General features: G+C 33.1%; 4 protein-coding genes and 1 non-coding gene across 5 annotated transcripts; 3 read left to right on the top strand and 2 right to left on the bottom strand.

The window, feature by feature from the left end:
* Window positions 1–3406: 3406 nt before the first annotated feature.
* Window positions 3407–7472, top strand: LOC105787882 (protein BRASSINOSTEROID INSENSITIVE 1). Its single transcript, XM_012614476.2, has one exon. It carries the CDS (start codon window positions 3632–3634, stop codon window positions 7190–7192), a length of 3561 nt encoding a protein of 1186 aa, XP_012469930.1. The 5' UTR covers window positions 3407–3631; the 3' UTR covers window positions 7193–7472.
* Window positions 7473–57231: 49759 nt separating this feature from the next.
* LOC105787881 (probable WRKY transcription factor 13) lies at window positions 57232–59779 on the bottom strand. The gene is made up of 3 exons (XM_012614475.2): window positions 59389–59779; window positions 59088–59306; window positions 57232–57580 (listed from the first exon to the last, which is right to left on the bottom strand). The coding sequence occupies exons 1-3, from the start codon at window positions 59643–59645 to the stop codon at window positions 57409–57411; spliced, it is 648 nt and encodes a 215-aa protein (XP_012469929.1). The 5' UTR covers window positions 59646–59779; the 3' UTR covers window positions 57232–57408.
* Window positions 59780–64366: 4587 nt separating this feature from the next.
* On the bottom strand, window positions 64367–67035 carry LOC105787880 (violaxanthin de-epoxidase, chloroplastic). Its single transcript, XM_052625348.1, has 2 exons — window positions 66570–67035; window positions 64367–66219 (listed from the first exon to the last, which is right to left on the bottom strand). Exons 1-2 carry the CDS (start codon window positions 66876–66878, stop codon window positions 64909–64911), a joined length of 1620 nt encoding a protein of 539 aa, XP_052481308.1. The 5' UTR covers window positions 66879–67035; the 3' UTR covers window positions 64367–64908.
* On the top strand, window positions 64665–64781 carry LOC128039418 (U5 spliceosomal RNA). Its single transcript, XR_008193921.1, has one exon. It is a non-coding gene; the product is annotated as a U5 spliceosomal RNA (small nuclear RNA).
* A 967-nt stretch (window positions 67036–68002) lies between the features above and the next one.
* LOC105787879 (crocetin glucosyltransferase, chloroplastic) lies at window positions 68003–69577 on the top strand. Its single transcript, XM_012614472.2, has one exon. It carries the CDS (start codon window positions 68059–68061, stop codon window positions 69418–69420), a length of 1362 nt encoding a protein of 453 aa, XP_012469926.1. The 5' UTR covers window positions 68003–68058; the 3' UTR covers window positions 69421–69577.
* Window positions 69578–72089: the final 2512 nt, after the last annotated feature.

Below are 72089 nucleotides of genomic sequence, written 5' to 3'. Positions count from 1 at the left end.
TTCCATCTAATCAACTACAATTTCCAAGTCTTGTTCACCACTTTTCATATTTGGTTTATTTACCTTGAGCTTTTACCTTATAATAATTTTTATTCAGTTTTGTTTGATTTTTGTTGACCAATTTTTATATTTTGTTTATTTGCCTTGTGCTTCTTATTTTATAATAATTTTTATTCAGTTTTTGTTTGATTTTATATAATTAGTAATAACATAATTTAACATATACACATAGCACAAATATAAAATATTATATATCATGCAAAACATTATCATATTAACTAAATTATACAATAAATTGAATATTTATTAAATTAAAATTGATATAGCATCACAATCAAGAACTAAATTTAAAACTAAAGTTATCTTCAAATTTAAAATAAAATTAAAATATATCATAGAAAATGACATAAATATAATGATGTAAATAAAATAAGATATTAAAATAAAATTACTTAAATGTATAATCGAACCTAAAATGAAATTAACCCAAAATCTAAATTTTGATATTTGCTCCTCACAATAATATCATCTCTAATACTCGAATCTACGCTCTCCTCTTAAGAGTGCAATGTATTTTACATTTGTACCCAACACTAGTTGATAACTTTTTTTTTTCTTTTTAATTGTTCACATAATACCTCTATTCTTTCATCTACACTAATATTTAAGATTTTTATCGAGTTGGTGGCACCCTACAAATGAGTCCCAACTCTGTGGAAATTTTATTAAAGGCTCCTTATTTTAGCAAAGCAATATATTCTTATTGGGTTGACAAGTGTTCTATAGATATATAGTAAAATATTAAAAAGCAAGTTGTAAAATTTTTAAAGCTGCTTGTGGAATAAGAAAAATACATTACCGGTGTGCCAAATACTAATTTTTTTAAATGTTAAATTTAAATGTATAAATAACTAATAAAGGGAGAAAAATGAATGATTGTGGATAGAAAAAAGCTGAAGAAAAATAGAGAGTTATTTTTTTTTCAAATTAAATATTCTATATGTTACTCTTAATTTTATAATTAAAAAATTTTTCTGAAAGAAATCACATAAAATCGAAAACAAAATAGTATTTTGGTTAAAATAAATTATACATCTGGGCCGAACAACATCTGATCTGCAATTTACCTATTTTCAAACCCAATCGAAAAACATGCCTCCTAGTACATTTAATTTTTCAACCCCACCATTATTAAACCTTTAAAGCAAGGTTTTCCCCCTTTCCGTCTGCCCTTTAAAGCTTGGCCTTTTTGGATTTTAATAAAAAAATTTTAAAAAAAGGATTAATGGTCTAATTTAATGAATACAATTAATTTATAAAAATAGATTAATTAAAAATATTTTTAATAAAATAAAAAAATTAATATATTTTTAAATTGAAATTGATATAAAGTAAAAAACACTGATGAGTTTAAGTCGATATCAAACCGTACCTATAGCTGGTAAAAAGTAAAAACCCGCAAAATGAGGATATTACCGTAATGCCCCTTAACATTCTTCATATATAAAGGGTATATTCGTGATGTAAGAGTATGTTAGATTTACTGATAGAGACATGAATGACGGCAACTGCGTTGTTCCCAATAAGGTCCCACTTAAAAGTAATAAATGAAATCATGACCGTTTAAATAAGATCAACGGGTGAGAGATCGTGAGGTTGTTCGTACAGGAAGTAATAACATAAACATCCACGAATAGGAAAATCCAAAACCCACCGGAAGTAAAGCGCGTGAAACGTAAATGCCAATTATTTGTGGGAGGACTTTATTAATCTTCTTTTCTTGGACCAATTATTTGAAGAATGGGGTTGAGTCAGGTGACTTTGAGTCGACAGATAAGGAATGAGACGGTAGGGTCTTTCAAATAATCTGAATTGTCGTTTTATGTTTACTCTCATGCGCTTCGGCACAAAAGGGCTGAACGGCGAGTCCCGAAAACGCGCCGGGTAAAAGAGTGGGAGATACCGTAAGGGAAAATATTAAATAATTGTCAGTGCTCGTTTCTCTGGTACACGGGTACCGAGATCAGTGTATAGTCCGTATTGCCACTGTGGATCTCTTTGTTGTATTGGCTTAATTCCAACATGTAACCAAAAAAAAAAAAAGAAAAACAAATTAGGTTATTTTATCATTACAACTTAAAATTTTAATAATTTTTTATATCATTGTAAAAATACAACTTTTTCAATTTCTACGAGTCAGCATTTTACCCTTCTTATAAAAATAGAGGAAATTAGTCATTATATATTAGACCAAAAAGTAATTTGGTCATTTCTATTAAAAATTCCATCAATTTGTACAGTGTGGTTAATAAAACAACCAAATTGTGACATATGTATCTCATACTAACATATAATAGCTAATTTTTAAGAGTATAATTTGATAAATAAAGGACTAGTTTGCTCTTTGAACTGATTTACCCATTTTTTAAATAGAGTGAGGCAAAAATATAATCCAACTCTTAGTACAGAACGTCGGTCATACTTTACCTTCAATTTTTTATAAGAAAATATTATGAGAAATTGAAATGTTGAAAAATATGAGTAATTGTGAGTTGGGTGATTATGAAATATAGGACTATAAACGCTGAATTCTCGTAACATATAATTATTTATTAACGAAATTTGTAATAACAATAGTTTAAGATAACGGAATATCATTTCCATTCATATTAAAGTTAAAAATCTAATTACAGAACAGTCAACTTATATATAGCTTTATCAAATGGATCATAAAAAATTCAATTTATTTTTAGATAACTGAGATTTTAGATGTTCGAAATTGAGAAAATGATTCCTTACTTACTTTCACAAAACACAAAAAAAAAAATACTAATTTTTATTTGGTTTATATGAAATCTTCCAGACATTTTTTTTAAATTTGCATTTATGTAATTTATATATTAATTTGGAGATTTTGATTTGACTGACATTGGCAATAATTCTGTTCAAGATTGAAAGAAGACGAGAGAAGACAACATAAATCGTATATATTCGTTTCCGTCATTAAAAGTGTAATAAACATTTAAAACTTGTAAGATTGGAATGAAGGCCTTGGTTAAAAAGATTGAAACCTAACCATTGTTGATAAATATAATAATGTATGAAATATGAAACCCAAATCAAGATTAGTCTTTTTTTTATATGAAGAAACAGACATACAAAAAGAAGATTTATTTGAAGTAGGAGATTTAAGGGTTACTGTGAAGCACTTAATCACCAATCTAGAGAGACAAACATATTATTATAACCCATTATTCAAATTGGTTAGATTTAGAACTAAGATTTATTAACCAATATTTAATTTAAATATTAAGAGAAACAGAAGAGTGGAGGGTCACATGGCATGTGAGCCAACAACAGCAGTTTCCACTCCTCCCCACTTTGATAAATACCCTTCTTACTCTCTTCACTTCCTCTTTTGACTCCATTTTCTCTTTCTTTCAGTAACCCCATTGCCCTCAAAGCCAAATACAAAACATACAAACCCAGCTTTTCTCTCTCTCTTCTCTAAAACCAGAGCTCAAAGCTCTCTCCTTTAATGGCAGGCTCATACCTTACACACCTCCCTTTGTTTCTCTTGTTTTCATTGTTATAATAAACAAGTTCAAAATTTCCAACCATCCCTACAAATATGAGACCTTTATTTGTCTTTCTCACCTTCACCGTCACCTTTCTTATCTGCTTTGAAGTTCTTGTGGTGTCTTCTTTAAACAGCAAAGATTCTCAGTTACTGCTCAGCTTCAAAGCTAGCTTGCCTGACCAATCTGTGCTTCAAAGCTGGGTACCTAAACAAGACCCTTGTAGCTTCAATGGTGTAACATGCCAAGACTCAAAGGTTTCCTCTATTGAACTCAGTGACACCTCCTTGAGCACCGATTTTCACTCTGTTGCTGCCTTCCTTTTAGCGTTGGAAAACTTGGAATCCCTTACTTTGTTGAAAGCCAACATCTCTGGCAACATTTCTTTCCCTTATGGATCCAAGTGTAGCTCCTTGTTAACCAGTTTGGATCTGTCTCAGAACACCTTGTCTGGTCCCCTTTCAACCCTTTCCACCTTGGGTTCTTGCCCAAATTTGAAGTCTCTCAATTTATCAACCAACAAACTCGAGTCTTCTGGTGAAGAACAAACCAGGGGTTTGCAGCTAAGTTTGGAAGTTCTCGATCTTTCTTTCAACAAGCTGTCGGCTGGAAACTTGGTCCCTTGGATTCTTCACGGTGGTTGCAATGACTTGAAGCACTTGGCTTTGAAGGGAAACGTGATTACTGGTGACATAAACGTCTCCAACTGCAAAAAACTCAAGTTTTTGGACGTTTCTTGGAACAATTTCTCAATGGGGACGCCATCATTTGGTGACTGTTTAAGTTTAGAACACCTCGATGTGTCTGCCAACAAGTTTTCCGGTGACATTGGTCGTGAAATCTCTTCATGTCTGAACTTAAACTTCTTGAATCTATCTAGCAACCAGTTTTCCGGTCGGATTCCAGGTTTACCAATATCCAAATTGGAACGTCTTTATTTAGCCGGTAATAAGTTTCAAGGACAGATTCCTCTGTATCTGACTGAAGCTTGTGCAACTCTTGTGGAGCTGGATCTTTCTTCAAACAATCTTTCTGGTATGATTCCTAGTGGCTTTGCTTCTTGTTCTTCTTTGGAATCTTTCGATGTATCCACCAACAACTTCACTGGTAAACTTCCCATTGAGATATTCCAGAATATGAGGTCCTTGAAGAAGCTTGGTTTAGCTTTTAATCACTTTTCAGGCCCTTTGCCTGTGTCTTTGTCAAGTCTTTTGAAGCTGGAGGTTTTAGATCTCAGTTCAAACAATTTTTCAGGGCCAATTCCTGTTTCTTTGTGTGAAAATCCCACAAACAGGTTACAAGTTCTGTATTTGCAGAACAATTACTTGACTGGGTCGATTCCAGCTAGTCTCAGCAATTGTTCTCAGCTTGTTTCTCTCCATTTAAGCTTCAATTACCTTGAAGGTACCATCCCCACCAGCTTGGGTTCTCTCTCCAAGCTTAAGGATTTGAGGCTGTGGTTAAATCAGCTCCATGGTGAAATCCCTCAAGAGCTAAGTAACATTCAGACGCTTGAGACCTTGATTCTTGACTTCAATGAGTTGACCGGGCCGATACCTTCCGGTCTAAGCAACTGCACCAAGTTGACCTGGATTTCTTTATCCAACAATCGGTTCACCGGTGAGATACCTGCTTGGCTTGGCAAACTTTCAAGCCTTGCAATTCTGAAGCTCAGTAATAACTCGTTTTACGGAAGAATCCCACCTGAGCTTGGTGATTGTCAAAGCTTGATATGGTTGGATCTTAATACCAATCAGTTGAATGGGACTATCCCTCCGGTGTTGTTCAAACAATCTGGTAAAATAGTTGTCAATTTTATTGCTGGGAAGAGGTATATGTACATCAAGAATGATGGAAGGAAAGAGTGCCACGGGGCCGGGATTTTGCTCGAGTTCGCCGGGATCAGGCAGGAACAGTTGAATAGAATTTCCAGCAGAAACCCTTGCAATTTTAACAGAGTCTATGGAGGTCACACGCAGCCTACATTCGACAATAATGGTTCCATGATATTTCTTGATCTTTCGTACAATTTTCTGTCTGGGTCTATTCCGAAGGAGATCGGCACGATGCCATATCTGTTTATCCTGAATTTGGGCCACAACGATATCTCTGGTAACATCCCACAAGAGATTGGGAACTTGAAGGGACTTGGCATTCTTGATCTTTCTTACAACAGATTGGAAGGGTCAATTCCACAATCCATGACTGGCATCACTCTGTTGAGTGAGATTAATCTGTCGAACAACCTTCTCTCCGGCATGATTCCGGAAACCGGTCAGCTGGAGACGTTTCCGGCTAGTGATTTCTTTAACAATGCAGGTCTCTGTGGGGTCCCTCTTCCTCCCTGTCGAGATCCAGCGGCTGCTTCGAGTTCCGAGCATCGGAAGTCTCATCGCAAACAAGCTTCTCTTGCAGGGAGTGTGGCGATGGGACTGTTGTTCTCTCTTTTCTGCATCTTTGGTGTGATTGTAGCTATTGTGGAGACCAAGAAGAGAAGGAAAAAACAGGATTCTGCTCTTGATGTTTATATGGACAGTTATTCCCACTCCAGCACTGCGAATACCAGCTGGAAGCTAACTGGTGCACGAGAAGCATTAAGCATCAACTTGGCCACATTTGAAAAGCCCCTTCGGAAGCTTACCTTTGCTGATCTTCTTGAAGCCACTAATGGCTTCCATAATGACAGCCTTATCGGCTCCGGTGGTTTCGGTGATGTTTATAAGGCCCAACTGAAAGATGGGAGTGTTGTTGCTATCAAGAAACTAATACATATCAGTGGACAAGGTGACCGAGAATTCACAGCGGAAATGGAAACCATTGGGAAGATCAAGCACCGGAACCTCGTTCCACTCTTGGGTTACTGTAGGGTGGGTGAAGAACGGCTTCTAGTTTATGAGTACATGATGTATGGAAGCTTAGAGGATGTTCTACATGGCCAAAAGAAAGCTGGGATCAAGCTGAACTGGGCTGCAAGGAGGAAGATCGCCATTGGAGCTGCAAGAGGGCTGTTGTTTCTTCACCATAATTGCATTCCTCATATAATTCATAGGGACATGAAATCAAGCAATGTCCTACTTGATGAGAACTTGGAAGCCAGGGTCTCCGACTTCGGGATGGCTAGGCTTATGAATGCAGTGGATACGCATTTGAGTGTCAGCACGTTAGCGGGCACCCCTGGCTATGTTCCTCCTGAATACTACCAGAGCTTCCGATGTTCCACCAAGGGCGATGTTTACAGTTACGGTGTGGTTTTACTCGAGCTACTAACGGGAAAACGGCCTACGGATTCAGCCGATTTTGGTGATAACAATCTTGTTGGATGGGTGAAACAACATGCTAAACTCAAAATAAGTGATGTCTTCGATCCAGAGTTGATGAAAGAAGACCCCATGCTCGAGATCGAGCTTTTACAACACTTAAAGGTAGCTTGTGCTTGCTTGGATGATCGACATTGGAGACGACCCACAATGGTTCAAGTGATGGCAATGTTCAAGGAGATACAAGCAGGGTCGGGGCTTGACTCGCAATCGACCATTGCTACCGATGACCGAGGTTTTAACTCGGTCGAAATGGTAGACATGACAATAAAAGAAGTCCCAGAAGGTAAGCAGTAGATGAAAACCAAAAAAAATTCAGAAGAGAACATTCTTTTGCAGGTGAAGAAGAAAGAAGCAGGTGGTGATGATGAATTCCCACAGAATTTTCCATCTTCTTTACTTAAAAGAAAAAATGGCATACAAACTGCCCCTCCTTAGAATCTCTACCATTTCATGTATGTATGTATGTTGTATCCCCCTCCCCAAAAATCTTGTTATACATTAAAACAAAGAAAAAATTGGTTGTTTAACTTGTTACAAATTGTGTAAATATACAGTTCCAGTTATTATGCTTTTCTTTTCTTTTCTTCTTTAAACAGATTAAATCCTCAAAATGAGCCTTCCTCAGCCTTGCTGATTAATTCTACCCTTTCTTGCCCTTTATCTTTACTATTTCTTTTATTTCTATTTTTCCGATTTCAGTATAATTAATTACCCTTCAATTTTTAAAGGAGGTTAATTTCACTGCGTTTTTAAATTTTTCATTGTACTTGTCCCTCTATAAATTATAAATTATTTAATCCTTTAAAATTATATTTTTACTATCGTAAAATTACAATTTAATTTCGGTCTCCTTAAAAGAAATTTTCTGACCTCGTCACTGTCTAATTTTGATTTATTAAATAATTAGCTAAATTGCATAGTATTTATTATAAATGATCTATACTAAATTTAACCAGGGCTAAGCTAAAAACTTTTGGATCCAGAATTAAGTTATATCTTTTATGTGAGTTAAAGTACAATTTTACCATTTTAATACATTATAATTTACAATTTTGAAAGGACCAAGTCAATGTTATTATTTTGGGAGCCAAAGTATAATTTTACTATTTACTAACTTAAATTTATATAAAATTTAAAAGGCTAAAAATTAAATTTCACATTTTAGTTGACTTACAAACTCCCCGTTGTTGAATTTAACTAAATTATATAATATTTATTATTAGTTATTTATATTTAATCATTGTCAATACAGAAAGTAACGACCATGGGACAGACCGGAAAACTTTGGAGGTGGAAGAGAAGTCATCACGAATGGCTACTTCAATTCAGCCGAGAGGGATGAGTGGAGAGGTAGGGTGGGGGGGGGGGGGAGCCGGGAGGAGGGAGGGTGATTTGGGTTAATAATTTTTTAAAATTGAATGATCTAATAAGAAAGTTATTAATAGTTGATTATTTATATAATTTTTTTTGCGATTATTGAAATTTTATTTTATTTATTTTTACTCTGCCTTCAATTTAATTTTCTTCAATTTGTTACTATAAACGTTATTATAATATATCATAGAAAAGCTACAAATAGCTTATAAACCACTGAAAAAGAGTTTGGGAGTTTTATATTTCACTAGAATTATGGCCTCAATTCGCTGGGTTTAAATTTTTTAATTAAATAATTATTTATTTTAATAATAACATTATCAATATAATTATAAAAATTAAGAAAATTATTCAATGTAAAGTACAAAATGATAAAAGTATTAAGGAGGTTTTGTATTAAACCTTAAATTACATTTTACTTCCTTTATTGAAAAATAAGTAGACTAATTCATGTATATTAGATAAAAGAAATTAATCTTTTATTAAAATCTCATTATTTTTTTTATTGTTAAGTGAAAATTTGATATTATATATATTTGAATTAAGTGGCATGGAATTGAATGACAAGTGAGATTAAAATATAAAATTTTTATTAAGCATTTACCCATCACCCAAAATCCATTTTAATTTTTCTTAAATTGATACCCTCTCCTCCCAGCTGAAGAATGCCATTTTCTTTCAAAGTTTTCCTTAATTCCAGCACCCAAGTTGAAAGAACACCCAAGTTTTATTTTAGACTATGGGGTGTGCATCATAAATTTAGTCAAACAGATGGCAATATCATGACGAGAAGTTTCTTGACGTTACAAAACGGATGATGTCATGACGACAAGAATGGAAACGTTGCAACGTAGTAACATGTTCCCCACATGAATCAGGTTTCTTATCCCAGTTAAACTCTGATTACTCTAGGAGTATTTTAGTATAATTAGACCTCTAATCTTAACTTATTTTAAGAAATTTTGTATCCCTATTTTGAAAGATAAATTAAGAGGTAATTAAAGATGTAGTACTACAAAGCTTTTTTTTAAGGCGACAAGATGTAGTAGCAGATATGGTAAGAGTTTTCGTGATAATTATGGAGAGAATTTCGTACCCCTTTGTTAGAGAACTCTATGAGAAGTAGGGTTTTGTTTTCGAGTTTTGGGTTTGTACATTTAGTACATTTAGGTTTATTTCTCCATATTGTATTCTTGTTGTTGAAAAAAATGTAATTTTTGGAAACTTTGAGGCATATTCTTGATTGGTAAAGGTGGAAAGTTGAATAAAAAAATTATGGTTTTATATTCTACTCTATGAGACCTTTATAATGGTATATCATATGCTCAAAATGGTTGAGTGATGAATGAGAAATTGATGCTCAAAGTAAGCTACTTGTGAATTATGTTGAGGAAAAAAAAACATTTATCCCACATTGATTGGGAATCAAGTGTGGAACTCGTATATATATGTAAACCAACTTAGTAGATATTAAATGACTAAATTAATGCTCTCTTTTGCGTGTGCACGAGAGGGGTGTAAATCCAAATTCATTGAGGTTGGGGTGCACTTACACAATGTGGGCGACCTGATTAGTTGGGTCGTTTTTAATCTTGCAGATATTTTAGCCCAATACGTATTTTATTTTGCTCAACAGATATTATATAGAATCTGTTTTAAAAGGATAAATATATCGATTTGATTTTATTCCAATAAGATTAATTTTCAAGTTGATTTGACTTTATTCAAATTGATTTAAAGGCTCTTTTAATGCAGATTTGTATCTTTATTCATGGAAATTTCTAAATTCCTCCATATTGAATGCCTATAAAAGCCTAAAGAATACCGCAGAATTCTCTAGAGACACACAACGAATTTTTCACTTTAAAAAATTCTTTTCTTTTTCTCTCAAAATTTTCCAAACGTTTCAGTGATAGAAAAAATGCACTGTCTGTTCATTGATCACTGCAAAAGTATTACTACAGCAATCATTTTGTTGTTGTATTCTGGGAGATAGACGACTAACGTTTCTCCAAGTACCGTAGGAGCAGCCGAATGTCTTTAAGGAAACTGTGAAAGCAGGCCTCAACATCTAGTAAAACTCGATTCCCTTATTTTCAAATCTAATGGTTTAAATAAATATAAATATTTATTTGATTTGTTTTATTTAGATATGGTGTTTTACATAAATATAAATATAAATATAAATATTTTTTATATTATTTGTTCAGATCTTGTATTTAGTTTGCTAACGTGTTTTGTCTAACACTTGTTTGTTTACTCATTTAGGAAAAAATCAAAGCCTCATTTGCTTGTGATTTTTATTCTTTTTAGAGGAATTTTCCATATATTATTTACCTTTTCTATTTTGTTGTTTATACATAATCATTTACAAGGGAAGAAGACATTTTTATTCCAAAAACGTGATTTTCCTTTAGCATCGTACTTCTTCTTTTAGTTAGTTGATGGTTTTGGGCAAATCATGGTAATAAAGAACACCAATTCACTTTACGAGTAAACCATTTTGTTTGGTGATTTAAAAATTAATTCTGTTCCTACCCATTTTGTTGATGCTAATTTATTTTTTTGTATTTGAAATTTTAGCTTTTTGAAAGTGAGAATACCAGCAATCTTTCAAATTTTGAACATCGTATCTCAACTATTATGTCTCCTTGTCGGAGTAAAATCCCTAGACAAACTTTATGGAAAGATTAAGGGCAGGAAATTTTACGAGTTCCGAAATTACATGCTTTTTTTTTTTTTTTTTTGTTAATAACTTCATTGGGTTTTTTAGTAAATTAGACATTAGTTTTTGTGAAATGTATTTTTTTCATTGGTATGACCTTTTTCTTGTAATTTAAGTAAGAGAAGTGATGATTGATGTATGAGATGGTTACAAAGCAATTGCTAGGGAGAAGGGAGAGTGGAGACAAATAGACTGAACTCATCATATAATGAAGATTTAAATGATGAAATTGGAATGTTTTATTAACCAATGAAAAATAGCTAACAAGTACTTATGTAAAATTGTTTTAATGTTTAGTTAGCTATTTTTTTTTTTTTTTTTTGGGTTTGGTTTGTTAACATGAAGAAAGGGATGGAAATGTGTATTTGAGTTAGCCATAGCTAAGTGGCAATAGTTCTTGAATTTTGTTTGAACAAAGTTGTAACATTTGGATGTGTTTAGTGTGTGGCAACTCAATTTGAACCAAGTTAAAATATTTTAATTTGCCAAATATAATTTAACATGTGTTTTACCTTACTTTAATGAGTTAAATATGATTGTTGTGATTAATATGTTAACTTCAATAATTTAGCATGTGAATTTGTGATTATATGCAATATAAATGGTACAACCTCAATTTCGATAACTTGAATGAATTAAGAAAATGAAAATCCGAATTTTTAAACTAAAGACATGCTGGACAGATAATTTGCTCGTAGGAACAACCAAAAATAATAAGAAAATACTTAAAAGAGGGAGAGGATGAGAGATTTTTTTGGTGCCTTCGAAGTATGTTGGTAGGTCTGATATTTATAGGCTCTTGTGCAACGATAAATAGAGAAAATCAAGGTAAATCGTGGGAGTAAATCAAGGAAGATCAAAGATGAAGTTAAATTTGATTTTTAATTTCAAACAGCAAGTCAAATATGATTTTTAAAAGAGTAAATTATAAAAAATTTTCATTTTAGGTACCTAAAGTAATAAATTTTTTTTGTAATTTAAGTACTTATGTTACATAGTTTGGTCATTTTAGTAACTCCGTTAAAATTACAAAAGGTAAGCTAACGTGATGTTAAAAAATAAAACAATTAACTTTTACATTAAATCGATTTAGCCATAATTTTAAAAAATTAACCTTTAAAATTTAGAAATATTCTTAATTTTATCCTAACTCTAAAAAAATTCCAAAAAATATAAAAAAATACATAAATATTCTCAAAAAAATATAATAATAAATTTAAATTTCATTTAATATTAATATTACATAAAAAAAAGCCCTCCCCACCCCGTCTCTCTACCTCTCCCTCTCCATCACACCTTTTGTACTCCATTTCTCTCCATCTTTTGTCCCTTTTCTTTAGACCTCTTTGTAGCAGTTGAAAAAAAATAATGTCCATGTTGATTTTCTTTTCTTTTTGTCTTGAAAAGGTAGTCTTTAGTTGGTGGAGTCATTAGATTCCTATGTGTTCAACAGGTGCAAGAAGAAGAAAGAAAATGAACCACTGATTGTGAAATTAAACTAAAATTACAATCTTGAGTGTGTATTAGATTTTCATTGTTGGCGTTCTTACAATGATGCTTTGTTTAAAGCCTGAAGCTTTGGATGAAAACCATCATCCTCAAAGTCCTAATTGTAATACCATCGATGGGAACGAGAATGGTGATAATAATGGAGGTTTTGTTCTACAAATCAAGTGGGTCTTTATTTTTTTTTTTTCCTTCTTTATTCAGTACTTATGTTTTAATTTTTTTTATGGATTTGTAATGGTGAATGTAGTATGGTTGATGGTTATATTGGGAATGAAAAGTGGTAAGGTTTGGAGCAGCTTGTTTTAAATGGCGATGACCCTTGTAACTCTTGTTCTGAGTTGGAGGTAATTAGCAAAAGCTAATTTTAAATTCCTTAATTTGCAACAAGAGCAAGAAAGAGAGAGAGGGAGGGGGGTGGGGACGGTGGTGGGGAGAGGTCCGATGGAGGAAGGGGAGAGGGTGAGGCACGGGAGTGGGAGAGTTTTATTTTATGTAATATTAATATTGTAACAGATTGTTTTCAATAGTGTCGGAAACAGTGATTTTAGAACTCTATATTTCATGATTTAGTCCGTAAATATTGTTAATTAATATTTATGAGTATAATATAGTGTTATATTGACTTTCGTTTCAATAATTTTGTTGAACGATTAGTAATTAAGGTATAATGATTAAATTGTAAAAATTATAAAAAATAATTACTATTAATTTTTATTAGTTAAAAAGGTTTAAATAAAAATTTCTCAATGACAATTATCCATCTTTTTATTATAGTCCACGGTTGGTGTTCAATATTTAGTAAGTTATATGTTAAAACTAATGTAAAATTTATTATTATAAAACTTTAAACATTAAAATATGAAAAGAAATGGTCATCTTCAACCATTTTTCTTTCCCACTATAACACGCTTAACTTGTATCCGTCGCCGGAACAGGGTTACGGAGCATTACCAGGGTTTATAGATCAAACAGATAGAAATTTCAAACGTTTCATAACATATCAATATTCATAATAAAACCAATCAAAATCATATATACTGTCCCTTATACAAGCCTTCGAGTCCCTAAATACGCATTAGAAACAAGTCGGGACTAAATCGAAAACTCAGAGAATTTTCGGAAAACATAGAAAAATTTCAAAGCTGCAGGGGTCACACAGCCGTGTGGTTAGGCCGTGTGACTCACACGATAGAGAGACACACCCATGTCTTAGGCCGTGGAACTCTCTGACTTGGTCACACGGCCAAGTCACATGCCCGTGTGCTAGGCCGTGTACCCTTCGAAATAACCTCACATGCCCGTGTGCCAGGCCGTGTGCTAAGCCATGTAATAGCCTGACTTGTAACCCTTTAAAAACTACAGGGGACACACGACCGTGTCACCTGGACACACGGCTGAGACACACGCCTGTGTCTTAGGTTGTGTGGATAAGAAAATGACCATTTCCAAGCCATTTCTTTCACCCTTTCAAGCATAAACCTACAAGAAATTTGTACATGTATACAAGGCCTTTAAACATACTCAAATTATGCAAAGAATGACTAATCTTCATACCAAATGTTCATAATGACTAATCTTCATACCAAATGTTCATAATGACTAATCTTCATACCAAATGTTCATACAACCAATATGCCAAAAGGCACCTCAATCATCAAGCATCAATTCATATATATATACATGATCATAATTGTTCAAACCTTAACCATACATATCTAATTAATCTCAATACTATTTCCATACTATATAAAAATAATCTCACTATATTTGACCACATTTATACCATTTACCAATGACTTGTTTCCATACCAATACATAACACAATTGACACATACTAACCTTACCATATTAGGCATACCATATTTCAATCATGCACATCTATTCAATACTTTTCCAAAACATACCATTTCTTGGCCATATTGAGATCAATACAACATATACCAACTTTGGTAATTTCTAAACATGAATCAAATTGACCATATTAACCATAACCAACAAGATATCAATAGTACCTTAAATACCTCAAATTCAAGGCAACATTTCATGCCATAATTATCAACCAAAATGACATATATATACCAAACTCATCAATTAAACATTAGACATAATCCACCTATACATGCTACTATAAACCTTAACCAAAATATCAAAATCTACCGATATAATCGCTGGATAGTGTGATAGATCTCCGACGAGCTTCCAACCCGATCGAGCTTTCGATAATCTGTAAAGTAAGAGATAAACAACTACGTAAGCTGTAACACCCCTAACCCGTATCCAACACCGGAACAGGTTTACGGAGTATTATCGAACTTATAAAATCAAACAATCATACATTTCATATTCATTTCTCATTCAAATTAAAAACCATTCAAATTTATTCATATAGTCCTTAATATGAGCCCTCGAGTCCCCAAATAGACATTAAAAGTGGTTCGGGACTAAACCAAGTGCTCAAAGAATTTTTAAAAAACACTAAAATTTTTCAAAGTGCAAGGGACACACGCTCGCGTGGCCAGGCCGTGTGTCTCACACGGCCAAGAGACACACCCGTGTCTCAACCTGTGTGGGCATTCGAAATGGGGACACACGGTCGTGTCCCAGCCCGTGCCCGACCCCGTGTAACTCACTGACTTGAGTCACACTGCCAATCCACTCTCCCGTGTGTCAGGCCGTGTACCTTTCGAAATGGCCTCAAACGCCCGTGTGAAAACTGAAGGGTATACTGGCTTGAGCCACACAACCAAGCCATACGCCCGTGTTCTAGGCCGTGTGAAGCTACTAACTTGATTTCTAAAGAAGTATCAGGGGACACACGGTCGTGTCACCTGGTCGTGTGCCACACACGACTGAGACACATGCCCGTGTCTCTGCCTGTGTGGACAAAAATAGGCCATTTTTCAAGCCATATTTTTCACCCAAAGTGGTACTAACCTAAGCTCAACAATACACATACAACAATGGCATAAATAAGCATTCAAAATCAACCAATATCAATTTTATAACATGTAATATCCACACATACAATATGATATCTATAATCACATCCATTGACCCCTTTAAAACATATCAATCACACTTCCCAAATATACCTAAATGGTCAAACTCATATATGAGACATTGTGCCTACATTCACCATGCATACCATATCTCACTTTCAACCATTTGGTACCTAAAATACCAATTCACAAACAAGGCATTCACATAGCAACTATACGCCACATACCATAGGGTCATTTATACATATTTACATAACTAAACATAAACCATTTTCAAGCCAAATTAAATGGCCAAAACACAATAAGACATATAGACTACATTAGCGAAAACACCTATACATGCCGTTTACCCTAAATATAAAGTTCAAAGTACCAAAATGAGTATTTGATAGTATGACACAATCTCTGAAAACTTCCAAATCGAGCGAGCTTCCCAGGCACTATAAAACACGGAAAAATAAATAGAGTAAGCAATTAAGCTTAGTAAGTTCGTATAACTTGAAATATAACTTATCATTCATCTACAATTTATATAAGCAAAATTAAAACATAGATTAACTCCATTTGGCCCAAATCCTAACACATAATCCACATTCATGTTGGTCATGTATGAATATATCGAAAATGAATTATTTTTCGTATTTCACATGAATACCTCTACTAGTTTGTATCAATCTCGTATAACTCCGTATCATCACTGTGCCCGTTGAACCATTTGGAATACTATCGGATACTCACGTATCTCACACACTAAGTGCCAATACATGGTCAAAATCACCACTATCTCATATCTCATATCAATACTCACTTTCGAGCCATCACTCAGTCTGCTTACACAAGTTGTCAGTCAAGACATAGTTACATGGTACTGCTCACACAAGCTGTAAAGTAACTGCAACACATACCGAAAACTCAGCCACCGGTAGGACGTACGAGACCAGCACCCAAAAACACGGTAACCCCTAATGACATGTCATTTGTATCCTATATATTCCTAAGGTTCAACCGGGATTCATACGTTTCTGATACCTCGTTGAGAATTTCTGTGGAGTCGTATCATCACAATTATAATAATAAAGAATTTAAAACACATATAATTCAATTCTTATTAACATACGAACTTACCTCGAATTAATACGGAGAAAATCGACCGATCAATCCACTATTTTATCTTTCCCCCGATCTAATTCTGAACGTGGCTTTTCTTGATCTATATAATCAAATTTAACTAATTTAATCTTTATTTTATCCAATTCAATCCAAAATTCATGTTATCAAAAATTACCATTTTGTTCCTATACTTTTAACTTCTTTACAATTTAGTCCCTAGGCTCTTAAAATGAAATTAATGAAATTTCACCACACCCAAGCTTAGCCAAAAATCATATATGCTCATATCAGCCCATACATTTCACAATTTCACACATTTAACCCATAATTTTTACACTTCTCAATTTAACCCCTAATCGACATTTTCATTAAGAATCACTTAACAAAAGTTGTTTAACTAACAACAAAGATTCATTTCCTTCCATTAAACTTAAAAACCCTAACATATTCATCAATGAAAAATCTCAAACTATTTAATAGTTTTACAAATTAGTCCTCTAGTTAGCTAGGTTAAGCTACAACGATTTCAAAAATATAAAAATCAATAAAAAAGAGACAAAGCGTCACTTACATGCAAGGGAATAACTTGGCTGAAATTTTCAAGCTTCCATGGCTATTTCTTTTTTGTAGAATCGGTTGGTGAAAGAAAAATGGAAAAGATGATAGCTTTTCTTTTGTTTATTTTGTCTTTAATTACCTAATTACCATTTTACCCTTACCTAACTTTAAATATTTCATAATTACCAAGCCATGCACATCCACTAACTCAATTAATGGTCTAATTACCACATAAAGACTGCCACTTTAAAGTTCTATAGCTATTTAATACCTGTAGCTAATAGAACACAACTTTCACACTTTACGCGATTTAGTTCTTTTCATTAAATTGAACATGCAAACGGTAAAATTTCTTAACGAAATTTTTATACCATAATTCTATCATGTTTTAGACCACAAAATAATATTAAAATAATTTTTTCTACATCAGATTTGTGGTCCTAAAACCACTGTTCCAATTTTATTGAAAACAGGCTGTTACAACTCTCCCCTCATTAGGATTTTCGTCCCCGAAAATCTTACCAAAAAATAGGTTAGGGTATTGTTTTCTAATTGTTTTCTTGGGTTCCCAAGTAGCCTCCTCAATCTCGTGACGATGCCAAAGAACCTTCATTAAGGCTATTCTTTTGTTTCTTAATTCTTTGATCTCTCGTGCCATAATTCTGATTGGTTCTTCATTATACAATATGTCAGGCTGAATCTCAACTTCTGTCAGAGAAATTATATGCGAAGGATCCAATCGGTACCGTCATAACATAGAAACATGAAACACATTATGAATCTTTTCCAACTCTGACGGTAATTCAAGTCGATATGCCACTGGCCTATTCTCTCGATAATCTCATATGGTCCGATAAATCGCGGACTCAACTTTCCTTTGCGACCAAATCGGAGAATTCTTCTCCAATGTGATAATTTCAGAAACGCTTTATCATCGACCTTAAATTCAATATCCTTACGTTTCAAATCCGCATACGATTTCTATCGATCTGAAGCTGCTTTCAAACTGTCACGAATCACTTTCACTTTCTCTTTGATCTCTCAAATCAAATCAACTTCGTGTATCTTTTTCTCACTAAGCTCGGTCCAGTACAACGGAGTTCGGTATTTAAGACCATCTAATGCTTCGTACAGTGCCATTTTAATGCTCGATTGAAAGCTATTATTATATGTGAACTCAACCAACAATAAATATTTTTCCCAACTGCTTTCGAACTCTAAAATATAGCAACGAAGCATATATTCAAGAATCTGAATCACTATCTCAGACTGACCATCAGTATGGGGATCAAATGTGATGCTAAAATGCAACCGTGTACCCAAACCCTCTTGTAACTTTTTCCAAAATCGTGATGTAAATTGCGGATCTCTATCCGGAATGATGGGGACTAGCACTCCATGTAACCTGACGATCTCAGAAATATACAACTCAACCAATCTGTCAAGTGAGAAGCCTGTAGGCACCAGAATAAAATGTGCAGACTTCGTTAAACGATCAACAATAGTCCAGATAGCATATTTCTTTTTCGGAGATAAGGGTAATACCGATACGAAATCCATTGTAACTCCATCCCACTTCCACTCCGGTATCATCACCAGCTATAAGAGTCTTGAAGGTATTTGATGTTCAGATTTGACCTATTAACAAATCAAGCATCTCGACACAAAATCGAAAATGTCATGTTTCATACCCGACCACCAGTACATCTGTCTCAAATCACTTATATCTTAGTACTCCCCGGGTGAACATATAAGCTACCACTGTGTACTTCATGCAAAATTTTCAGTATAAGCTCGGTATTCTTTGGGACACAAACTCTACCTCTGAATAGCAAACAATCATCAGATCCGATTTGAAACTCCGAATGAGTAGTCGACTCACATTGTTCTCTTTTAGCTTGAAAGTCATTATAACATTTCTAACCCTCAAAAATTTGTTGTAAAAACATCGGTTTAGTTTTTAACTCAGCTAAAATCGAACAATCATCAGACAAGGTCAATCGCATATTCATCGCTCTCAGAGCAAACAAAGGTTTTCTACTCAAAGCATTCACGATTACATTTGCTTTCCCCGGGTGATAATCAATCACTAACTCATAATCTTTCAATAGTTCAAGCCATCTTCGTTGTTTTAAATTCAAACCTTTCTGAGACATCAAATACTTCAAGCTCTAGTGATCAGTAAATATGTGACATTTTTCACCCAACAAATGGTGTCGCCAAATTTTCAATGTAAACACAACCGCAGCCAACTCTAAGTCACGTGTCAGATAATTCTTCTCGTGCGTCTTTAATTATCTGGAAGCATACGCTATCACTTTGCCTTCTTGCATTAAAACACATCTCAAACAGTTCAATGATGCATTACTGAAAATCATAAATTCTTTACTCGACTCAGGCTGATCCAAAACTGGCGCTTCAGTTAATAGTGCTTTCAACTAATTAAAACTCTGTTGGTATTTATCAGACCACTCAAACTTCATGTCTTTCTGTAATAACTGAGTCATCGACGTAGCTATCATTAAGAACCCTTTTATAAATCGCCGATAATAGCCACCTAAACCCACAAAAATTTTGACTTCGGATATGTTTCTTGGTGGTTTACAGTCAACAATCGTTGAAATCTTACTCGGATTAACTCTGATGCCTTCCGCCGAAATGATGTGTCTCAAAAATCCAACTTCTTGGAGCCAAAACTCGTATTTGCTGAATTTAGCAAAAAATTGTTTATCTCTCAAATTTTGCAATACAATTCTCAAATGCTCGGCGTGTTCAGACTCATCTTGGGAATAGATCAGAATATCATCAATGTATACAACAACGAATCTGTCTAAATACAGTCTGCAAATTCTATTAATCAAATCCATAAAGACTGTAAGAGCGTTAGTTAACCTAAACAGCATAACAAGAAATTCATAATGTCCATACCTGGTTCTGAACACAGTTTTCGGCACATCTGAATTTTTAATCTGCAACTGATAATAACCAGATCGCAACTTAATCTTTGAAAATACTGTTTCTCCTTTCAACTGATCAAATAAATCATCAATTCTCGGCAACTGATACTTATTCTTAATTATAACCTTGTTAAGTTGTCGATAATCGATACACAGTCTCATTAATCCATCTTTCTTCTTTACAAATAAAACTGGTGCACCCCAGGGCGAGAAACTCAGTCGTGCAAAACCTCTACTGTTAACTCTTGCAACTGAGCCTTCAATTGTTTCAACTCTGTCGGAGCTATTCTATACAGAGCTATCGATATTGGTGATGTTTTCGGTACTAACTTAATAGCAAACTCGACCTCTCTGATCGGTGGCAATCCGGGTAACTCTTCTGGAAACACATTTGGATATTCACAAACCACTGGCACTGATTCAATCTTCAATTTAGACACTTTTGTATCAAGTACATACACAAGGTAAGCATTGCAACCCTTTCTCACATATTTCTGTGCTAGCATAGTTGATATCAAAATAAGTAAACCACTCGAATCATCGGATTCAATACGAAGAGTCTCACCATTCTGACATTTTAAAACAATAAGCTTTTGTCTACAATTTACAACAGCATCATGCAGAGTTAGCCAATCCATACTCAAAATCACATCAATTTCATCAAAAGGTAAAAGCCTCAAGTCGACCGAAAAATTGTAACCCCGAGTCACCAAAGGACATTTCTTGCATACTTTATCAATTAGGACATACTGACCTAAGAGGTTCGATACTTTAACCACAAATTCAGTGGACTCAACAGGTAAACTCTTACTAGAATATAAATTTGTACATACATAAGAATGGGTTGATCCGGGATTAATCAAAGTAGTTACATCAGTGTTATAAAGAGAAAAAAATACCAGTAATAATATTTGGCGCCGATGTATCATCGCAAGCGCGAATGCTGGCGCTCGTGCCTCAGATCTCAAAGCAGAATCCTTCGTTGCACCTCGGCTAGCACTTATATTTCCAGTATTTTGGGGTGGTCTCCCTCTTGCAGCTGTATTACTCGATCGAGCAGTCAGAAGTTTGTCTTTCTTGGGTAACCTCAAGACAAGCACGGATAAAATACTCTTGCTAGCCACATCTAAAACAGACTCTGCCATTCATCCAACATTCTGCAAAATGTTGTCTACCACACCGTTGACACTTAAGTTTGCTGGCCTTAACACTACCAACGTTTGCTACTGAAGTGGCTTGAGCTTTTGAACCTACGTGTTGTTTACCATGATCTCTGTTGGAATACCCCACTGAAGTGGTCGAACAATTATGAAAATCCTTCAATTTCTTTGATGATGATTGATATTATTTACCCGTTAACCTCTTTCTCGAATCTTTAGCCTCAGAATCGGCTTTTCTCTTTTCTTTGCTAAGCTCCTTGGCCTTGTAAGCCCTATCAACTAAAACCATGAATTCTTTCAGTTTAAGAATTCCGACTAAAAGCCAAATGTCTTCATTCAACCCGTCTTCAAATTGTTTACACATAACAATCTCGGTTAGAATGCACTCACGGGCATACTTACTTAGTCTCACAAATTCTCTTTCATATTCAGATATGGTCATACGACCCTGTTTCAACTCTAAAAATTCTTTACGCTTTTGATCAAGAAACCATTGACTTATGTATTTCTTTTTTAATCCTGTCTGAAAAAATTCCCATGTGACTTGGTCTCTCGGCACTACAGATATTAACGTGCTCCACCACTGATATGCAGCATCTTTCAGAAGAGACAACTCATCAAAAACTCAGATCGTATTCTCTAGCCAAAACTCACCTCTCACAAGCTCATCATTAACTGTAGCTCTAAACTCTTTGGCCCCATATTTTTGAATTTTATCTACTGGTGGTTTTCTCATATGTATCGGCTCTAAGACTTGAGGAGCTAAGGGGACTGGTTGGGAAAAAGGTGGAAATAGAGGTTGCTGAGTAGCCGGATTCGTTCAGACAAACTCAGCAAACCACTCATTAATCATCTGGAAGAAGGCTTCCTTAGCCTCTCCTTCACGTCCCTAAGACACGGGTCTAGACCTAGACGATGCTTCCCCTTAAATAGAGGTCGGCACATTCCTCTCAACATCATCGGAGTCTGCTCGATTGGAATCCATTACTACATGAAAAACATGATTTTAAACTGTCATGAGATGTCACACTATCACATGTTATAAAATGACATGTATAGCTAGACTCACGTACGCTACGTTAGTCATAAAATTTACTAAATCGTAGCTCTGATACCAATATATATAACATCCCTAACCCGTATCTGACACCGAAACAAGGTTACGGAGCATTACCGGACTTATAAAATCAAACAATCATACATTTCATATTCATTTCCCATTCAAATTAAAAACCATTCAAATTCATTCATATAATCCATAATACGAGCCCTCGGGGCCCCAAATAGACATTAAAAGTGGTTCGAGACTAAACCGAGTACTCAAGGAATTTTTAAAATAACACTGAAATTTTCCAAAGTGCAGGGGACACACATCCGTGTGGCTGGGCCGTGTGGGCATTCGAAATGGGAACACACGATCGTGTCCTAGCTCGTGTCTGACCCCGTGTAACTCACTGAATTAGATCACACGGGCAACCCCACACGCCTGTGTATCAGGCTGTGTACTTTCCGAAATAGCCTCACACACACGTGTGTCAGGCCGTGTGTTAGGCTGTGCGAAAATTGGAGGGTATACTGACTTGAGCCACACGGCCAAGCCACACGTCCGTTTGTTAGGCTGTGTGAAGCTACTAACTTGATTTCTAAAGAAGTATCAGGGGACACAAGGCCGTGCCACCTGGCCGTGTGTCACACACGGTTGAGACACATGTTCGTGTCTCTGCCCGTGTGGACAAAAATAGGTCATTTTCCAAGCCATATTTCTCACCCAAAATGGTACCAACCTAAGCTCAACATTACACATATAACCATGGCATAAATAAGCATTCAAAACCAACCAATATCAATTTTATAACAGGTAATGTCCACACATACAACATGATATATATAATCACATCCATTGACCCCTTTAAAACATATCAATCACACTTCCCAAATATACCTAAATGGTCAAACTCATATATGAGACATTGTGCCTACATTCACCATGCATACCATATCTCACTTTCAACCATTTGGTACCTAAAATACCAATTCACAAACAAGGAATTCACATAGCAACTATACACCACATACCATAGGGTCATTTATACATATTTACATAACCAAACATATACCGTTTTCAAGCCAAATTAAATGGCCAAAACACAACAAGACATATAAGCTACATTAGCCAAAACACCTATACATGTCATTTACCCAAAATATAAAGTTCAAAGTACCAAAATAAGTATTTGATAACGTGACGCAATCTTCGACAACTTCTAAACCGAGCGAGCTTCCGAAGCACTATAAAACACAAAAAAATAAATAGAGTAAGCAACTAAGCTTAGTAAGTTCATATAACTAGAAATACAACTTACCATTCATCCACAATTTATATAAGCAAACTTAAAACATAGATTAACTCCATTTGGCCCAAATTTTAAAATATAATCCACAATCATGTTAGCCATATATGAATATATCAAAATTAAATTATTTCTCGTATTTCACATGAAGACCACTACTAGTTTGTATCAATCTCGTATAATTTCGTATCATCACTGTTCCCGTTGAACCATTTGGAATACTATCGGATACTCAGGTATCTCGCAAGCTAAGTGCCAATACATGGTCAAAATCACCACTATCTCATATCTCATATCGATGCTCACTCTCGAGCCATCACTCGTCTGCTCACACAAGCTGTCAGCAAGAGGTAGATACATGGTGCTGCTCACACAAGCTTTAAAGTAATCGCAACACATGCCAAAAACTCAGCTATCGGTAGGACGTACGATACTAGCACCCAAAAACACGGTAACCCCTAATGACATGCCATTTGTATCCTATATATTCCAAATGTTCAACCAGGATTCATAAGTTGCCGATACCTCATCGAGAATTTTCGTGGAGTAGTATCATCACGATTATAATAATAAAGCATTTAAAAAAATATATAATTCAATGCTTATTAATATACGAACTTACCTCGAATTAATACAGAGAAAATCGATCGATCAATTCACTACTTTATCTTCCCTCGATCTAATTCTGAACGTGGCTTTTCTTGATATATATAATCAAATTTAACTAGTTTAATATTTATTTTATTCAATTCAATCCAAAATTCATGTTATCAAAAATTACCATTTTGCCCTTATACTTTTAACTTCTTTACAATTTAGTCCTTAGGCTCTTAAAATGAAATTCATGAAATTTCACCACACCCAAGCCTAGCTGAAAATCATATATGCTCATATCAACCCATACATTTCATAATTTCACACATTTAACCCATAATTTTCACATTTTTTAATTTAACCCCTAATCGACATTTTCATTAAGAATCAATTAACAAAAGTTGTTTAACTAATAACAAAGATTCATTTTCTTCCATTAAACTTCAAAACACTACCATATTCATCAATGACAAATCTCAAACTATTTAATAGTTTTTCAAATTAGTCCTCTGGTTAGCTAGGTTAAGCTACAATGATTCAAAAAACATAAAAATCAACAAAAACAAGATTTAGTCCTTTTCATCAAATTGAGCATACAAACGGTAAAATTTCTTATCGAAATTTTTATACCATAATTCTATCATGCTGTAGATCACAAAATAATATTAAAATAAATTTTTTACATAAAATTTGTGGTCTCGAAACCACTGTTCTGATTTCACTAAAAACGGGTTGTTACATAAGCATTAAATGCTTAGTAAGCTCGTACAAACTTTAAACATAATATTCCAATTCAAAAATAAACTTTAGATGATAAATATAAAGCTATACCAATGCATCAAGATTTTTGAACTACATAACCACTAACTCATAAATGAGTAAGTCTATCAACATTATATATCTGTTCATTCCTTATGAATAACTTCCTTTACTTACTTTCCATTTCATTTACTAAACATAAACTTAGATAACAACATCAATTAACTATTTAATATATTTATTCATAACATAGGTAAGTTCAACCATAACATACGTAATTTCTCATACATAAATACATTATTCAACCCATCAATCCTTTTTCATGATATCACATTTTAGTTATGAATTTACCATTTCATTATACCAAACATAAGCATATACATCAGTCATAATCTCAAGCTTGACATAAACCTAATCACCATCATCAATACATAAGTTAATGCATTTATGTATATAACTCATTTTCATGTTTCAAATCACTATCCCATTTTCAATTCTCATCTAATATCATCCAATATCAATTATAGTACTGTTTTATTTAATTACCCCTATTAACACGACTCAGACTCGGACGGATACACAGATCCAACCAACATACCAGTTTGACACACAGAGCTTATCGGATAAACCCGAAGTAGTATCTACGCTTAGCGCTATATAAATTGACACCCAGTTTCTCATCGGTTAAACCGAAGTAAATTGGCACCCAGTGCCTCATCGACCCGAAGTCAAAGAAATCCCTAAACTCTTCCTATCCTATGGCATGCCATCTATATCTGACTCAGCTCGGTACAGTTAATAGGGTTCCAATTCACTTCCAAATATAACCAATATCCAATTGTCATATTTGCACATTATCACATTTAGACACACACATATATATATATTCATTTCAATTCAAATAATCAACACATTCATAATTTATATACCAATTCAATCCATTTCAATCAACTATCAAAATGTCAAATACTCACCTCAAACACTTACCATATGCATTAAATTGAATAACAACAATTAACAATTTGGTTCGGATTATAGAAATACAAAATGCACAATTAAAATATAAACACATATTAATAACTAAGATCACAACTATCATATGTCAACCTTTTGAATTCGTACATATTAGCACATCATTTCAACATCATTTCATGCGATGCTCAAATTGCACATGCTAACATCTTTTATTTGATTAACAATGTCTCAATTCACACAATTGCAATTGTTTATACATATCAAACCGCAATTGTTTATACATTGGCATTAGCCATTCAATACTCAATTCATGAGTACATAACTCATGTATCTCATTTAGTCACAGCATATATCATTTTCATTTATGTTCAAGTCAATATTCAATAAATAACAAATCTTTCAAATTCATTAAACAATTTACCTTACTGAGATTTTCCATACAAAGAACGACTTACGGATATGAGTACATTGTCAGTCCAACCAAACACACTAGATGCTCATAAGAGCCAATCCCTCCAACACATCAATGCTCATAAGAGCTAATCAAACCAACACACCAAATCACGACTGTACTTTATCCCGCGTTCAATCTAATCCGAGTAATCAAATTCAATGTTATATCTCAAATTAAATTATCAAAAATAAAAAAATAAAAATACAAGTTCTACCATGTTAATCTACTAAAAAATTCATATTGATGTTAAATTTTAACCATATGAACTTACCTGGCTAAATTGCAGAAATGTCAAAGTACAGGGGGTTTTTGGTAATTTTTCATTCTCCTCGATTTTCCACTTAACCTTGATCTAAATTAATAATTTCATTCAATTTATTAATTCATACGATAAAGCAATTTATTTTATACTTTTTTACAATTTTACAAAATTCCCCTTAACATTTACTTTTATTCAATTTAGTCCCTGAGCCTAAAACATGCAAATTAACCATTTTTAATGCAAACCCATGCTAGCCAAATATTCATGGAATTCATTACAGCCCATTTTTGCAATAATTTCACAAGCCATTATATTTTTACTATTTCAACAATTTAGTCCTTAATCGAAAAATTCATCAAAATTACTTAACAAAATACTTCTAAATATCAACCTACATCTCAAATTCATCATTTAATAACTAAAATCATATAGATTCATCAATGGCAACATTCACAATCTTTAACAGTTTCAAAATCGAAGGTATGGGCTAGTTAGACCTAGTTGCAACGATCTCAAAAACATAAAAATTATTAAAAACGAGGCTAAATTGAATTTATATGCAACATCAAAAGAATGACCGAAACTTGAAGCTTCCATGGTTTCTTTTTTCTTTTTCATTCGTGAAGAGGAAGACATCAAAATGAATATAAAACATTTTGATTTTATTTTAATTGAATTTAATTATCAAATTACCATTTTTCCCTTGGTTAAATAAATAAATAAAACACCAAAATCATGTCCATATTTGTCCATAACATAAATATATGGCATAATTACCATCAAATGAAGGTTTAATTTCACAATTGGTCCTTCAATTTAATTAAATTCTAACTAAATAAACTTATTTACAATTTGATCCCAAATTAATTAGGACTAAAAGAACAGTTAATCCAAAAGCTAGTGGATTCAATCATAACACCACCACTTGGAAACTTTGACCATGGTTTAATTACCATTTAAGTCCTTTTTCTTTATTCAATTGACCATTTAATCACTCAAATCAAATAGTAATTAAATTTTACTTCTTTTACAATTTAATCCTTTTTAATTAATTAATTATCAAAACGTTAAAATTTTTCAATGAAACTATAATATCACCTTAATGACACTCTGTAAATATTTATAAAAATATTTATGGCTCAGTTTATAGAAATGAGGTCTCGATACCTCATTTTCTAGAACCACTTGACCTTAGGGTCTTACCACTTGAACTTAATTAATCATTCAAATAGCATAAATTATCATATCAAAAATATTTTTAAAACCATATTTGACTCGTAAATATTAAATAATAATATTTATGAACTTACTTGTCCGATTTGGTGGCCTCGAAACCACAATTTTCGACACCACTGAAAAATGAGCTGGTACACCCCTATTGTTTGTCCATAAGAAATAAAGAAAAGAAGACATTTTTGAAGCTTGAAGGTCGGACACTTGCATTTAAGTGTTTCTGAAGCCCATTTTTTTTTATAAATTTTATGTTTTTGCGATTATTGTAGCTTGATTTAGTTAATTCTAGGATTAATTTGTAAACTGTTAAAGATTTTAAATGTTTTCATTGATAAATTTTGAAGTTTTTGGTGTTTAAATGATATCTTTTAAGCTTAGAAATGAAGAATGGAGTAATTTGTAAGTTTAAATGCAAGTTTTAAGTATAGGAACTAAAATGAAAATAATTCAAAATTAGCATGAAATTTCTATAATTATAGATATTAGATGGCTTTATAAGGATGTGATCAAAATCGTATTGTAAAAGCAGGACTTAAATGTGAAAGATATAATAGTTTTGGTTTTAGGGACTAAACTGAATAAAATGTAAAATTTAGGAAATTTCTATAAAATGAAATTAAATTGTCATATGCATGAAATAAATTGTTATAATGCATTTTAAATCGATAAACTGAAATCAATTATCATATAGATTAAGATTTGAATCAACTAGTAGATAATCGAGAAAATGGGGAATTGTTGAATAGTCCCTACACTTCAACTTGCTAGTAATTTTGTGGATAAGTTCATACGATATAGTTGCATATGTAAATTTAATGTATGTGTTTGAATTATGAATTTATATACTTTGAATGTGTTTTGAATTGTATGCAAAATGGTACAAAAAGGTGAGAGATAGACTGAATTGTAAAAAAAAAAAAAGAACTAATTTTTTAAATGTGCCCGAATGAACTTAAGATAGGATAGGATACAATTGAAATTTCAATAGAGTTAGTTTTGCATTGTACGAGATATGATATGTGATGATATTGATGTACGAAAAATTCACTATTTAAACCAGAATCCAACGTTTGTTGTGAATTATCGAGTTTTGTCTCTACGGAGACCACTGTTACTGATTGTCTCTACGGAGATTTTGGTGTGTTTCGGGGGGGATGTATTATCTTATGACATATGATGCCTACAGGCTTAGCATTTCGGTGCTCAGGTGTGTTTCAAAGTTATCGCTTGAACGAGCAATCTAGTGTGTTTTTGGTGGTTACTTGCGTATCCATATTTGTATTTGTTTATTATTGTTCATCGGACTATACGGTTATTGTAAAATAGAAAATATATGATTAAGAATATATTTTAATTGCAAATGACTATATGTTTAAAATGACGTATGCATTCAATGTTTCCAATAGGATGACACTAAATGAAAATGTATTGCATGCATTGAAATATTGTAAAATTATAACTGGTGATCTCACTTGACTAATGTGAAATGTGATGATAGGAAAGTTGTTATGTTAATTATAAATTTAGGTGGTTTTATTGTTTTAATTCCTGTGAACTTACTAAGCATACACAATGTTTACTTTGTTGTGTTTTCTCTGCTTCTAATTATCTTTTGCGGAACGAGGAGATCAGATCACTTCAGAGCTCACACTACCAAGCCTTCAATTCGGTAGTCTTTTATTTGTTTTGGACTCGATTATGTGGCACGTATATAGGATTCGTATTGCATATGTGTTATTTTGAATGTTCATGAACTTGAGCCTTATGTGATGTTTGATTTTGGATGTTTACATGTTATGTGATGCTCCTCCTATTTTTGTTAAAGTTAAACATGTGGGTTCTTATTTTTGTCATAAGGTAGGGAATAAAAAGTTTAGAAAGATTGTATGCCATTATTGTGGGAAAGATGGACATATTAGACCCCATTGTTATAGAATGATGTGAGGTTGGAAGAAGTTTAACTTAGCTGCAAAACCTGTTAGAACAATGAATGGAATAAAAAAACCACGACATAGACAAATTTGGGTAAGAAATGATTGAACACATTTTAGTAATAAAGATCAGCATTTGATTGTTGTTCCTGTGAAACATGAGGTTTGTAATACCCCTCACTTGTCTTTGTCGTCGAAATTGGGTTATGAGATGCTACAATAATAAACAAAACATGAACATGTGAATTTAAATCAAAGATTCATCTTAACATTCATTAAATCACATTCATTCAAATAAAACATATTTTGCATACAAATTCAAGCTTACGAAAACTCTAAAATCAATTCGGAACCAAACAAGGACTAATTTGAAACTTTATACAAAAGAGAGGCAAAAGTGTAAAATAGAGGTCACACGGCCGTGTAGCCAAGTTGTGTGATAGACTTAAACCATGTAATATTGAGTCACACGACCGTGTGTCCAAGCCATGTAACATACTGAGGTCGTGTGGGTCAAAGTGTAAAAATCCAACAAAAGTTAAATGACTGTGTGACTGGGTCGTGTAACTAACTGTAACAGTATGACAACCTGACTTACCGAATCTACAATACTCACACATGCGTGTGGCCAACCCTTTTGACAATCTAAGACCATGTGATCTAAAAGCAACCTATAATCCAATGGCACACGACCGTGTCACCAACCCGTGTGTGACACACGGTTGTGTGGTAAACCGTGTGGCCCAAAATCATACCATTTATACAATTGAATCAAACCAACACATTAATGTACCTATAAAAGCATACATTAACACTTTGAAACTTTTCTTAATACACCTCCAAACCAATGCCAAAACATATTACAATACATCCTAATAGTGTCTAACCAATATGGCATTTTGGCACCACCACTATAAGGCATTACATTATCAAACATTCACCATGTCAAAAGCATATTACCTATGATATCATTCACATACCATCAAATTCCATTTTGCCTAAGTATATCAATTCACAAACCAAACTTGACCATTTAGGTCTCAAACATACTACTATCTTTAAGTCCAACTTAACCTAATAAGTCCAAACATTACAACTATCATTTGGCACATATGCCACACATTCCATCTAAGCATTCTCATTCTCATAATATTTCATGATTAAAGATCAAGCAAACATTTACTACACATACATTCACCATTGATCATATAGGCATGTCATGGAAATCTTAAAGTTCAACCTTACATATCACAGATTATGAACACTTTACAACATCAACCTTTAAGCTCAAGACATAATCCCAAAATAGCCTATATACATGCCACATAACTGAAGTAAAAATGATTTCAAAGTCTACTGAGATTGAAGCTTGATAGTGTGAACTCTAGAGTTAATCCGACAGCCTTGTTCCACAAATTGTCAACTATAGAAAACATGAAATGAAGCAGAGTAAGCTTTAAATAGCTTAGTAAGTTCACAGGAGTAATTTTACTTATAAAATTACCTTAAATTACATATATGCAAGTACCTTAAATTACCTTAAGTTCACAGGAGTAATTTTAAATAACATGATTCGATAACCTAACATAATAATTCACAAGAAAATAGGTGATTTCGTCAAACACAAACTCACTAAGTAATTCCACATCAATCATGTTATTCTAGCTATTTCAACACATATCATCACCAAATATCAAAACATCATTATTCTATTTTATTCACAGATTGGTTAGCCTGATGAACTATAGCAAAATTACTCAGATATTGCGGTAAATATATCTCAGGGAGCATCATAGTGCTAAACAGGGGCACAAATGTGCATTCAGGGGCACCGAAGCGCAAACAATATAAGTGCGCAACTAACCCTATTGGCATGTCAATCGTATCCTGATCGTTTACTATGTTCAAACAGGAATTTATCTAGGATTCTAAACATTTACAAAACAAGAGCACTTCCATGTTTATCCAAAACACATTTCATAACCATGTCACATTCACTCAGTACCCACACGAATTATGTTTCACGAGTATACAAGACTTTCAATTATATCGTTTCTCACCTTTAGTGTTAAATTGGAAACATTTCAAAATTTCAATCTAACAATGTATACAAATATATATATTCAGCACATTTCTATACCCTTTGAACTTACCTAGTAACCAGCTAGTAAGTTGTACAATAGGGACTATTCTGCAATTTTCCTTTTCCATGTTTATCAATCGGTTGTTCCAATTCTTGGTCTAAATAACAATTAAGTTCAAACTATCAATTCCATATACCTTATAACACTCAATTTCATGCATACGATCTGTTAATGTTATTTTACAACATTACCCTAAACTTTTACATTTTAATCAAATTAGTCCCTAAAATCAAAACCCTTATAACTTTCACAATTAAACCCCAAAATTTCAATCTGATTACATACTCATCCTTAAACAACTCTCAAGCATTTAAATTTACAGAGATTTCATGCTATTATTGACACATTTTTGTTTTAGTCCCTAAACTCATAACTAACAATAATCATTTTACGAATTAGTCCTATTTAACATTCAAGCTTATAAAGCTCCATAAAACATCAAAAGCTTCCATAAATCACTAATGGTGACTTTTAAAACTTTTAATAGTTTTACGAAATAGTCCATGGGCTAGCTAGATTAATCTACAACGATATCAAAAATATAAAAATTAAAAAAAACCAGCTTGTTTAGTACTTGCATGCAAGAGAAATGAGCTTGGCCAATTCTAAACCCTTCAACAATGGTGGTTTCAGTTGTAAGGAAGCAAAATGAAGAAGATGATCTTCATGTTTTATTGTTTTAACCTTTAATATTATTATGACTTAATTTAACATAAAAATATTCAAGTAAAACAAGAACTAACCGTATAAAAAATTCAAAAGGTGATAAATTGGCACTTTAGACCGTAAATAATTATTAAATAAGCATTTTAGTTACTGTGTTGTGCCGTACATCAAAAGCAGGTTTTTGGAATGTTTTTTTGTTGATAGCTTTGTTGTGTTTTCTTGTGGTTATTTTGTGACACTCTTTTAGGTATTCTTTGAAGAGTTTATTGATTGTATTTTAAGATATTTAGGTAAGTGACTTGTGACAGTTGGGGTTGGTATTAGGGTTGCAGTTACTTCTTTATGTAAGGGTAGATTGGGATTAAGTCAATAGGTGATTCGAACGATTGTTGAATAAAATCATTCATTAGGCAAGGCTTTGCAGATATAGGATTATTGCGTCTGAACTCCGTTAACATAGATTAGTTGTGTTAAATCTCTTTTTTTCGCTACTTGTTTTCGTTCTAACTCTCGTGGCAACGAATGTTAAACAAAGTTGAATTATCATATCAGCAAGCTAATTATTTGTCAATTGCCACATCAACTGCCACATCATCACTTAATGGCCAGTTAGGGAATTTGACAAAAAAACTATATTTTAATGTCTCAATGAATTGCTAACTTTTGATTAAGGGCCCAATTGATTGCCAACTTTCTATTCAGGACTTAATTGATTGCAGTTTTCAATTAGGGCTTAATTCAATTTTTTTAACATTTAAGCCTAAATAAAGTAAGCACACAAAGAATTATAATTTATTAATACATAGTAATTGTAATAGGCCAATTTCTCATGGGCCCAATACCATACAAAAAAATAAAACCCAAAAAAAAAATTAAACAGTCCATTTACAAATTAAAACCCAAGACTCTAGCCCAATACAAGCCCAAATCAAAAACCCTAGGCAGAAAACCTAGCAGTCGCCGCCCCAACAGTAACCACGCATGCCTCCGTATGGCCACCTCCGTACCTTCACAACTGGCCTTTTGTACCTGCAAAATAGACACATAAACACAAAAAAGGGCATAGTATTTGGCTATAAAAGCCACCAAAATCGAATGTAAATTTTTTACGGAGAAAATCAATAAAAAATCAGTATATTTTCGAAGGTAGATCTCGTTTACTTTTTTATTCTTATTTTTTTTTCTTACTTATTTTTTTTAGAAGGAAACAGAAAATAAAAAAGGGAAAGGGATAAAAAACGTACCTTTTGCACCGTCGTGGGGTCGAGGTTCGCCAATTCCGATGAAAATCGGCATTTTTTGGTCTTGGAATCGAAAAGCCCAAAAAAAGGGCTTTTATGATTTTTCAGCCACCGCAGACGGCGGCTCAGTCGCCAACGATTGGCGGCCGCCGCAATGGTCCGGCGACCTAAGCTGGCCGAATTCTGGAATCCGTGAGAGGGAGGATGAGAGAATTTCAAAAAAAAATTTAAATGGGGTTAGAATTTTTTTAAAAAAAAATTGGCATTTATAGGCTTAATAATACGTCGCCGTTTAGGGCTGATTGCCATAGCCCTAAAACGGCGCCGTTTAGGCCTTAATCCCCATTCAACCCGCGCGTCAACCCGACCCAGGGGAAGGATCTGCATGTTTTACTTCGACGGGTTATTTGTCTATTTAGCCCTTCCACATTTTTAAGTTGTTTTAATCCAGTCCTTTTTATATTTTCTAATTTATATTTCAAATTTTATTTCATTTTCAATGTAGTCCTTGCAAAACGGCACATTTTAGGAGTGCGGAAAAATTTCCCATACGGCTCTCTGTCCCTACACACGTTTCATTTTAGTCCTATTTCGATTTTACCTTTTAATTTATTATGAATTTTGCCTCAAATTTTATTGGGATTTCAATATAGTCCTTTAATTAATATATTTTTATTGTTTGTCTATTAATTTGTTTATTATTCTTTATTTTTCTTTAAGTTATTTTTATTTTTATATCCACTATTTTTCATATATACCTAAGCTTTAATATTGCTTTTACAAATTTACTTGTTTTATTTCCTCATTTTAAATAACTCTTAAATTTATCCTCACGTACGTTAGTTTTATTTATTGTCTTATTTTTATGATAATAATAATGATATTATTATTATTACCATAACCCTAATTTCACCCAATTTTTATATCCTTAAAATATTTCATAAATTGTTTTCATTAAGTATTTATTTGTATATTTATTTATTAATTCCTTTGTCCTTTTAAATTTAGTATTGCCTTGTTATTTCTTGATTGTTTTATTGTTGTTATATATTCATTGATATTATTTATTTTATTCTTCTTTATTGTTAATATTAGCATTAAAATGATGTATGTTATATTATCATTGTTGTTGTATTTGCAACGATTTGTTTATTAGTGCAATCGCATTGAAGTCGTTCGTTAGCTTAATATTTTATTCAGTATATCATTTTAAATATTACATTAATTTTCATCCAAATTTAAAAAGAAGAAGAAGAAGAAGAAGATTTTAAAAAATAAGCAATATTTTGTATTTTGAAATTCGAAAGATCGTTCCCTAACTTACGGGGTCTCGATTTTCCGATAAATCCAAATATACGAACCATTTTCAAAAAATACATTTTTAAAATTATCTCGGGAATTAAAAAAGGATCGTGTTCTAACTTACGGGATATATATGATTTCTTCACCAAAACCTAGATAATCAAAATTTCTAAAAATAAAATTTTTGGTGAATATTCTCGTTTCGGGATTTAAGATTATATCCTAACTGACGGGGTATAATTCTTTTTCTCGATTGATGTAAAATACGTTTTAATTTTTAAGTAATTTTCACAAAATGGGATAGTATTTTTTTCTTTTTTGAATCTTCAATTTTTCGACATTAAGACATTAATTAATCAATTAGGTACCAATTTTGGGCATGACGAGGGTGCTAATCCTTCCTCGCATGTAATCGACTCTCGAACCCGTATTTCTCGAATTTTGTAGACCAAAATCATTTTTTTAGTAAAATCGAAACTTTTTATTAAAACGATTAATGTGCAAGGTGATCCGATCACACCTCGAAAAAAATATCAATGACGACTCCCGTTTTTTCGTTTTCATTTTCAAAATAAAAGTCGACCCTTTTTCAAAAAAATGGTTTTAACAGTAATCAAATAAATTTTAAATTATTTATGAAATGAGATTTAAACCAACCATCCTCAATTTTATTTAAATTTACTATTTAGATTGATAACTAAATTGTTCATTCAACACTCTATTTATAACTCTTAGTTTAAAATTACCAAAAGATTATAAATTGTTTTATATTAAGTTATATACTTAAATAAATAGTTATAAAATGATAATATACCAATTAGGATCGCAAAAGAAGAGATACATTGAAATAGTGATTTTTGTGGTTGACATGAGATGTGGATGAATTCAAGAGAGTGATCATCATTTCATGGAATATTTAGATGACAATGAACCGACTTTTATCCTAACAAATTTCGTCACTTTTCTCTTTTCTTTTTTGTTGTTGAAAATAAGGTAAATATGTAATTTATCCCTTTTAGCAAGAGGGCATACTCACTTTAAGAATGTTGATTTTGGTACCCATACAATTAAACCATTTATGTTAACACATCATCCTGATCTTCAATTTCACCATGTAGGAGTTCAATTCTTAATACTAATTTCATTATGTTTTGTAGTTGAGAATTTCATATATTCATGTTATTTTTCTCACCTAATCCTTTTAACTCTAAAACCATTTATTTAGAAATTGCATCACTACATCTATACCATATTAATTATCAAGCAATGGATTCGTATTAAATGGCTGTGTTTCTAAGCAAATTCTACTTAATTAATTACTTTAATAATCTGTCACTAATACAGCAAAATAAATTACGATTAATTAACATCTCAATTTGTTGATTGGTGCGTACGAAGAGGCATAAATCATAATGCGCACAGTGGGCGACACGTGGGCAACAGGGCAACCTTACCCGCCTTTGTCTTCTCCGTTTCCCTACAACCTCGCCTTCCGTAATCTTATGCCATCGCTTTCTGCCCCTACCTTTCTTTTACCTTTATCCTCCAAATTCATTTCTCCACCGTCAGATCATCATTTCAGATTTTGTTTAATGATATTGTTTCGACGGTACAATTTTGATGGGTTTTGTATGTATAATTTTATTTGTAAATTAAAAGAATTGTGAGATAAAATAATTTTGGATTTCCAAACCAGGCTGTTTTAATCATTTTGAAGATAAATAGTTGGAATATCAGATGGAAGCATTTATGGATATTAATTTCTCAAACACTAATCATTTTCCAAAAAAAGTAAACTAAAATATTTGAGGCATTACATGAGTTTAAATCAGATTTAACCAAAACAATTAAATTCTAAAACTAGAAAATAATAAAAAAAAGTGTTTTCTAAAAATTCTAGACAAAGAAAAGTAAAACTTAATATATATAAAAATAGAACAAAATTAAAGATGTATTAATCAAGTGAAATAAACCCCACCTCTCCAAAGTCCAAACTCATACCTTATCACATTCTTCAAAAAATTAAAAAAGAAAGCAACTTGTGTGTCCCAAGAACTTGTGAACAAATCCACAAATGGGGTTGACCCACACACGTGGGAATCTGACCGAAGATGTTCCGGGCAGCAGACAAGGTTGGGGCAACTGTAGGACACTCTCTGCCAGCAAAGTCAGTGGTTGGATCTGCCCACGTGCGTTTGTCCAGGTGGTGGTCCCCATTTGATGCAAGTGATGATTTAATTTGTCTAAAAAAAAGATTAAAAAGATCCTGGAAATAAGAGGTGCGGATGAGGACTGAGGAGGGAGGGGAGCACGTTGTGGCAGTGGAAGGACACCATCTTTCATGATTTCTTATATTAATCCCATTTGTTTAATCTTTTCAAAGTTGTTCCATGCGAGTTGCGACCATTCTCTCTCTCTCTTTTATTTAACTGAGTATAATGAATGAAATTTATTGGTTTTTTAGTGTGATATTGGGAAGCCATCCTGTATATTTGTTTCATCCCTCTGTCCCACAACTTTGTCTTATATTTCATGCTGCATGTAAAGGGCACCCAGTTGAATCTCATAACTTATTAACTTTATGTTTGATGCATTATAATTTTATTATTTATTTGTAGGCATATGGTCACCCCTATTTTTATAACATTTTTCAGATACAAATACAAAAAATAAATTATAACTGTTTTATTAAACAAAACTAATTATGCCAACAAGCTATTGTTTCGGTGGGGTATAATTTGTACGGATATCAAATTTTAATTAAATTTAATACATACAACTATTAAAAATAGTATACAAATTTGGAACTATATAAGAAATTAAAACTAGAGATTATTTATAAATTTAAACTTATATTTTAATTGGTATATAATTCTAATATTAATTACGTTGCTTAAAATTTTATTCAAGTAATAACTCTATTTGTTATAATTATAATTATCACAATTTTTTTTATATTTTATGTTTAGAGTTCCTTTCAACTAATAACTTTATTTTTGTTATGAATATCTTATTAAGTGGATGTTCATCATGATCAATATAAAGTTTTAATGTACTTTAAGTTCTAATAGTTATTAGAATTAGATCTCTACTTCTTTTATACTTCTTATGCCTATAAATAAGGACTCGATAAAGCATTGTAATTATCCCTTGATTAATAAAGTACATTCTCTAATATTGCTTTCATATTTTCTTTGTTCTTTATTCTCTTCATCTTTTTTATTTTATAACACATTATCGGCATGATTTTACTCAAAGTCATAGCTCCTTTTATCGATGATCAAATTTATCCTTCATGATTTTTAATATTTTTACTAACAAGACGCAAAGTTTTTCAGGAAGTTTCTTTTATTTAATGTTTCATATCGATTATTATTTTCATTCTTCTTTCATTATACATTATCATTGTTTTGATTAACTTATTTTACTTTTTGTTTTTAAGGATGATGAAATATTTGATACCATTATCAATATGTGTTAGAATTAAGTGACCGAATCCTTATTTAAATAAAATACGGTGGTAAAATAAAATAAAAGTAAAATTCCTATAGAACTACACTTCTTTTATTTTATTTTAGAATAAAATTTTTAAACCTTATTAAACTCCATCTATTTTATATTGATTAGATTAAGGTGTTTCAATCTTACTACACTCCTATTAGAATATGGTTTTACAAGCCTATAAATAAACATAATCTACTCCTCTTGTAATTTATTCAAATTCGACATAGTGAATTTTCTTCTCCTTTGCCCGTGGTTTTTTCCCGAAAGGGTTTCCACGTAAAAATTTGTGTGTTCTTTATTTTTAATTCTCTTTTCTTTGCGATATATTGTCATTACCAACATTCTATTTTTACAAAATGGTATCAGAGCTTCCAGGTTGTTCATCTTAATCACGATAATGGCGTCTTTGAAGTATGAAATTCCACTGTTGGATCGCACACCAAATTTGCATTGTGGCAGATAAGCAGTTCTTGCACATATGAACTTAGAGGAAGCCCTGCTAGGGGTAGATAAGATGCCTTCGACAATGACGGAGGAAGAGAAGAAGCGCAAGAATCGAAAGACGTTAACACAGTTACATCTGCATTTGTCTAACTAAATATTGTAGGATATGATGAAAGAGAAGACCGCCGCTAGATTATGGAAGAGGTTGGAACAAATATGTATGTCGAAAACTCTAACTAGCAAGTTGCATATGAAGTAGTGTCTTTATGCTCATCGTTTGAAGGAAGGTGCGTCTGTGCACGAACACTTAACAATGTTTAAAGAAATTCTCTCAAACTTGGAGGCCATGGAGGTTCAGTATGATAAGGAAGATCTAGGGTTAATTCTACTTTGTTCGTTGCCCCCGTCTTATTCAACCTTTAGAGATACGATTTTATATAGCCACGAGTCTCTCACAGTTGATGAGGTTTATGATTCTTTAACCTCGTACGATAAGATGAAGCATCTTGTGGTTAAACTCGACTCTCAGGGAGAGGGTCTCATTGTTTGTGGAAGACAAGATCGAAATACTGATGATGATCGTGGAAAGACACAGGAACGAAATCTTCGCGGTAAAGGATAGATCGAAGTCTTCAAACAGAGGTAAAACTTGTAACTTCTACAAGAAGAAATGACACATTAAATCTGAGTGTTATAAGCTATAGAACAAGATCAAAAGGGAGGCTGCAAATCAAAATGGAAAACAACTAGAAAATTCTGGCAAAGCTGATGTCAACTAGAAGATATATAATTTGCCTTTATAGGAAAAGATGTCAACTATCTTATATGAAGATAATGTAACATGTATAACTCAATTGAATGGTGGTTACATCAAAGGTGATAGAACGAAACATATTTCGCCAAAATTATTCTTCACCCTTGATCTTGAGAAAAGAGGTGGTATAAATGTTAAAGAAATTCATCTAGTGATAATTTAGCATATCTTTTTACTAAGGCATTGCCAACTTCAACATTTGAAAGACTACCAACAAGATTGGAATGCGCCAGCTCAAAGATGTAACTTAATTTTGTCATTAGGGGAAGTTTAAAAAAAGTTTTACTTTTTTTCCTTTAATGAAGGTTTTGTACCATTGGGTTTTCCTGGTAAAGGTTTTTAATGAGGCAACTTGTAATAGAAGATTGTGTACTCTTTATCCTTCATTAGGTTTTTATTCCATAGGATTTTTCCTAATAAGGTTTTAACGAGGCACATTATCTACCAATGGACATCCAATGGGGAGTGTTATGAATATCTTATTAAGTGGATGTCTGTAACACCCCTAACCCATATCCGTTGTTAAAATAGGGTTATAGAGCATTACCAAAATTTACAGAATGTATAATAAACATTTCATATAACTTATCCATCATATCAGAATCTATTCATAACCAATCATATAGTCACTTTTATGAGCCCTTGACGCCCAAAATATGAATTAGAAACAAGTTGGGACTAAACTAGGTACTTAAAGAATTTTTCGCAAAATCTCAAAATTTTTCCAATGTGTAGAGGACACTCGCCCGTGTCCTAGGCCATGTGGGCATTCGAAATAGGGCACACAGCCGTGTCCCAGCCCATGCCCGTGCCCGTGTAACTCTCTGACTTGAGCCACACGGCCAAGTCACACACCTGTGTGCTAGACCGTGTGTAGGTACAGGGTTCACACGACCAAGCCACACGCCCGTGTGCCAGGCCGTATGAAAAATGTTAAGCATTCTATTTTAAATGTTAAAGATGCAGGTGACACACAACCAAAGTGCTAGGCCGCGTGTGTAAGACACACGTTCGTGTCTCTACCCGTGTGGTCAAAAATAGGCCCTTTCCAAGGCCACATTTCTCACCTAAATTGTCTTCCACCTACGTCAATACTTTAACACGTTCTCAAGCCATATCAAAGCAGTTAAATCAAACCAAATTCATGTCTTAAACTTGACATATTACACATACTACCAATGTGCTCTTAGGCACCCCAATAGACAATTTATTATTATATCATTCCAAAACTTATACTTACCTAAATACCAAATACATATATGGATAATCAAATTCATGCTTCAAACATGATAATACCATATATATCAAAATATGACCATTACAAGTCATTCCAATGGCTAATTATAACCAAAATATATGTATGCCAACATTGGCCAAGTTATCCTATACATTTCATTATAACCAAAGTTATTTTACTAAATATATCTAGATGAGCCGATGGATAGTGTGATAATATCTTTGCCAAGCTTCCAACCACTTCGAGCTTTCGAAATTATTATAAAATAGGAAAAATAATACAGGGTGAGCATATTATGCTTAGTAAGTTTGTATAACGGGAAATTTACCATTCATTTATATTTAAAGTGAGCATGTAAAATTCATCCAAAGAAAATTTGGCAATTTTCCTAAACACATATAATCTCAAGAAACATGTTAGTCGCGTACTTCATGTAAATATCAAGCATCAAAGATGAGCTCATCATGTAAAAATTTTCATATACATATGCTTTCCACATCATATATCCATATAACATGTACATTTTCATAATAATTCATCTCAAATTCAGATTATTTCATGTCGAAACTTTGACCGTTGAATTTATTAGAAATATCGATGGATACACAGGTAGTACACTTGAAGTGTACAAACTGTAATTCATCAATTCATATTCGGGAGTGCTCATTAAAGCACATAATCGGGAAGCCCTCTCCCGAGCCATATAACAAGAAGGTCATGTGAGCCATATAACAGGAAGCTTATCCGGGTTGTATAACGGGAAGCTCATAAGAGCCATAATCGGGAAGCTCATGCGAGCCAATAACGGGTAACTCCGAAGAGCAATTAACGAAAAGCTCCGGAGAGCCATTAATCAGAAAGCTCACAAAGAGCCTTTAATTGGGAAGTTCACGAAGAGCCATATAACGAGACGCTCATAAGAGTTGCGGTTTGCCCACAACACATACAGGTTTACAACCGATCGGAATGCTCCGAAGAGCTATCAACGAGAAGCTCGTAAAAATCATATAACAGGAAGCTCAAAATGGCGAATAATAGGATGCTCTTTCAGGCTATGGTGTGTCTGCAACATATGTAGGACCATAATCAATATGGGAAATCTTGTATCCATCGAATTTTATTTATTCAAACGGGACTTAACATTTATTGGGCTTTGTCGAATATGCAATTAATTTCATATATATATGACATTTATACAATTCAAATATACTACATTCAAATCAAACATATAAAAACATACAATTTAGTTACACGAACTTACCTTGACAAGTGTTCGTTGATTTGTTGTCTACTAATCTGACACTTTCTCTTTTCCTCGATCTAATTCTGTATTTTGTCTATCCGGATCTATACGAGTAAATTTAACTCAATTTAATACAATTCATATTCAATTCAATTCAATTCAAATCTTAGGCAAAATTGCCATTTTCCCCCTATACTTTTAATTAATAACGATTTCGTCCCTAGGCTCGAAAAAATAAAATTCATGCAATTTAATCCTTATTTCAAGCCTAGAAATTTTTTACATGTAACATTTGCAGCCATGTAATTCATAAAATTTAGAATTTTCCATGAATTTTACATCTTTACAATTTAGTCCCTAAATCACAATTTCATCAAAATTCACTTTACAAAAGTTGTTTATCTATCAACAACCTTTCATTTTCTACCATAAATTTCATAATTCATGCATATTCATCCATGGAAAAACCCTAGTACTTTGATAAATTTACAAATTAATTCTCGAGATAGCTAGATTAAGCTATTATAATCTCAGAAATATAAAAATCATTAAAAACGAGACAAGATTACTTACCCAATTAGGCCAAGTAAGCTTGCTTGAGTTCTCTTCTCTTAGATAGGGTTTCCATAAAAAAAATTTTGGAAAGATGATGAAAAAGATGATATTTTCATTATTTAATTACTTGTCATCTTTTATTATTTTTACTTTCCAATTTAGTCCTTTTCTTTTCTTAAATTTCCATGGATGAATCATCATACTTGTCGAAACTTTTTTTAAAAATGGGTATCGATTTTGAAAATGGAAATGGGAGTCGCCACTGATCTTTTATTGTGGTGTGATCGGATCACCTTGAAAATAATTTTAGGTCTGCGAATTTTGAGAAAACAGGTTCGGGAGTCGATTACGCACGATGAAGGGTTAGCACCCTCGTGACGCCCAAAATTGGTACCGAATTGATTGTTTAATGTCTTAGTGTCGAAATTTGGAAAAGATTTTAAAAACGATCTTTGGAAAAGAAAATTTGATTATTTAGATTCAACGAGAAAAATTAAAACCTAATACGTTAGGGCTCAATTCTCTCGAGGATTCCAAATATCGGGTATTGCCTTTACTTTAAAATCGAGACGACAAAACGCCACATCCAGTAAGTTAGGATCCAACATTTCGTAATCTTAAGAGCTTTGTTTTAACAATTGTAAGGTTTCAATAAAACAAGCTTTTGATTATCTAGATTCATCGAAAAGAATTGAAGCCTAGTAAGTTAGGGTACGATTCTTTCGAAAATCTCAAATATCGAGTTTTGTTTCATAAAATTTGAAATGAAAATGTAATGTGATTGAATAACGACGTACAATGCAAAGGATAATTTGTAAATAAATCGTACATTAATCATATAAACAATAGATGAATACAAACAAGTAATACCCGTAACAACAATAATCTCAATCAAATATTATGTAAATGCTGATAACATCAACATTCAAAATAATTAGATGAATTGTCCCTTTATTTCAAAAACATACACCAAATATATAAAAGCAACAAGGAGAGAAAAAAGAAAAGAAAAGAAAAAAAACAAAATCAATAAATATTACATACAAGAATTCTAAATAAACAATATATGAGTTTCAGATAAATTCAAAATAGAATTAGAAAAACATACAATAACATATTTGAAATAATAATATATGATACATTTAAAATATTAATGATAGATTAAAAATAAATATGCACGACCACTTCAAAATAATAATCCATAATAAGTTTTAATAACAAAATCATGACAAATTTTAATAATATAAAGGGTAAATTGTAAATAATAATATATTATAATTTAAAATAATGTCGATGATGAATTTAAAAAATATTTAGTTCAAGCATAAAATAATGTTAGATGTAAAATTAATATATGAAAGAGAATAATGAATACTAAAGTAATATATTTATAGATATATACATCTAATAGATAAGGATTAAATCAAAACCTAATTCAAAGAAAAGAATAAACAAATAAATAACAAGAATAAAACAAATTGAAAGGTCCAAAATCTAAAGCATGAATTATATGAGGGACCAGGTAAGGAAAAATCCCACCCCTCAAAACACTACGCTTTAGCAGGGACTAAATTGATTCAAAAAGCAAACTCGCGATTAAATTTAAAAGAGAAATAAAACAGCCAAGAGGGTCAAATTGAAACGTTCTTAAAAGGTGACGGATCGCACACCAAAATACCCCAAACGACTGAAACGCGCGGATCCTTTCCCAAATCAGGTCACCGCGCGGGTTACTGATTCCTAAACGGCGTCGTTTGGTGTTTCAGAACTAAAAAAAAAATAAACTAAAGCTAAAAAACATAAACAAACTAAAACCCTAGCCCCCTTTCAATCAGAAACTCACCGCAATCAACCTCCACCACTTTCGATCTCCGGCCACTACGACACGACCTAGGACTCGACGACTTGAAGATTTTGATATGCAGGTAAGCCTCTTTCCTCTCTGCCTCCTTGAAAGCAAGATCTCTCCTCTCTCTCATTCTGATTCGGACGGAGTAGAGGATGGCTCCAACGGCGCGCCAAGGTGAGATTCCCCTTCCCTTTCTCTTTTATTTTATGTGTATATGTACTGAGTAAAAAAGAACAAAGAAAAGTAAAAAAATTCAAAGAATCACCTTACGAAACTCTGTTTTTCTTTTCTTTTTGAATATCTCTTGTTTTTTGTATTTTTTGTATTGATGTTGTGTAAAGATGATCGTCCCCTTTACAAAATATGGAAAAATGGCTTTATAGCCGAAACAAAATCAATCCAAAACTACAACCAATATCTTTTTTTTCTTTTTTCTTTACTGTCATTTTCTGTTTGTTTATTTTTGCCTGTCTGCTTGTGTGTGTTTGTTGCATTGCTGCGCAGGTACAGTCGTACGAGGGCTATGTGTGGAAAGGCAGACGGGCGTGGGAGGAGCGCACTCATACGGAGGCTCGGGCTCACGCACGAGAGGGGGCTCGTACTCGATTACGGCGCGGCAACTGCTACAAGCTGCTAGGGTTTTCTGGTGTTGGGCCTAATCTAGTTTAGGTTTAGGTCAATGGGTTGTAACCGGGTTAGGTTTAGCTGATTTGTAATTAGGGTAGTGGAATCTGGGCTTGTTTTTGTAATTGGACTTTTGGACATTTTTTACTTTTCTATTGGTTTTATTTTACTAACGGGCCGAGCAAATTGGTCATGTTAGAGCTGCCTCTCTTTGCTCGTTGTCGTGTAACGGGAACGAAGTAAAGATTAAAAAGGGCCAATTTTGCCCGATCGTGCTAGACCTTGGTGCTCTTCTTCTTCGAGTTGCCTCATTCCATCCTACTGCATCTTTAGAGGTATAGGAATTATTGCTTCGATCCACTCTACCGCAACATCGGGGAGATAGGATTATCGACTTCAATCTGCTCCACTGCAACCTCAGGGAGATAAGATTTGCTTCTTCGGTCTGCCCCACTGCAACTTCAGGGGGATAAGACTTGTTTTCTCAGTCTGCTCCAATGCAACCTCAGGGTGATAAGACCTAATGCGATCCACTCTACTGCAACTTCAGAGAGATAAGATCTATTACTTTAATCCGCTCCACTGTAACTTCAAGGAGATAGGATAGTGTCTTCGATCTGCTCTGCTGTAATCTCAGGGAGATAAGATCTCTGTCTTCAATCGAATGCGATCTACTCTACTGTAACTTCAGAGAGATAGGATCCTTTGTTTTAATCTGCTCCACTGTAACTTCAGGGAGATAAGATTTCTGGCTTCAATCGGATACGATCTACTCGACTGTAACTTCAGAGAGATAAGATCATTTGTTTTAATCCGCTCCACTGTAACTTTAGGGAGATAGGATTATCGGCTTCAATTTGCTTCCTTACACTTGAAGATAAGATTCGCCGTCTTTGATCTGCTCCACTACTGCTTAAGGAGTCGAGATCTGTAATTTCCAACCTATTCCACTGTTGGTCAGGGACATAGGACTTGTGGCTTAAATCTGTTTCCCTACTCCTGGGGAAGATAAGACTAGCCGCTTGGATCTGTTTCCCTACTCTTGGGGAAGATAAGATCCGCAATCTTTAACCTACTCCGCTGCTGCTCCAGGAGACAAGGTTCGGTGGCTTAAATCTATTTCCCTATTCTTGAGGAAAACAAGATTCGCCGCTTAGATCTGTTTCCCTACTCCTGGGGAAGATAAGATCTGCAATCTTCACTGATCTGTTCTCTGGGAAACATGACCTGTATAATGAACCTAATTATGCCTAATGATTAGAATGACATGATCAAAATGAATCAAATGCTCCTAACTAGACATGCGTGAATGGTGTTTGCATAAATGCAAAGTTTTATTTTTCCAAGAATGATCCCGCTTAGGTTGTCATTACTCAAAGTTTATTAAGGTTGACGTTGTTACAACACCTTCTTGCTCGGCTGGCTTTTCTGAAGAATCACTTAGTTAGATTGCCCCCACTGTAAACCTCAAAGTTTAATCCATTGAGCCCATAATTTGTACCATCATTCTCCCACTGTAATCCAAGGGTAGAAATATGGCTTTCCTCAATCCTCTCTTATCCAATTCGGGGATACAGGATCTACATCATTCTGGTTCCTTACATCATTCCCAGGGTGTCATACCAAATACTTATACGCAAATAGAGGCTCTCCTCTCCGAGGTAACCTCCTCCTATTGCCTGATGATCATCGCTTTCTTGTTTATTTAAGCTTAATCACCAACATGGCGTCTTGTCAATCAACGCATTTGACAAAAAAATCCAAAGAGAAAGTCTAAATTTAGACTATTCCTTCTCAAATTTCCAACCTTTAAATTCAGTGTGTTCTAAACAATAGTCCTATTTCAGGCTCCTATATTATTTAGAAACTTTTCAGAGTAATATGTAAAACTTCCTTTGTGAAAGTTTTATTAGTCCATTAATCATTATTCCAATTCAACATGTTTGCAAAAAAAAGGGTCATAACAATGGATAAGAATAAAGTTGGTTCTAAGCATAGCTCGAAAGAACAAATTATCGGAAATAGTAAAGAATGATGACAATTGGGAATGTATATCTTAGAAAAGAAAAAAGTATTCCAAGAACAAAAAATAATATGAGAATTGGGTGCCTTAGATATCGCAGCTTGAACTTCTCTGTACAAACTTTCTGAAGACCATTTTGAGTTGGACATGTGTTTAGGAGATCTATAGTGCTTTTTCGATGCCCCAAGATGTCGCCTATCCTCTCCTGTTGATTCAGGAATAGTAAGATCACCACATGCCCCAATTCCAAACAATATTTGAGCCGCCCTTTTCGGGTTTTCGACTCAAATCCCCTTTGGCCTAAGGTGCCCTTTGCAGGTTTTCCCTTTAGCCTCTCCATTTTTCATTTTTCATTTTTCATTTTCATTTTCATTTTCATTTTCATTTTCATTTTCATTTTTCATATTTTCTGACTCAGAGTGTCCTTTGCGGGTTTTCACCTTGGTCCTTCCTTCTTCTTTGAACGAAGTATTTCTTGACTGGATCCGAATTTATAGGATTAGCTATCTCACTCAGGACCAATGCTCCTCTAAAAAAAGGTCTTCTTTACAATATAGGGATATTCCCAGTTTGGCATTCATTTCCCTCTAAAATCCTTTTGGAGAGGAATGATCTTTTTCGACATCCAACCCTCTCGTGGAATTCTCTGAGATGACCCTGTTCATTATGGGCTCGTATCATTTGTTTATGGTACATCCGACCCTGAAGAATAGCTTTTAACCTCTTTCCTAGGTTCAACTGATCACATCGCGATTGGATTCATTCTGCTTTATCCAATTCTAGCTCAACTAATACCCAGAGAGAAAAGATTTCAATAGGTAAAACTACCTAAACCCCGCAAACCAAAGAGAAAGGTATTGCCCTGGTACAGATGTTCGACAAGCAAGGAAGGCAAATAGTAATTTCTCATGCCAATCTCAGTCATTTTCCTTCAATTTTTGATGTTCAACTCTAGGCAATTCAGTGACGAATCGTTGTGTCCACTTCTGAATTGATTTCATACCTCAACTATAGTGCTATTGTTCAAATTCAATGCATTTTCCAATACCATCCTCTTGGAATTCTATATCGGCATATGATGACATTGACTTATGAAGCAGCCTCTAATGATTTCAAAGATGAAGCAATGCATATTAGGAGTCTTCGATAACGGTGATGACCATGCCCCATTTTGCTCAAAATTTGAGTCGCCCTTTTCGGGTTTTCAACTCAAAACCTTATTTGGTCACAAAGCGCCCTTTGCAGGTTTTCGCTTTGACCTCTCCTTTTCTTTTTTCTTTTTCCTTTTTCATTTTGATTTTTTCATCTAAATTTCTCTTTTTTCATTCTTCTTTCTTTTTCTCATTTTCATTTTGATCTTGATTTTGATTTTTTCTTCTTTCTTCTTTTTGTTTTTTTTTATTTTGATTTTTGATTTTTTCATTTTCATTTTGACTTTGATTTTGATTTTTTTTCTTTCCTTTTTTTATCTGAGCCTTTTGGGGCACAACTACAACAGAAAACTTTGGATCTTCCTTTTTAATCAGGATAGACCTAACAACAACTTGAAGAGATGGAAATTTGACTTCAAATGGGCAAGACTATGCTGACTCCACGAGAAAGGCATTGCCCCAGCAAAGAATTACATCGTTCATACTGCAAATTTCTGACATCGTGTTGTTGTGCAGATTTCATTATCGGCGCTTAACCCAGGCATATCCTGGTATGATCATATGAAGACATCTTTGGACCCTAAAGGTCACTCAACAAGGTGTTTCTTCGTCTTTACGGTCAGGTTAATTCTAATCTTCACCAAGTCCACAATTCCTTGTGAGGTAGGATCTATCTATCCTCTCGTGCTACCATTCTCGACAAGTTCGAAGATAAGCTACGACCTATGTCACATGCCTCGCTCAAGAGGAAAATCTGAGTCTGTAGCAGCGTCATTCATATAATTGATATCTGAGGACCCATAGCAAGTACTGAAGAATGTACAAAAGAATGTATAAATTCATGAATAATTATTTGTATAATATAATTATGAATGAATGAATGATGGTTGGGAAGAAAATTCAAAAGAATGAAAGAATATAGAATTATTCGCAAAGAATGAAAATATTGGCTCAGAAATAATTGCAAAGATGTATTTCATTAAAATAACAACGTTCAGACATAAACCTATTTCACAAAGGAATTTCTATCATTTCTAGGCTAAAAGCAACAAAAATGTTCTGAACATTACTGTAGAAAAGCTCTAAAAACTATAGGGATTTCTTCCGCAGTCTAATTGTTTAGAACACTCCAGAATTTATAAGGGCGGACATCTAACAAGGTCCCTTTCCAATTGTGTCTTCAGACAAGTCGTTGATGTGAACATTTCCCAACACCTCTTCGTACACCTCATTCGCCTCGTCATTAATATGATTGGGCAGCGCATTTTCTGCACTGGATAAATCATCAAATTTGACAACGCCCATATTGATGAGTCTTTCAACTAGCTTTTTGAAGGCAATGCAATTCTCTGCTGAGTGCCCTGAAATTCCCGCATGATAATCACATTGCGCGTTCATATCGTAACATTTGGGATAATGAGGTTGTAAAGGGTTCAAGTAATGAGGAGCAACAACATACGCATCGAACAAGCTTTGATACAACTCCTTATATGACATCGGAATTGGTGTGAACTGGAGCTTCTCAGTACCTGGTTTCACTCTAGATTCTTGCTTTAAAGGGCTCTGATGGCTGGTGGTCTCCGCCTTCGGCCTGCTCACAGTGATTGGTTTTGAGTGGCCCTTGTTATATCCGTCTGCATTGTCCCTTTTATTCCCATTCTTCCTTGGGGCCTTTATAGTATCTGGGTACTCTACCCTCATCTGTTTTATTTCGGCTAGATTAGCAACAGGATTAGCTAAATCGTTCCTCAAATTGGATCCTAAGCCTGTCAGGCAACTCATTGGTGTCGATGTACCAGTCTGATAATATTGGGATCCGATAGTAAAGAGTGCTCCTTGTGGGCGCCCATCTGGCTGGACCTGAACACTTGTCGGAGTACAATCTAAGGAATCGACAAGATCCTCATTATCAACCCCAAAGTAAACCACCGAGTCTTTCACTTCTTTTGACTTTCTAGCTAGCAATCGGTTGAACTGGTTTATCATAGTTCTCCATAATTCTAGCATCTGATCTCTTATCTCCTGTTGAAATTCAGTCAATTGCTCCTGCATCTGGATCTGCATTCGCTCTAATTTTTCCAACCTTCGTTCCATTTCTCTAGTCTTTGCTTGGATATCGTAAGGGTGTTTGGTTGGCCGGTTTTCCAGGTTAGTTGAAATAAATTTACTCTTTTAGACTCTTTCAATGGATTTTAATGCATGTAATGCAATGTAATGCAAATGCATGAAATGAATGCCTAGAGAGACATTGATTTTGATTCAATTACATTTAGGAAATTTTTCTAGAAAGTAAATTCCTTTACATAAAACGGATAAATGTACGGCCTCGCCCTCATATTCCAAGAAACAACATCGATCTTTTTCTTCATGCGCATGTTTGAGGTGATCTCGCCAATAGATGCCATTGCTAGCTCCCTTTCTCGATCTTGGTCGCGATCCATCACTGCCCATCTTCACGAAGCAAGGTCACGAACTCTTCGATCGCCCTTCTTGTGTTTCTCAGAATATATTCGGGAAGTCGTATTATTTTTCACTTTATCAAGGAATTCGTATTTCATGACAAGCTTTCTAATTTAGTAATCGAACTTGAATCAATATCTCTTTCCTAAGATGCAAATGCAATGCAATGCAATCATAATCAAAACACAACAAGAGGGGTTAGTACAAAACATAAGCAAGCACAGAAAACAAAAAGTTCCTAATCAGGTAGATACTAGGGATTTGGAGTGGCTCTACCTAGGTTAAGTTCCTAAGTCCACTATATGAGGTTTGGTTCTAAAGTCAAGGTACCCGAACCAGCAGATTCCTCGATCTTCACCCATTATAGGCTCATACAGACCGAGTTCGGTTCAGGGGAATACATTTCCCTATGGCTGCACGGAGATGAAAATCTCACGAAGACATAGGTACGGATGTATCCCGGAAGTGATCCACTATCCTGCACGGAGGTGAAAACCTCACGAAGGACTAGTTTCTCACTCCCACTTAAAAGGGAAAGACCTATAGTCTTTATGCAATATGATGCCAAGGTATAAAACAGTAATTATACAAACAAATGCGAAGAAAGGATCAAAATTTTCAAATCAAAATTTCAATTTTTGATAATAAGACAAGAAACAATCAATTTTACTGCTTGACTCTCTTATTTTCCCCAGCGGAGTCGCCAAGCTGTAGAAACCTTTTCTAAAAAATGGGTATCGATTTTGAAAATGGAAATAGGAGTCGCCACCGATCTTTTATTGTGGTGTGATCGGATCACCTTGAAAATAATTTTAGGTTTGCGGATTTTGAGAAAACAGGTTCGGGAGTGGGTTACGCACGAGGAAGGGTTAGCACCATCGTGACGCCTAAAATTGGTACCGAATTGATTGTTTAATGTCTTAATGTCGAAATTTTGAAAATATTTTAAAAATGATCTTTGGAAAAGAAAATTTGATTATTTAGATTCAACGAGAAAATTTAAAACCCAATACATTAGGGCTCAATTCTCTCGAGGATTCCAAATATCGGGTATTGCCTTTACTTTAAAATCGAGACGAAAAGACGCCACATCCAGTAAGTTAGGATCCAACATTTCGTAATCTTAAGAGCTTTGTTTTAACAATTGTAAGGTTTCAATAAAACGAACTTTTGATTATCTAAATTCATCGAAAAGAATTGAAGCCCAGCAAGTTAGGGCACGATTCTCTCGAAAATCTCGGATATCGAGTTTTGTTTCATAAACTTTGAAATGAAAATGTAATGTGATTGAATAACGACATACGATGCAAAGGATAATTTGTAAACAAATCGTACATTAATCATATAAACAATAGATGAATACAAACAAGTAATACCCGTAACAACAATAATCTCAATCAAATATTATGTAAATGCTGACAACATCAACATTCAAAATAATTAGATGAATTGTCCCTTTATTTCAAAAACATACACCAAATATATAAAAGCGCAAGGAGAGAAAAAGAAAAGAAAAAAACAAAATCAGTAAATATTACATACAAGAATTCTAAATAAACAATATATGAGTTTCAGATAAATTCAAAATAGAATTAGAAAAACATACAATAACATATTTGAAATAATAATATATGATACATTTAAAATATTCATGATGGATTAAAAATAAATATGCACGACCACTTCAAAATAATAATCCATAATAAGTTTTAGTAACAAAATCATGGCAAATTTAAATAATATAAAGGGTAAATTATAAATAATAATATATTATAATTTAAAATAATGTCGATGATGAATTTAAAAAAAAATATTTAGTTTAAGCATAAAATAATGTTAGATGTAAAATTAATATATGAAAGAGAATAATGAATACTAAAGTAATATATTTATAGATATATACATCAAATAGATAAGGATTAAATCAAAACCTAATTCGAAGAACAGAATAAACAAATAAATAACAAGAATAAAACAGATTGAAAGGTCCAAAATCTAAAGCATGAATTATATGAGGGACCAAATAAGGAAAAATCCCACCCCTCAAAACACTGCGCTTTAGCAGGGACTAAATTGATTCAAAAAGCAAACTCGCGATTAAATTTAAAAGAGAAATAAAACAGCCAAGAGGGTCAAATTGAAACGTTCTTAAAAGGTGATGGATCGCACTCTAAAATACCCCAAACGACTAAAACACGCGGATCCTTCCCCAAACCGGGTCACCGCGCGGGTTACTGATTCCTAAACGGCGTCGTTTGGTGTTTCAGAACTAAAAATAAATAAATAAACTAAACCTAAAAAATAGAAACAAACTAAAACCCTAGCCCTCTTTCAATCAGAAACGCGCCGCAATCAACCTCCGCCCCTTTCGATCTCCGGCTACTACGACGCGACCTAGGACTCGATGACTTGAAGGTTCTGATACGCAGGTAAGCCTCTTTCCTCTCTGCCGCCTTGAAAGCCAGATCTCTCCTCTCTCCCATTCCGATTCAGATGGAGTAGAGGATGGCTCCAATGGCGTGCCAAGGTGAGATTCCCCTTCCCTTTCTCTTTTATTTTATGTGTATATGTACTGAGTAAAAAAGAACAAAGAAAAGTAAAAAAATTCAAAGAATCACCTTACGAAACTCTGTTTTTCTTTTCTTTTTGAATATCTCTTGTTTTTTGTATTTTTTGTATTGATGTTGTGTAAAGATGATCGTACCCTTTACAAAATCTGGAAAAATGGCTTTATAGCCGAAACAAAATCAATCCAAAAATACAACCAATATCTTTTTTTTCTTTTTTCTTTGCTGTCATTTTCTGTTTGTTTGTTTTTGCCTGTCTGCTTGTGTGCGTTTGTTGCATTGCTGCGCAGGTACAGTCATACGAGGGCTATGCGTGGAGAGGCAGGCGCGCGTGGGAGGAGCACGCTCGTACGGAGGCTTGGGCTCACGCACGAGAGGGGGCTCGTACTTGATTGCGGCGCGGCAACTACTGCAAGCTGCTAGGGTTTTCTGGTGTTGGGCCTAATCCAGTTTAGGTTTAGGTCAATGGGTTGTAACCGAGTTAGGTTCAGTTGATTTGTAATTAGGGTAGTGGAATCTGGGCTTGTTTTTGTAATTGGACTTTTGGACATTTTTTACTTTTATATTGGTTTTATTTTACTAAAGGGCAGGGCAAATTGGGCCTGTTACAATACTTATCTACTAACTCTTCTTAATGGTCTATTTGCCATATAGGGATCTCAAATTTTGAATTCCATAGTTATTTGATACTTATAGCTACTAGAACTCAACTTTTGCATTTCATGCAATTTGGTCCTTTTATCAATTAAACATGTAATCGGTAAAATTTTCTTAATGAAATTTTTATACGATATTCCTATCATACGGTAGACTATAAAATAATTTTAAAATATTTTTTCTTATGAAATCGGATTTGTGGTCCCGAAACCATTGTTTCTATTTCACTGAAAACGGGCTGTTACAATGTCCATCATGATCAAGATAAAGTTTTGATGTACTTTAAATTCTAATAGTTATTAGAATTAGATCGCTACTTCTTTTATACTTCTTATGCCTATAAATAGAGACTCTGATGAAGCATTGTAATAATCCTTTTGATTAATAAAGTACATTCTCTAATATTGCTTTCATATTTTCTTTGTTCTTTATTCTCTCCATCTTTCTTTACTTTATAACAATTTTAAAATTTTTACCTTTAACTTTTAAATTCATAATTGTAAATTAAATTAAAATTATTTTTAAATGTTTAATTATCACAACTTCTATTAAATAAATGGTATTCTAGCCAGTTCATTTACATAGATTATAGACAAACTTTTGGTTTCCTTAAGAATGTGTTTGGTTGAGGAATTTGCAGGAGAGATTTCATTTGTATCAAGGTTTTCAAAATTCTAAAATGAATTTTTTTAGGTAAATATATTAGAGAATTTCAAAATTTTGGATAATTTCAAGAGGAAATTTTAATAGCTTAAATTCCATTGTCGGTCCCACCTAAATAGATGTATTTTTTCAAAATTCCTCCTAATTTTATTTGATTTAATACACATGGCTCCACTATAAGATAAAAATTTAAACTACAAAATTTATTTTTATTCAATTATAATATATTTTATTTGAAATTTTATTTTATTAAAATTATTTATAAATTATATATTTATTTAATTATAATATATTGAATATTTTATATTATTTATTTTAATATAATTACTTTTATAATTATTATTTTTAATTTATAAAATTCCTTTAACTTAATCTTTTCTAAACCAATTATTTATCCTAGCATTTTGAATTTATGAATTCTAAAATATTAGAATTTTAAAATATCAAAATTTTGAAAAATTTCATCCAAACACACTTTAAAAATATTCTTATGCAATTTCTAAAAAATTGAACTATTTTTTATGGGACAAGTATTTGATATATTAATAGTATGCTTTTTTAACTCTACAAGTAGAATTATAAATTTATTACGTGTTTTAAATTTTATAATATTTCATTTATTTTACTATTCTCTGTATATACTTCTCATCAACCTAATCTTTGCCTAACAATTTAAAAATATTTTTCTTATTTTATATTAGGAGTAATTATAGATAAAGTAAAAGTACCTAAAACAAATATAATAGCGAGTGTTAATTGAAAAATTTTATTCTAAACGTGGGTCCAAAGATCGAGTCAACCCAAAAGCTTGATTTTTTTATTTAAAATATTTATATATTTTAAATTTAAATTTGAATAAAAAATTGGTTTAAGGGTCTAAAAACCCTCAATTTTTAAAAAAATATTTAAACCTTTATTTTTTCTCTCAATTGGATATTTGAACTTTCAAAATGTATCAAAGAACTTAAAAAAAACAATTAAACCTCTACTTTTTCTCACTCAATTTGGTAATTTGAACGGTCAAAATGTATCAAAAGACACTTTAACCGTTAACTTTAATTTCCCTAATTTTTTACAATCACGGCATGACATGTGGCAAAAAAATTATAAAATTATAAAAGTTATAAAATTTTAATAAAATATTTAAAATTTATTAGAAAATAAAAAATTATAAAAATAGTAAAAATATTAAAATCAATGACCGTTAAAGTTAACAACCCCATTTTTTGTCGCAACACAACGTGACATGTGGTTAAAATTATTATACCAAAAGAAGCATTTTATAATTTTTATATTTTTGTATGAAATTTATATTTCTTTACATTTTTATAATTTTCTTACGACTTTATATTATAAAATTTTCTATATTTCTGTATATTTTATAATATTTTTTACAATTTTATGATATTTATAACTTTTCCTAATTTTTTAATTTCAGTAAAACATGTAGGGATAGGTTTGTGTTGTCGATACAAGAGATGATGACAATTTTATTAATTGATTAGTTAAGATTTATAAATTTTTTAATATGGTAATTGAATAATTTAGATTGCAAAATGTTCATATGGTTTATTGTTTGGGATTAAAAGAATTATTTAGCCAAATGATAGCCCATTGGACTATTCTTATTTAAGAAAACCAGAATCATTTGGAAATAATTGGTAAATTCAACCTTGCAACTGATCCAATGAACTATACTCATCTTTTCAACAGTTAATAAAAGAAAGACAAAAATTGCAAACAAACAAATAGGAAAGTAGATAATAATGTTATATATTTCTGCAATGCTTCTTCTCATAATTATCACTAAAAGATACATGGAAATAGCAAAGGAATATTTGTACTTCAGATTTATGATCGCATCATTGTTTTTGAGGATGATATACGTATCACCATATTCATTACAGAGCAAGTTTCTTAGCGGGCTCTTAAAGCCCAAATTTTCAATCACTGGATTGATTGACTGATTGATGAAGTTGGATGTACATTTTAACAAGGTGGCTTACTGTCAATTTTCTCTTTTCATTTTGTGCCCACTTTGGTTGGCATGCTAGATTTTCCTACAACTAGGTAGAGACTTACTTTTAATATAATGAAATTGATGTTGGATCAATTCACAAAACATTCTATATTTATTTATTTAGGATTGTGATGGGTGAAATTAAGTCCATTATATGATTTAATGATTTTTCGACCAAATTGAATTCAACATAGCATAACAAAGAGGTCGAGAGAATGTACATACAAACATTATCCTTTCAATTTTATTCAACCATAATTACTTCATTGATATAAGATCATTGCATTAATATCTGTATACTATCATAAACAAAAATTATTCTATCTCATTAAAAAAAAGTTAAAAACAAATATAAAGATAATGTATACAAAATATATATGGTTTAGATGGGGGTGCTAGAAGAAATTGTTAAGGTGAGAGTGAGGGTGGTGAGAGTCCTCGGAATCCTGCGACGGAGAATGAGCGTGCCGCCCTTCGTAGGTGGTAATCACCATTCTCGGATCCTCCGCTAGTCGCTCCACTCGTTTCTTTACCCGGCAATTATCTTGCGTACACCGATAGTAGCTCCTGCACACGATTCCATTCAATTTTTTTTTACATGTGATTGCAAATAATGTTGTTTATGGGTATGATGAGATTGCAAATAATGTTGTTTATGGGTATGATGAGAATGTGCATAGTGAAAATAATAGTGAAACGCATGCAGCAAATTGGGTAAGAATAGGAGGGCTTGAATGTGAAATAATGAATTTAACAGTGAAAAAGAAAGGGATTTCTAGTGAGCATGTGAAAGGTTGCATGACGGTGGATATGAATGAAGTTAATCAAGCTATGATAAGTCCTTAAGTTTATTATGAGTAGGGCGTTCCCCTTTCACATAAGTCAGGATTTAGGGCCCTACTTCCACCATACTCATTATTTTGTTTAGAAATTAGATGACTTTGGTTATACTACAAAGTAAAGTAATTATCAAATAAATACTCAAATTTTGTTGTTAAAAAATAAACCCCCTTGTCATTATTTTCCAACTTTATATTTAACACCAATCTTTGATTCCATTCCTAAAAAAAAACCCTACCCTTATCCTTTATTTAAAAAAAATGTAATTTATATTTTAGCTATCTAGATTTCCCTAGCAATCCTTGATTATATGGTTTACTCTTTTCCAAAACCAAAAAGAAATATATATAATGTAGCCTACATATGCTAATTGGTAGCAAATTTAGAAGCATTGTTTCCTCTCCCTCATGTCTCATGGTTTTCTTTGTCTCTTATGGTGTGGTCTCTTCAACCCCATAATTTTAGAAAATCAAATGATACTCAAAACCCTAAAAGTGTACATATTTATATATAGGTGCATAATCATGTAGTACTCTTTTGTTATTCAGAGCTAAAATCATTGCCCTTAGAGTTTCTACTTTGTAAGCAAAGTGTCTTTTCTTACATAGTGACAAATCGAAAAGTGAAACGCTTACAGTTCATACTAAACTCCTACATTGTTTACCTTAAAATACATATATACATGCATACCAGTTACCTAGGCACTTTAGCTTATTGTTATGGCATGGAAAAGTGAACCTCTCTATTTAATCAACTAGAATTGTTGGGATATAATTTCATTATGGTAATGGTATTGCCAATTTTGTTATGTAGTGAAGATATTATTCTAGGCTATAGCTTCCCTTTTTTGTGATATGCATTATAAATTTACAAATTGTTTTATAATTTCCCCCTTTTTTTTATTGTGATTTTGTATCTTTTCGAAGATAATAATGACTTCTTTTAGGGTTCTATAAGAATTTCGGTATTGTAATTTTCATGATTAAAATCCCCTTCCCCCCATCTCATGCAGCAACAGGAGTGTACTGGAAAGCCCTAGCAGTCATGATTAACCAAATGCATAATTACATGACAGAGGGAAATAAAATAAAAAAGAGGAAACATAGCATGTGTATATGGGGTACTACTAAGGCCATAGCCAAAAACCTTGATGAAATTTAAATGTAAAAAAGTAAAAAAAAAAAAAAAGGGAGATATCTTTGTTGAGTGTGAAATGTAATGAATATGAATATACCTGGGATGCTGGGTGTTTTTTACCACTTTCTGGCCGTACTTTCTCCATTTGTAACCATCATCCAGCACATCCACATCACTCATGGTCTTGAAGCAAAACCTAGGTTCCCTTACCTTTCTTCTTCCTTTTATCCTCTTCATTTTCATTGCTGAAACTCCTAGATGATCATCTCCACTACTTTTCTTGGTTCCCAGACACTCGTTTACCTCTCCCCATGCCCTAAAACCATTTCAGAAAACAATAAATAAGGAGTATATTATTTACATGATTACACAATGATTTAAGAGGGTAATATATTCACCATAGGTTTGGAGTGGAACTGTGCAAGGAAAGGAGTTGGGGTCCTGCAAAATCAGAACCTGAGTCTTCTTCTCTATGCTTTGGATGAGAGAAGAGGGTTTCAGTTAGATTAGCAGGAGGAGGTGCAATATTGAAAGCTTTGAGGCAACCAAATGGAGGAGGATATGAAGTGAGGGTTTGAGGGAAAGTAAAGAAACCCATTTGAGGCATCTCTTTTTCCTCAAACAACTCCTGGTTTAGCATGGCTTGCTGTGACATAATCTTGATGAGAAAGGAATTAAGTTAGGTTTTGGTTTCCTTTACAGAAGTATAGGGAATTTTGGAAGATAGACTACAAGTAGAAATAGTCTTAGATTTTAACAACTCAAGGAAGGGTCTCTCTCAAACTTGAAACTTCTAGGATTGATAGACAATAAAAATTATATATACTAAGTTTTATAATTATTATGAAATGCTTTAATGTGACCCAAGCACGTTTTTCTTCTTTTTATCCTTTTAGTTTCTTATTAAAAGAAAAAAAGAGCTGTATTTATAAAAGATTTATATTAAAATTAAATAAAGTTTTAGTTGAAATAACTAAGTCAAAAAGCTTACAATTCATATGTTTAAGGTTAAAATGTTATGATTAAAATAAAAACATAATTATAATAGCATTTATTCTTTTGTAAATATAAAAATATTTTAATTTTTTCTTAGGTGTCACTAAAGGTAAATTATGAGAGTTTAGGGCAAACCGTCTGTTTAGAGGGTTTTAGTGCAAGACATGTTACTCTTTGACCTCATGCAATTACATTTACATGTCTCATTTTGTTAGTGGATTCTTCCTGTTTCAAGAATGTCAACAATACATGACAAATATTGCTTCATTCTTAGCTGTAATTGCATGGAATATCCATGCACTCCATTTTCATCAAACTTTGCTACACCTACCCTCCAATTTTTTTTAAACAAACACAAAAACTTTATAGAGAGAGAGAGAGAGTAAAATTCATTGCTAAAAAAACCAGTAATAAGTGAAAAAAATGAAATTATATATTCATTTGTATAATAATCAGTTTAATTGTCTAATTCCTTTTAGATTAGGGAAAAAATGACAAGAGGGTGGCAATGATGATGAATCGTCTGCGAATCAGAGGTGAAGATATCATGAAATAGGCCCTATTTGACTTTTGCCCAGAAAAGGTTGTCACCTTTTGCTATTTTCACTTTTTGTATATACTTCTCCTCCAAAACCAACCCCACCATTTCTCAAATTCCAAGCCCACCTCCATTATATTGTTATCATCATCTCTTCAATATTCAACATAATAATTACACTTCTTTTGCTAAATAATTAATTTTTAATTTCCCATAAATATTCTTTGTGGACCATATATACACCCACTGCTCTCATCATTTTGATTATTGTATACAATTCTATTATTCATCAATTATGTTAATTTGGTACTTTTGATGGTAATTATATTTGTGATAAAATGATGGTTAAAAATCATTAAACATGTTATAGGATTATAAGGTTGTTGTTTTTTATTATTATTATTAATTGAAATTAAAATTATACATGAGCAAAAGGAGCTTATAATGATATGTATATAATTGTATCATGCAACTTATCCTAAAAAAATTACATCATGAATCAAAAGACAACAATAATTAGATATATGATGTTTCATTTTTTTTTTATGCAAATTTGAAGAAATTCAAAATGAAGATATAATTATGGATTGCAACTTACTGCAAAATTTTGATAAATAAAAATATTGGATACATTGTTTTTATTTTATTTTATATAATTTGCAGTTGAAGCTGGCGTGGAACAAACGTAGTCATGATGTCAAAACGGTACGTTTTAAGGGAATAATTATGAAGCATAATTTGCACTTTGCAATGACCCTTTTTGGGTTCCTTTTCAAAAGAGAAAATTTAAACCTAATGTTTAGATATTAGTGTTGTTTAGTTAGTTTATGAAATTATAACCCCCCTAAAATAAAGTTTATGAAATGGGCCCTAATTTGGGGGAGATAGGGACTTGGCAATCTCAATTCCCAAACTTCTTTTCATTTTGTCTATCTTTATAACTTACACCTCATCATTCTTTTATTTCCTTATTATTTTCACCTTAGCAGGGGTTCAAATTTCGATTAAAATTGAATTAACCGATTGAACCGAACTAATTTGGTTAATCTATCGATTCACCGATCTAATTCAGTCGGAGGTCGGCTAATAGTTTTTTAAAAGTTTGATTATTGGTTCATTTAACCAGTATTATTTATTACCAATTCGGTTAATTCGGTTAAATGAACATTACCCATTTATTTTTTTGTTTTAACAAAAAAATATAAAAATTTTAGCTAATTGAGTTATCCTATCGAATTAACCGAAATAGTTTGGTTTGATTAATTTGTTTTGAAAAAAATTGAGTTCGATTAATGGTTAAAGATTTAAAAAGTTTGATTAATCTAGTTAATACTAATTCGATTCAGTTAATAACAAGAGCTCTACTTATCCCAATTTTATCTTTCGTTTGGATTTAAAGTTATGCATCGAATATAGATATTATTAAGATTAAAATTGGTTGAGATATTAAAATAGAAAGAGAATTGAAGGTTGAAGATATGGATAGGATGGGCGGGATTCCGGGTTATGATTCACTAAAATTCCATGGAATGATTACACCACGCTCTCTAACATTTACTCTTCTCCCTCAGCTAACTTTCAAATCATACAAACAGCACCCATTTTAATTTAAACACTATATCAACCTACATTCCTTCATATTTCTTATATAAATATAAGCTTTACTTCCCAAACCCTTAAATCGAAAATAAAATGTGTCTAAATACATTCAAATTAATTTACCTTCTACATTTTATAATATCAAATGAATTAAGATTCAATCGATTAAATACAACATAATTTATTTTAAATATAATCCTAATATAAAAAAGTATTTTCTAATAAAAAGATTGAATTTGAATATAATACTACAATTAATTCAATATTTAAGTGATATATATATCGAATAAATTATTTTTACATCAAACATTGCTTTGATAATTTAATTTCCATCGCAAGTAAATAAAAAGAAAAAGGAGCTACTAAACGACAAACTTAAAAGGAATTAAGCAAGATAATATGCAATAATATCTTACACTAACAAATATTGCATAAAAATGGCCAAACAATTTAAGATTTTTATCACTTACCTATCCAACATGCATAAATTTTGCTCACAAAACATTACTTCAATTTGTGTTATTAGTTTTTTTTTTAGTTTGAGGATTTAATTCATATATTTTATTTTGGTTAATTTTAATTATTGTATTTTTTAATTAGTAAATTTTAGTCCTCAAACTTTTTGAGAATTAAGATTTTAGGTTTGATTCAAAATGGTAGTGGTTAAACTCGTTTGATTAAATTCTATCAATCTTGAATAATGTGTAAAGTCGTAGATTTAGTCCATGCTCTCGTAGCGAATCATTCTGAGTCATTGTACATTTCAAATTTTGAAATTTTAATATTGACACAAGTAACAATAGTTAAATCTACTAACTAGCTTTTTTGTGAATAATATGTAAAAGTAGAAAGCTAACATGGTATTACATAAAAGGTGCCCGTGGGCCGAGTTAAGTCCAACCAAATTTTTAAGCCCATTTGCTATGCCGGAGTCACCCGGCCCATGAGTACCTCTATTGCGTACTACATAAACTAATAATAGAATTTAACTAAACATTTCATGCCTTTGCCATATACCCATGACTAAGGTGCCATCGACATGACCTCTCTCTTTCTGCGGGTCTGGGGAGTGGGTGTTTTTCTTTTTAATTATTAAAAAGTTTAAATTTAAGAAAAGAAAAGAGAAAAAAATGTTGGGTAAGTGGTAGTAGTGGAAATTGAACATTAGTACACAGTAACCATAATGATGAGCATTGAACATGTAGCATACTGTCAACTTCCTGAATTTCACGTGACCCGGGTTTAAGCATTAGGAACAATTTCTGCTGCAACTTTTTTAATATTTTTCATATGAAAGATTGAAAGAGTGATAAAATGTAACAAATATCAAAGGTTATGATGATTAACACAAGCCAACAATCTCATTCTATACACCTCTTTTTATATCTATTAGCTTCCTTAAAATTCACCAAGAGAGTATTCGAAATAAGAGTGTTCAAAACACTTAGCTGAGCAAAGTTATGAGCCGTTCCATTTCCATTTGCTAAAATCAGAAAACAATCATTAGCCACTAGACCCAATTCAGATTCTACGATGACAGCAGCGACCCTCCTCTCCTTTAGCCATGAAAGAGCTTCACGAACTGCTAATGCCACACCCATCCCAAACACGAAATAGGCTGCCTACAGAACCATATTTTTACAAACTACATGCACTAGCCTTCTTATATCAATGGATAGTTAATACCAATAAAAATCATTTATCACTTAATAGTTAACACTCACATTTGCTTCTTTGGCACTGAAGATGTTAATTCTTAGGGATAATATAATTTTTAGCCATTTAACTTAATAATTAAGTCTATTTTTGTATTTATATATACATATATTTTATTCATTTTTATACTTGAACTTATCAATTAAATTCAAGGCTAGATTGATTAGTTGGGCCAATTGAACTAAAAACCGACTGATATACTAGTTCGAGCAAAGTGGTTGGACCAATTTAATAAATTGTTTATAAATTTTTAATTAATTAATTGATTATTATTTATCTAGCAATTATACCACGCCATTATTTGAAAAATTTTATATTTTTTAATTTTCAAATGATGTTTAGGAACCAAAATGAATCGACTCAAGTTTAAGTATCAAAATAGATAAAAGAAACACACTAAAATAAATTTAATTGTCAAGTGCAAAAATTATATTATGCTGAAATCTATAGGTTTAATTCTTTGTTTTTTTTTCTCTCAGAAACATTTTATTAAATAAACAAAATAATTAAAGTTCAAAATCTAAATATTTCAAAGAAAAGTAGGAGATATATTTATTCAAACAAGACAAAAATCCAATAAAAAACAAACATAGGATTAGGAATTTATTGTACCATATTAGCTTATAAAATTAAAGGATTAAAAAATGAGAGGAAAACGTGATAGAAAAGTGTGTAATTTAGGAGAGGAGTGGAGAACTGCATGCCCCTAAACCCTAAAAACAGTCGAAATTGGAGGAAAAGGATCCCACATCGCCACAATACATAAAATCGCATCCCAACCCACTTCCATAAATTAAAGAGCTAATGGAGGTATGCAAGTCACGGAGCCGTGCGGTGAGCACAAAGCGAACTATTCTTTCGCCTTTTACTAAAGAATACCGTGTGCTCGCCGCTCTTGGCGGCATACGCCTATTTTTGGAGGGTGGTTCTATGTGGAACGGCCCTATCAATCATTAGTGAAAGACTTTAAAAGCTAGTTTTAGGTATCAAGAAGAAAAAATCAAAATATCACATTTTAACTTCGATACTCCCCTATTCCCTGTAGGAATTTATGAACATTAGGCCATCCTTAAACTGAGCTCCAGCTCTGGTCTTTTGCATCAAGCATTGAATGTAAACTTGAACCTTCTGGAATTCCTAATGGAGGATCTTGGCATGCACAGTTATCAACCGTATATAATTCCCATTCCTTAATTCCACATTTCTCCAAAGCTGAAGATAATCTGTTGCTCTGTGTCTGTTTAGGGTATGTCCCATCCGGACTAACCAGCACCGCTCCAGTGTACGATTGTCCGGCCACTCGTGCTGCCCCATGGTAATGGAACAGACCCCAACTAAAATCTTCTGATACATCTACGATTGTCCAATACTCCTTCGAAACAACCCCGTTATCCAAGACACTGAAGTAAAATGTCCCTGGAACGTTTGCTCTCTTGACTCGATATTTACGACGCCTCCAAACCAATTCTCCTTCTAAAGTTTTAACCTGAAAAACTGGCTCGTACCAAAACGATCCCTTCGCCTTTCCCCTGTAAAATAGCTGGTACTGACATGGGAACTGATCATAGGCTGGGTTCTGCCCTGCTACGACTCGCCAACTCCAATCCAAACTCCCCAACCAACCAACAAATAAATCTTCGGCGGTTTCATGGCACAAGTCCTTCCCTCGAAACTTAAGCATAGGCTGCACGTACGGCTTTTCGGGGATCTTCGCATCTAAATCAAGACAATTGTTTTTCTGAAGAACACACAGAGAAAATGCTTCTAGTTTCGGACTTTCAAATGAAGCAATACACCGATAATTACACACCTGATCTACAGGGCTGCATTTGTTCAAGCATTGAAGTGCTTTCCTACAATTCGGATCCATAAGACAATCCAATATCTGAGGTCCACAATTCTTCACCATACAGTTCAGGGTTGAAAAGCCCTTTGATCTCAAGTTCTTCAAGGTCGGGACTGGCTGAATATAAGCATTGATAATAACCAACAAACAGAACCTTATATCGTCAGAATTACACCGGTCCCATGCCTCCGATACGGTTTGCACAACTTCCTTTGTTTCATCTGTTTTCTTCAGTTGAGAAATTCCCACCACTTTGTCAAAGATACTTCCTTTCATTTCACTGTGGACATAAGAGCCTCCTAATTTGTTAACCAAACCCGGATCGGATTCAAAGCAGATTACGTTAGGGATGTTTCCGCTATTTGTCCCAATCCATTTCACCGAGTCTTGATTAGTAACAGCTACAACTAGCAAAATATCTGCACAAGCCAATTCCTTTTGCAGGTCCATGGCTGTTTGATCATTAGATTGATGGAAATTGTCAGTGACAACAACCATTTCATATCCTTCATCCACCCATTTCAATCTTTTTGCCTGATCAGTAGCATAAACAATCAAGAAACCATATATAATTCCCAAAATAGCACCATCAAAATTCCACACTTGCTCAATAAAAAAGTCCATTAATGTAAATGCAACACTACAAAATAAACTGATAGCTTTTTAGGTTCAATTGCAAGTTTTGCTACACTAAATTAATTTAATATCAATGTTAGTAAAATTGTAAAATCATATACTCTCTTTTCTTAATTTTTGTCAAAATTTTAAATCTATATGAAAAAAAATTCCCAAATATCTTTCGAAATCTTAAACTAAAAGTAAAATGAGAACGAAAAACAAAATGAATTTTAAGAAAATATCAAGTAAAAAATAGTAACACTTACGGTGTGCATCATAACCTCCTCCCAGGGGGTGCATTTTAATGGGCTGACGCTTCCTTGGCCGACCACTGCCACAATCCTTACCGGCGGGTCTTTTTGCTCCGTCACCGCATTTTTTTCCTTCTCCGTCTTTAGAACCACAGTAACAGTTGGTCTAGAGCTGGAAGTCGGATGCAGTGGAAAACGAGAGGCTCTGAATCGATGGTTTGGCGGAGGTAAAGCGGTGCGGATGGAGGTGAAGCAGCGTTTGAGCGGAGCACCGGTTTTGGATTTGGATAGAGGTGGAGGCGGAGGTTCCAGAACCAAGCTCATGACTTTACGGGTTTGAAAGGTAAGAGTGGGAGGGAGAGTTACTTGCAACGCTAAACTAAGTAGGATTGAAAATGGTGGTTGGTTGGTAGAGGAGTGTAGAACCCGCCCGCCTTTTCCAACTTGCTAGAACCGGCGTTTCAATACGTGGCGTGTTTCTGTTGAAGGATATGTCAACATACGCTCCGGTACTCAACAATTTAATCCTGAGTTATTAAAAAAAATTAATGAAAATGATAATATTTTTAATCAATTTAGCATAATAATAAATTTAGCTCTCATAATTTACATATTCTACCAATTTAATCATAATTTAATAAATTTAACTCACAATGTTTTTGCAAATATGTAAATGTTTGAGATTAAATTTGTTGAATTTTTTAAAACTAAGCCCAAATTAAAATATATATACAAACATTGAGGGATAAATTTGTTATTATATCACAATTAACGAAAGAGGGACTAATTTACAGTTTCAAAATTGAAAGAGAGTAGAGTGCACTATACTTAGATTGTAAATTTAGTATTTATGTCCTAATTTCATCAAAGTTGGAAATTTAAGTGAACTAGAAAGTTGTGTACTTAAGTGAGCAGTGATGTGGTATTGATTTAAAATTTAGGGTTGGACCTTTCACACATTCAATCTCACCAATTCTGAATCAGATTGGATTGTGTGTATCTCAGCATCAAGCATCATCGCAAACGTCAATTCTCAATTCCAATTGTGTATTAATAAAAGAAAATCATAGCAGCCTCTTAAATATTCTAATCCCATAACTTGTCCATTGGTAAGGTTCATAATAATAAATTTTTTATTTATCTCGAGTAAAATTATTATAATTTTATATGGTTAATATTTTAAGAATGAAGAAATAATAGAGGATACACGCGATTATCACACAAACTTGTGAATCGTCGTATCCTCGTACTTTTCACAAATGCCAGGGGATGAATGAAATGCATAATCCAACCTTCAAAACCTTTCGTATATATGTACAGACTATTTTAACTTAAAAAGCATTTTCAATTGAGCGGGGCGTCACCGCAAACGTCACATTTTCAACTCCAATTATTACTTCTTCTTTTTCGGTGTGTATAAGAACCCATTTCAGCCTCTGCAATTATCCTCATCCCATTAACTGTCAAGTTATAACTAGAATACCGACTCATCATCTGCCCTTCAATGGCGGACCAACAACAACCACCCCCCCAAGTCCTCTTAGTAACATTCGCTTCTCAAGGCCACATTAACCCTTCCCTTCAATTTGCCAATAACCTCATCAACAATGGCGTCCACGTCACGTTGATGTCGGCTTCTTCCATGATTCACCGATTCAACAAAGCTTCACCTGTCCATGGCTTGTCCTACGCCTATTACTCCGACGGCTATGACCATGCCTTTCAACTTTCCGGTGACACGAATCATTACCTTTCCGAGACAAAGCGTCACGGTACTCAATCCTTGAGAGAGTTTCTTGCTGATCAAGGCACTAGGTTCACTTCCATTGTTTACTGTACTCTTCTCCCTTGGGTGGCAACGGTGGCTCGTGAGTTTCACATCCCAGCCACCCTCCTCTGGTTCCAACCTGCTTCTCTTTTGAACATCTGTTACCATTACTTCAAGGGATACCATGAGATCATTACCAAAAACATCGATGACCCCATGTTTACAGTTCAAATGCCGGGGCTGCCACCGCTTTCTCGCCATGATTTACCTTCCTTTTTCATCCCGTCCAATCCACAAGCTATGCCACTCTTAACCATGAAAGAACATGTAGAAGTTCTTGACCAAGAGACCAACCCCAGAGTTTTAGTTAACACGTTCGATCTATTAGAAACTGAAGCCATAAAAGCGGCTGACAAGTGGTACAGTATGGTCGGAATCGGACCACTAATGCCAAACCTTGCTGAAACATCCATGGGAGGTGATCTTTTCAAGGTCACAAAAGAGCATAGAGAAATGGAATGGCTCAACACAAAGCCTCAAACATCAGTCATTTATGTCGCATTTGGGAGCCTTTCCACATTGGCTAAACCACAAATGGAGCTACTCGCGAAGGGGTTGCTTGAAACTGGGCGTCCATTTTTGTGGGTGATAAGGGAAAGTACTGATGAACAAGAAAAGGATCCATTGAGTAGGTTAAATGAACTGAAAAAGCTAGGGATGATAGTGCCATGGTGCCCACAAGTGCAAGTTCTTTCCCACCCATCGATCGGATGCTTTTTAACACACAGTGGGTGGAACTCGACGTTCGAAAGCTTGGTTTCAGGGGTACCCATGGTGACATTTCCTCAATGGGTAGACCAAGGAACCAATTCCAAGCTCGTCCAAGATGTATGGAAAACAGGTGTACGTCTAAGAGAGAATGAAGATGGAATGGTTGAAGCTGGTGAGATAAAAAGATGCTTGGAAATGGTGATGGGAGGTGAAGAAATTAAAAAGAATGCCAAGAAATGGAAGGATTTGGCTAAAGAAGCTGTGGAGGAAGGAGGGACTTCATATAACAACATTAAAGCTTTCGTGGAAGAGCTTACAAATAAATAAATAATTCCAGTTATTTTATATAAAATAAATAATTATAAAATTTTAATTTATTTCCAGACATGATCTAATATTGTTAAAAAATGAAATATCATTTTATAAATTTTGTTGGTGTATTAAATACATATTTTTATTTAGTAATATTGTTTTATATTTGGAATATAGTTTAAAATGATAGGAGAAAGGTTTTTAATTAATTTTAAGTATATTATTAAAATTTTATATTAATATTGAAATCTTTCACCTTTTCTTAAAGCATTGCCACTTCAAAAGACATCAAACTTTAATCATTGCAAAAAGCTATATATTTAAACAAACCTAATTGGATTTCTTAAACTCCTAACACCATCTTTACTTTGTTGGGATTATTTAAAACAACAATATCTACAATTTACTTCAAACATATCCAAATAATATTGTTTATACTAATCCTATGAGATGAAAATTAATGTAATATAATATTTTTAAATTTTAATTAATTTTTATCTAATCACATCATCTGTACCAAGTTCAAAAAAAAAAACTAATTCTAACTAGAATATTTGCGCAACCCTAATTTGTATCGAATTTAGATCTAGTATTTTGTCCAAACTTGAATTATATTAATTTACTATCATTTGTGCTGGGACCGGCTTACCCAACTTATAAAATCAAAATAATGGTAAGAACAACTACTCAAACCAGCAAACCAACAATTTATGGTCCGATTGGCTTTCTTTTGGATTGATAGTGTATTTATTTTTAGTGAGGTTAAAAATAGTAGTAGCGGTGAAATTGATTATTATAGTGATGAGATTGGATATTATAGCGATGAGATTAAAAAAAATAGTATATGGGTTTGGATTCTGTAATGAATAGGTGAGAATATAAAAGAACTATTAAACATATTAAATTAGAAATAATTTATAATAAAAATACCACTAATAACATTTTATTAAATTTTGTATATAATAAAAATAAATTATTTAGCATTTACAAAATTAATAAATAATTAAATGTTATTACAATCATATTTATATCTAATAATAATTTTATCAATAAATAATTAAAAGATTTTGAAATCCAAATATTTATTATTTTATTTAATATTCCAAAACTAATCATATAGTTGTTGAATTTATTTTTACTTTATATTTTATTTGTATAGTTCTATATTCTATGTTATATTTATATTTATCTATTTGTATTTTCTTACTTTTATATTATAAATTCTATTTGATAATTTTATTTTTAGCCATTATCTAGCTAGCTTATTTTATTTATTAATAAAAGGATAGAAAAGAGTCTGGTTGTATTTAGCTTTCTTTACTCAAAATGGGTAAATGAGTTTTTGTACATAAGATCAAAGAGTGAATTGGTCATTCTGTTAAAAATTCCATCTATTTTATTATTAAAAATAGTCCGTGTATGTCATGAGATACATATAGCACGCTACATATCATTGTTTAGTTAATCTATTAGCTATGTCACTTTTAACTCTAGAATTGAATGAAATTTTAACAGAAAAGATTAATTTGCTCTTTGATATAATGTACAAAGATTATCTTGTCATTTTTAAGTAAAAAGAAAAAAGAAAAATGCAATCTAACAATTAATATACGGGTCTCTATGATATTTTACAAAAAATAACAAAATAATAAAAAAAAGAGCAAAGTAAAGACTAGGGATGACAACCGACATGGAAAATATGGGGTTCCTTTTTGTCCTTCTTTACATCATGCTCAAGGCTTTAGGATGATAGGAATGATATAATGGGTTGGGTTTAAATTAAGTTTTAAAATATACCGTCCACAACTTTGTTTGAATAAAGAATGGGCTCCCATGTTTAGATGGATAATTTAACCTTTAAATACATTTATTAGAAAACCAAATCAATATGAAGAATCGAACTGAAAGTATGGTAGCCACCTAACAAAATTCTTTTATGGGATCGAAATTAAATTATAATTGTAATACCCAATTTTAGCCTGGGCCCAAAATCATAGATAAATAAACACCAAATTAAAACAAAATAAAATAAACCAAATAAATGTCCAGCTTATTACAATAGTAGGCCCGATTAATTTGCCCAAACCCAAAACACATTAGACCACCTAGCCCAACTAACTAAACCCCAACCCGTTTTAACCCAAATCACTAGCCCAAAATCAGAACTGAATACCCCTAGCCCAAAACCGAAACAAATAGAAACCCTAGGGTTTCAGAAATGGCACGAGCGCCGCAACAGTGACCTCCAGCACCGCTCTCCCTAGCCACGCACACCTCCGTACCGCCACGTCAGCCCCCGTACGAACGTATCTGCACGCAAACAAACAAAGGCAGCAGAGAACAAACCAATTGGATATTTTTTTATTTTATTTTAATTTTATTCGATTTCTTTTCGGGTTCTTTGAAAAAATGAGAATATAAGAACCGAAAGAATTTTTGTATTTCTCCTTACGCGCATGCTGAATACAAAAAGTTTGAAATACAGAAAGGTGATTCATTTTTTTGGTCTTCTTTTATTTTTCCTTTTTTCCTTTTCAGCGCTTATTTGATTCGTGATTTATAAGGGAAATAATAGAAAGAAATTAAAAGAGGGGAGAAAATACCTCGTCGTCGAATCCCCTGTTCTCTCTGTCGCCGTCGGAGCTTGAGCAGGGGTTCAGAGATCCGTTTGAAGGATCGATGAG

This window comes from Gossypium raimondii, chromosome 2 (assembly GCF_025698545.1).
Source record: "Gossypium raimondii isolate GPD5lz chromosome 2, ASM2569854v1, whole genome shotgun sequence".
NCBI lineage: Eukaryota > Viridiplantae > Streptophyta > Magnoliopsida > Malvales > Malvaceae > Gossypium > Gossypium raimondii.
The sequence above is the reverse complement of the archived record's forward strand: the minus strand, read 5'-3'. Positions and strand labels throughout refer to the sequence as shown.

Coding starts and splice junctions, on each gene's coding strand:
- LOC105787882 (XM_012614476.2), top strand. CDS start 3,632: ATGAGACCTTTATTTGTCTTTCTCACCTTCACCGTCACCTTTCTTATC.
- LOC105787881 (XM_012614475.2), bottom strand. CDS start 59,645: ATGTCACAGCAAGCCATGCTAAACCAGGAGTTGTTTGAGGAAAAAGAG. Junction 59,307..59,388: donor AGTTCCACTCCAAACCTATG/GTGAATATATTA, acceptor AAATGGTTTTAG/GGCATGGGGAGAGGTAAACG. Junction 57,581..59,087: donor AAAAACACCCAGCATCCCAG/GTATATTCATAT, acceptor AATCGTGTGCAG/GAGCTACTATCGGTGTACGC.
- LOC105787880 (XM_052625348.1), bottom strand. CDS start 66,878: ATGAGCTTGGTTCTGGAACCTCCGCCTCCACCTCTATCCAAATCCAAA. Junction 66,220..66,569: donor AGGAGGTTATGATGCACACC/GTAAGTGTTACT, acceptor GCTACTGATCAG/GCAAAAAGATTGAAATGGGT.
- LOC105787879 (XM_012614472.2), top strand. CDS start 68,059: ATGGCGGACCAACAACAACCACCCCCCCAAGTCCTCTTAGTAACATTC.